The sequence below is a fragment of the Microchirus variegatus genome (assembly GCF_963457635.1).
Source record: "Microchirus variegatus genome assembly, chromosome: 12".
Classification (NCBI taxonomy): Eukaryota; Metazoa; Chordata; class Actinopteri; order Pleuronectiformes; family Soleidae; genus Microchirus; species Microchirus variegatus.
The window spans coordinates 19,357,628-19,428,164 of NC_139813.1; the positions used below are offsets into that span (position 1 = coordinate 19,357,628).

Below are 70,537 nucleotides of genomic sequence, written 5' to 3' on the forward strand. Positions count from 1 at the left end.
GCAAGGAACAAAGGACAACTAATGTTGGACATGTTTACCTCATCAGTTTTTTAATGGCTTCCCCTGTCTGGTCCAAATCTGACGATGACAGATCATGTTTAAGGGCAAACATCACGACCTCCACAGTCATATTACAACCATGCACGCCTTGCTCTTCTTCAGGTGTAGAGGCCAATGGTTAATACTGATCTTTCATGGTGATTTTAAGCCTGGCGATGTGTTCAGGGAGTGTCCCGCTTTTCGACTAGAATTGGCTCCGGTTTCCCTGCGACGCTCAGGAGAATAAAGCAGTCGAAAATGGACGGACTGATAATTCGAAGTGATCTAACGCTGCTTCTTCAGTCAAGAATATTGAACTCATTCAACACGAATAATTATGGATATTAACCTTTCTGTGGTCTTCTTGCTCAGCCACCCGAGTTATCCATCTATAAAGCAAGTTGTGTCTGTCTGTCTGTGACGGCCATATCTCGCTGACCGTTAGTCAGATAGCCCTAGAATCTTGGATATGGGTTGAGCATGGCCCGATGGTGTGCATCCTTAACTTTCACCTTTTTTGGAGTAATTTTAATTTTATACATAAGGCAGCGCGTCAGGAACGTCATCATTATATATGGTTCAACGCACAATATGGTGTTATTCTGAGTCCATTCACCAATACGCGAGCACATATTTATTTAGCATTAGCATGCTACTATTTTGCAGCTAGCTTGGTGAACCTGTTTCCAAAGGTAAGCTAGTGAGGCTATGATTAGCCTTAGCGTAGGGCTAGCGTAATACAAACACTGTGCAACCTCATTAGGCACAATGCAATTTTTTAAATGTTTTCGATTAGCATTAGCGTAGCTTGCTGTTTTGTGACCGTCAGCCCTTCCTACGGGCACTGCACTATTCTCTCAAATGTGGGACAAATATCCAGACCACAATTTGCCCCAGTGAAAAACAGAATGAAGTCTATGAATAGCATAAATGTGCACTTTCACCACTTATGTACGAACTATGAAAGCGAAGAATGTGAAACAAAGCCACATGTGAGGCTCGCTCGCTGCATTCTTGTGTGCATCCACTGACGAACGGCACCGACGGATGGAGATCGTATTTCTGACCTAGCGCGTGCGTTTGAAGAAATCAAAAAACTAGGACTAAAGTTTGAAGCTTATTGCTTACAATGGTCACCGCGGTAAAACATGTGTCACATGTGCTCATAATCAACTGGCTGCTGGACATTCCTTTAAGTGCCTGATGGAAACTACAAGTGCGTTTAGGCACAGAACTGAAAATATGTGCGTAAAATAATTCAGAATTTTATGCAAGAAAAGAGGTCTCTGTCGGCCTTTTAATTTAATAGTTTGACAAAAAAAAGGGGGAGAAAGAAGAAAGTCGGGATCCAGGGAGAGTTAAACTAAATGACTGAGACGTTTCCCCAATATTTTTCCCCTTTCCCCGTCCAGAAGTGAAAGAAACTCGATCCTGAATGAGTTCCATCTTTTTTATGAGTTGTGGAAGAGGAAAATAAGTTTTGGCAAAGCCCAAACTTTTACACAGCAAAAGTAGACCACATTTATACAAACCATTAGCTTATAAGTGGCAAGAGTACAGGTTGGTAATGTCTCCCAAATGAATTTACTTCAGGTTTGTGGAATTGTATTTACGGCCTGGATAAATGTGAATAACTTTTCTTTTTTTCCAAACGCTGTCGGATGTCAGCTGTCATTGGTTTGTCTGTTCTGCCACATCAATCGCTTTCAACATGGCAATGTCCCAAAATGCCTGTGGGTCAGAATTATAAATCAATATCTCTTCCATAGCAATCAGGCTTAAAATTACAATGTTTTGAATGACTCCTTCAGTAGCTTCATTCCGTTAGCCTGTCCAATCAAAATGACACACAACTTAAGAAAAACAAACAAAAACAAACAAAAAAGGGAGCTGGTTCCATTGTCAAGAATAGATTCTGGTTACCATGTGTCACAGTGTCCAAGAAAAACAAGTTCACCTCTCCATCACGACACCACCTCCTGGAGAAGAGACAGACCTCTGTAACGCGGTTTTCCCACCAGCAAAGTGGGAACGCCACTTCTAATCACTGATGAGGACATGAGAAAGAGCAACTGAAAGCTATTTCTGTAAATACAGTTAAACATGTCCATCCTGTTAGTCTGAAGGTAAACCCTTTAATTGAATGTTAAAAACAATTATGTGATCATGATGCATGCTTGATTAAATTACTATAATTAACTAAGTCTGTGTAGGTGCCATGACTACAATTTGCATACTTTCGTGATTCCAGTGCAAAAAAAGTATGCACACAACTCTCACAAAGAGCATCACCTAAAACTTAACCTTAGGAAACACCGCCCTCTTTTGGTCAAACTGTGTAAAGTCTGATTTCTTTTGCTACACCAAGTTCAGGAGGTTTAAACACTCTGGTTTACTGACGTACTCCGTGTACTTCAGACAGCTTTCCGACTCGTGCCGAATTCCTGCTTTATCAGTCTTTGACTCTGTCAGAGGTTTAAATGTTTTGATTGGACCCAAACCAAGTTGGCCCATGGTTTCCAAAAAAAAAAAGTCTTAAGTGTTGTTGATACAAATCATGTGATAGATGAAAGCTGAGAAGTAAAGCAAGACTATCTGAAGTGAACTTGATGTAAATTACTCTAAATACAGCTGAAAAATTACCCTTCATTGTGCATTAAAAAAACATTTGAATAATTCCTTGATCGCAATAAAATGACCTTTTCTTCTGAAGGAAAGAGTTCTAACAATAACTACTGTACAAACAACCCTGTTATTTCCTTGTCATTATCTTATCAATAACTTCACCGTCTTAGATGTGCAGGAATATACATGTGGCATATATAGAGTAAAGTGAAAAATTAAGAAAGAGAACTTGCACAATTGAAATCCTATGATTTTATTATTACACATCAAACACATGGAGCACTGCCTGATTAGAGTGTGGATTATTCTGACATGATAGAGTTTACGGAATATACACTCTGGCCATCTGACAACTAGTATGACAGCTGTTACTAGGGTGCGATTGACAAAAGTGTAGTATCAACAGAAAATATGGCTATTTCTTACTGATATATTAAGTGTTTCAATGTCAAGTTTAGCAAATATTTCCAAGCAATGAAAGACAGAATTATTTGCGATGACAGATCCACGAGGTCCTGGTCATGATCAAAGTGAGGAGTTGCGAGCTTGAGATTTTACTTTTTGGCAGTCTGAAGACGCTCACTCACATTCTCCCAGTTGATTATATTCCACATAGCTTTGACATAGTCCGGACGCACATTTTTGTATTGAAGGTAGTAAGCATGCTCCCATACGTCAATGCCAAGAAGAGGGATGAGACCTGAGGGTCAGAAAAAAAAAAGTATTGTCAAGTCATCTGTGGAAATAAGTTTTTGTTTGTTTTTTTATCTGGAGCTCATTGTTGTTTTCCCTAACCTGTTGTCCCTTGCAGAGGATCCTGGTTAGCACAGGCAGCAATGCGAAGTCTTCCACTCTCCTTGTCGTAGCCCAGCCAGCCCCAGCCTGAGCCCTGCACTGCTACAGTGGCAGCAGACATTTTCTCTTTCATCTTCTGGAAGGAGCCAAAGTCACGATTGATGGCTTCCATTAGCTCCCCTACAGGACGCGAGACACACGGATACTATTAGGGACTAGACATCAAAAGGGAGAAGCAAAGTAAGAAAGCATTTTTAAGCAAAGTAAGGAAGCATTTTTAATTATTTTCATTTAGAAAAATCCATGTTTTTTCACATTTTGTATGTTACCTGGATGGAGTGGTTCCATAAGCAAATAAAATAAGCAAGTTTATTCGTGATACAGTTTGTTTTTAAGATCATATATGTAAATGTGGTCTCTGACTACTGGATATGTTTTACCTAATCCTAATCCTAAAAAGACTGACGGTAACACAAATCATCCACAATCTTAACTCAACGTCCAAAAGGGAGATTACGGGTTGGGGTGATTAAACTAAGTAGTAAGAAAACTAACCAGAAGCAATTCAAAGCTGAAGAACGGAGATTACGGGTTGGGGTGATTAAACTAAGTAGTAAGAAAACTAACCAGAAGCAATTCAAAGCTGAAGAACCACTTGGGATAATCTCTGAAGAAGAAAAATAACATCTTAAATGTGCTTCCACCTTACCCTCTGGCTCGCCTCCACCATTTGGAGAAAGGTTTGTCCAGAAGATAGTGTGGTTAATGTGGCCTCCTCCATTAAACCTAAGAGCAGCCTGGAGGGAAACCTGTGCTGTCACATCACCTAAAACACAACACAAACGACACCCAGGTGAATATGATGAAGTCAGGACAAACAGTAGCTGATGAACTAATACAATTTTGCCTTTGTACCCTTTGCCAGGGCCTCTTGATATTTCTCCTCGGTAACGTTGAGGTTGTTCACGTATGTGGCATGGTGCTTGCTGTGGTGCAGCTGCATTATCTCAGCACAGACGTGGGGCTCCAGGGCTCCATAGTCATAGGTCAGGTCAGGCAGTGTGTGCTTGTGCCTCGCTGCAGTTACCTGGGCTAAAGTTTGGCTGAGGCTGGCTGCACACCTGCGGGAAACAGTTTACCAAACACACCATTTATTGGTCAATGCTAACCTGGTACAAGTTTGTGAAGCTAGTGCAACTGCCTGGAAGTGACCTCAATATCTAATGTTTATATGTAGCAATGGCTGTTGGTTAGATCATTTACTGACTGGTTAAAGCAATGTATGACAGTGAATGTCCAAATGCTACAAAAAGTCAGTCAACATCCCCACAGAGACGCCCGTGAACACATAGTTCAGCGTTAATTAAACAAACAGTTTTATTCTGTGCGCCACAAGCTAACCTAGCTGAGCTGGTGAAACAAGTTAGCATCATGTCGGGCTAACAGTTAGCTCTGAATAAACACCGGTGTCAAGTTCATGAACGACATATCCTGGCAGGAGAAGCGGTCCTTACTCTTCTGTGCACTTTGAACACAAGTTGTTATGTTGACGCCACTTTTACCTGCGTATTTGACCAACTCTGGCGAGCATATTCGTAACTGGACCCACGGCACAGGAGGAAACACACTACCAACTGTAAACTGCCCTTGACGAGAGCAATTTCAACTTGACGGGGCTTCGACCGTACCATTATCATGGAACAGGGGGTGTCCGGGACAGTGCAGGAATTTGACAAACAACAGGTGCGTCAACTGAAGGCACTACTCCACTCAAGAGTATTGTTTAATACCGTATATTTACAATTCTAATGACATTATCAAAGAAGGTGCATTTTTCAAAACACATTTAAAAAATATCAAATCCTGTATTTCACCCCTCCCTCACACGTAACGTTACTCAACACACGCTTTTGGTTGGCTTTCGTTCCAAGGCCTTTGTGGATACCATGCGACCCCGTGTGAGCAGTAGGTTATCGTTGGTTGCGTCAAAAACAAACAAAAAAATAATAACATTATTTTAAAAGGCTTTGAAAACACGCTGTTGATGTTTTTAAATGCATGGTGTAAGGGCACAATAAACAGAACGATAAACATACACACGTCAATCAATGCAAACGTCACATAGTCATAAAATTATACATGCGTACAGCTTGCACAATTTAGCTTTCAAAGTAGCAGCAAAGAATCACGTGACCAATTATTCTACCATATCGGAAGCAACGCCAGAGATCGTCTATTCTGGGGCAAATGAATCACTCACGACTTCAACCAGCGAGAACGGTCCACAATCAAAAGCTAGCGCTGTACAGCGTGACATAATAAGCACATATCTACAACAGAGAAGCTGAAACTATATACTCATTTAAATAGTAATAACGAGCAATTCTTTTCATTGAAATACAACGTGGAAATTTGCTTGAGTAAACAGCAAAAACTGTAAATTATTGCATTAGAATATTCAATTTCATACAATAAACATCAAATCATGATGTTTGTCAACACAATGACAATATATCACGAATACTCTTTAAGAAACAACTAATCTTTATTTTCATCAAAGTTGCTAATTATTAATCTATCTATTCATCTTTGGTATCTCATTCCACGTTCTGGGATCCGGAGATCGCCGCCGTGTGAGTGGTCTGTGTTCAGTCTCCACTCTTTGTTCGCTCGCACTCTGCAGCAGCAGCAGCGAGCAGCAGCAGCAGCAGCTACAGCCATTCTGTCTGTCGTGCCCACGGTGAGGAAGATGATGGTCACAACGTCGAAACGAGGCAGCCACATATAAATTCACGGCAGCGTTTTTCTTGGACCGAGTTGCAATTTCGCGTCTTAGGAAGCCGCCGAAGCGAAGGGGTTCCGGAAACTTCGAGAGAAACGGGTCAGGTGAGCGTTTTCGTCGGTCGAAGGCCCCTCGCATCTGCAGCTTACTGCCCGCTACTTTCAGGAAAAGGAGCGCAAGGGAGGGAGTCGTTTCCTTCACCGCCATTTTGTGATAAAAAGGAGCGGAAAACAGAGCCAAGAATTTCACGCTGTCATGCCGAACACGAGAGAAACACACCGGCTCAAAACTTAGGTTTCTTCGCCTCTGTTAATTTTGCAAGCGGATGTTTATATGTCGATAGCAGCCGACGGTTAATCCGTAGTTAGCTTATTTTAAATACCCATTTGAAATCCCATCGTTGCCGGCCTCACCAGCTAACACGTACGGCTCGGCAGCGTTTGGTAATAGTGATTTTATTCGGGCGAACGTGTAGTTGACTTAGTTTTCGTGCACATTTAGCCTCATTTGTTGGAAACTACAGCATATGTTGTTGTTTAGCAGTTTAGCGAAGCTGTCATAACAGGTCGTATTTCTCTGCGCGTGCACCAACAGTTGGAGCGCAGCAGCAAAATGAAAATGCAGTCATTTAACTGTCGACTTTAATGATGTTTCTCTTTCTTTTTCTCCAGATATCACAATGACCAACGAGGAACCTCTCCCCAAGAAGGTGGGTTTCCTTCTTTTTTATTCTCCCATTGTTGAATTGTGTTTTTAAAATAAGACTTTGATGAATGGATGGATGGGTGTCGTTGTTAAACTGGTTTCCTGTTTTTTTTTTTTCTTCTCATACAGGTTCGCCTCAGTGAGTCTGACATGAAGACCCTGGCCAGAGAGGAGCTGTGTACAAGGTAGATGACACTCCTGTGCCTGGAGATTAATTGCATTATGGGAGGCTGGAATTTGATCTATTGAGTATTTAATGTTTACAAATGTTTTGCACCACTTAGATGGAAACAGCACGAAGCCTATGTCCAGGCCCTGGAGTCAAAATATACAGAGCTATGCTGTAAGTACATCTGTTGTTATATAAGGAATCTAATGCAATATCAACATGGTTTCCATTGTCGGCCACTTTTTATAGGGAATGAGCTGATCCGATACTCTATTAGTCCGGATCAAGTATCACTTAAATGCTTCTTTTAATACATTATATAAAGCTGGCATGAGTGGGTGCTGCTGTAGCATTGTGTTGTTCAAATAGCTTGTTATTGTTAGGCTGTACTTGCAGCAGCACACCTGTTATTAATAACAGTATCAGACTAATATCAGTATCGGATTCGACAAGCCACCCTTACTCTTTAGAGGCACTGAACTAGACAAATGATGTTGTTGTTTTTTTGGCTATTAATGATGACTCGTTTGCTTCTCTGCCTCCCTTCGTCGTCTCAGCCAACGATGTGCCCGGCCTGAAGGAGTCAGAGGAGAAGCTCAAGCAGCAGCAGCAGGAGTCTGCACGCCGGGAGAACATCTTGGTCATGCGACTCGCTACCAAGGAGCAGGAAATGCAAGAGTGCACTGTACGTATATATACATTCATCTACCATCTTAATGTTTTGGATATGATTATGGGGAGTTTTTATTTTTATTTGCCTCTACAGGTTTTTAACTCATCAGTGTGCCTTTTTAATTGAACAGTCAGGGCTTCTGAGGGAGGTGTTGTACTCTCTGTACCCCCCACGGAATGACTGAACTTTTCTCCTCGAGTTACTGATGCTCTGGCCTTTTTAATCCTCTGTGAATAACTTGCATATATTACACGTTGTTACATATTCTAGCCCAGTTAACCTTTGCCTGAGTTGACTGAATGTGGGTTTAATGCCACTGTAGACAAATTATATATGGTCATATATTTTTTAAATGTGGTTTCTCTGTCCTATTGAGTCTTTAAAAAAAAAGAAGAAAAGAATGCTCATGTTAAAAGCAAACTGTTGGACACAGTGTTTAACTTACTGTAACTGCACTCTACTTCACATTCATTGATGTCCTGCTGTTATTAGACTGACAGCTCAGTGGGTCTTTGTTTGGCTTTATGGCAGCATGTGTCTTTCCTGTAGAGCAGCAATTGTGACCTCAGCACTTGGTGCCAGACTTTAAAATGTATTTGTGATTTTCCTTGAAGTGTCAGAAGACTAAACTGCCTGAACTTCATGTTAATATATTCAAATCACTTTAGTTAAATCTCGAGGTAGACATCACTAACTTTGACAGGCGGCTTTTTGTGTGTTGATGAAGCAGCTGTGAATTTGTCTGCTCCTTACTGGTCTTTGTTTGCAACTCTTGTGACCCACGCTGTCAACAGCTTTTTAAGGGTTTTGACTTAATTCTTGATCAGAGTCGGTCTTGCATATAAACTGTATTATTTTAGAAACATAATGGGCACAGTTGCAAGTGACTGGTGGAGCTAAAGTACTTGTCAAAGGTTCTACCACTAGTAGAAATATTGAATCACTTACCGATGTTTGTTTTGTCCTGCAGACCCAGATCCAGTACCTCAAGCAAGTCCAGCAACCGAGTGCAGCCCAACTGCGGTCATCCATGGTGGACCCAGCCATCAACTTGTTTTTCCTCAAAATGAAGGCTGAACTGGAACAGACTAAAGACAAACTGGAGCAGGCCCAAAATGAACTGAGTGCCTGGAAATTTACACCTGATAGGTAAAGACAATCAAAATAACTCCCCCCTCAAAAAAAAGTCAAGACTTCCTCACGCCCCCCACCCTCACGCTCACTGCAGGCATGCAGGAACAATGGTGGGGGGGAAAGGCTGATACATGCTGTACTCGCCACAAGACTCAGACTTTACAGAAAGCCAGTCACTGCAAACACAAAACTCTTTTTGTACTCTTGCACTGTGCCAGCTACATATCACATAATCTAACGTGAAAAAAAGACAGTATGGTCAGGTGACACTTGTGTTTCAGCTCTCTCTCTCCCCTCGTATGCCCCCCCCTCATCGTCCAAGGGCCTGAAGGAGTCCGGACTGTTCCTGAAGAGGTGGTCACTCACTTCCTGAGACACGGATATTATGCCCTCCTCACCCCCTCAGCTCAAAGCAGACAGTTCACACATTAAATAGGGGGGTTATGGTGGAGGTTGTGTCAGGCAGGGAGCCTCCCTAGCCTTAAACAGCAGTTGAACATTTTTAAAGACAATTCCCATACTTGGTTTAAAAAAAAAAAAGGAAAAAAAGACGTTTAAACTGTGGATTACACCACACAAACCTGCTAGTCTGCCTGAGAATCGTAAAGACTTTGTGGACAGTCTAGACACATTGCAGTAAACTTGAGGAAAGTTCTAGGATTTAAAAAGTAAGACTTTGTGGGGGAAGAGCCGCTAGAAATGATGTTGAGACTGTGACGGAGCCAGATCCTTGGTCCACAGGGGGGACTGTGGCTCGGGCATGCAAGTGCAGTTGCCTGTGTCTTTGAACATGGGCCCCACTCACGGTAGAGTGTATTTACATGTTTTATTTTGTGACTTGTTTCTTTTCATTTTTGCATTTGATTTATTCCTCTTGTTTCTCTGAAACAAACACGTACTGCAGTGTGTGTGTGTGTGTTTGAACCGAGACGCATGATTGGCTTTGACGTGTTTTTAAAAGTTAATGCACTAATGATAATGTTTTTTTTGGACGCACAGTGAAACTGCTGTAGGTGAACTGAGTCCTGTTCTGAAGTTGTGAATGCAAATGTCTTGAACATGTTACGAGTCAACGAGAATGTATTTATTGTACCTCTGTGTTTATTTGTGACTGATCTCGCAATTTCCTCCCTCAGCCATTTACATCTACAGTAGGTAGATCTAATGCCACTTCTTTCACAGTAAGAGCACACGGTTAAATCTGTAATTTTTTCTAAAAATCAAATTTATATTCACGTATTTGACAACTGTGGCAGCGAGATTTGAGCTGGTAGTGTATACGCAGTAAGTCTTTGTCAATCATCTTTCGATAAATTAATGGCTTTGATAATTTGCATGCAACTGACTAAAGATATTTGATGCATTCACGCAATGTTTCCAGTAACGTACACAGTTTTGAACTCGTTTAAAAGAAGTAATGACGTGTGGTTTCAGCTGCTAAATGGTTTGGTCATATATTGGTGTCCTGATGACTTTAAAACAAGGCATTTATCGATGGTAGTCAACTATAGTGTGCAACATGATCATAAAAATTGCTAATGTAAAAAAAAAAAAAAACAGGCATGCTGGACGATCAGAGGATTCCCTGACCTGTTGTAAAGTTGAGACAACACCATTGTCTGGTCAGGCAGTGCATTTCTTTCTTTTTTCCACTACACAGTTGAGGGTTGATATTTAAAACATAGGCTTTTATAATATTACCATTTTGCCATTACTCTGTTGATATGCATCATCAAGTTGTAGTCAGTTAGAGAATTGCTAATGTAAACCTTTTTTTAAAATGCTTTAGTGTGCAAAAACGGGTGTTTTAGCTCCATTGCAGTTGGGGTCAAGGTTGCTTGTTTGTTTTTTGAGTCAAAGTAAGGAAGAATTTTTAATCATCCATCTTTTCTTAAGTCAATTTGGACTTAAAATAATTTAAATCTATTTGTATTTGCTTTGTGTCTGTTGGTTGCTAATAATTATGTATTCCATTGGAGTCTATTGGACGTGATGCAAAAATCAGCTGTGACTCGAGTCATTTGGTCGAAGGGATTCTGGCGACTCTTTTGGAAACGTGGACATTGGGTCAGACGGTTAACGTCTGCCTGTTGTTTTTGTCTCTTGGTTCACTGTGTGATGTGAGACTTGTTTCCCTTGCAGCCAAACGGGGAAGAAACTGATGGCCAAGTGTCGGATGCTGATTCAGGAGAACCAGGAGCTGGGGAGGCAGCTGTCCCAGGGACGCATCGCCCAGCTGGAGGCCGAGTTGGCCCTGCAGAAGAAGTACAGCGAAGAGCTCAAGAGCAGTCAAGACGGTGAGAACACGTCATCCTTCACTTTTACTCGATTGTAGATCACAAGTATGTTTTCTTCTTTTTCTGACTGTCTCTTCCTGATCTTCATCACTCCTCCCCAGAACTGAATGACTTTATCATCCAGCTGGATGAGGAGGTGGAAGGCATGCAGAGCACCATCCTGGTCCTGCAGCAGCAGTTAAAAGATACCCGACAGCAGGCGTCTCACACTCCGGGTGTCGTGGCCGGACCCAGCAGGACTTCACCCACGGCATCCAGCTCATCCACCGACCCGTCCACCCAGCCCGAGCAGACCGGCGCACCCTCCGACGTGGGCAAAGACTACGGGAGAGTCTCCAACGGACCAAGCAATGGCAACTCATCCCAGAGGAGCGAGACCACTACACCCAGTCTGTACCGAGAGGTCAGCAGCACTGAGGAAGACTTCCCCATGTCCCCCATGGTCTCCAGCCCGGGCGAAGCAGAGACCAAACTGTCCAACCTCTCCGAAGAGGCGTCGGGGAATCAGACTGCCGCTGGGAGAGTTGGAGGACCTGTGGGTTTCGGGAGCCAGCTGAGCGCAGGGTACGAGAGCGTGGACTCTCCGACAGGCAGCGAGACATCATTGACTCAGCATTCGAATGACACAGACTCCACCACCGACCCCCACGAGGACAAGGCTGCCGTGGTGACCAAGGGCACGAGGACTACAGGGTCAAGGCATGCACAGAACGGCCTGGACGCTAGCACGAGCGACAGTGCAGTTTTGTAATGTACCTTGACGTGTACTGTCTTTTCCCTTCTTTTTTTTTTTCTCCTTCATTTTTTTTATACAACATGCAAACAAGGCAACAAATGCATAGTCGGTAACACAGCACTGCTGTCCAACACATTTTGTTTTCACTCTCCTCCCCCTTTGACTATTGTGATGCCTCTGTCACGTTTGTGTTACTAAGCAGGGGGTATTACAGGACAGGGTTAATATTAGATTTGAATTGTGTGGGTTTCTGATTTAAAACTAGTGTGTTTCATTCTGCTGTTTATTTGAGCACGTCCATGATCTAGTTTGAGCTCTTGACACTGAAATAGGGCATCTGGTGTTGTAACTCATCGTCAAAAGTCAGTAAAGTCACTTAAACACAGTAGCTTTGAAATATTCAAGGTCATTTTTAGATGTTGGCCTGTGTTTTTCTTCTTTTTTTTTTTAAATAAAATTTTAATTTTTCATTGGCAAAAATATTCTGTTCAAAAGATTCTGTTGAATTGTGAGTAGTTTATATGCGATGTTCATATTATTCTGACTTCAGTCCTTTTCATGTACTGACCAAATACCAATAAAGAATTTTAATACTATCGAGTGAATTCCATCATATTATTAACCATCATAAATTTAATAAATCCACCACCCAAAGCTGCAGCTGCCCTAAATTAACATCATAAATATAACAAAAAAATTCTGTAATGGATAATAAACCAGTATGTAGAAGCTCTTTAAAGGCATTTTAAAGCTAAAATATAATTAATTTTATTCTTAAAGTAAAGGTAGAAAATATTTACTTGCATTCCTGAACAGAAATATTATTTTTATTGGTTGAATGTGATGCTTGATTAACTTCTGACTTTTGGGTATAATTGGGCATAAAAAGGTGAATTCTGTTATTTGCCAGATCAACATTGTTCATATTAAACAAGTTAAGTGTTTGGAAGATTTCTTGTTTTTAATGGTATAATTAATTTGCTTAGCACTGTATTTTTTGGTCTAGCTGAAGAATACCTATTTATAGAGGTTTATCACAATTGACTTCATTTTTATTTTGACAAAAAAATTATTTAAATTGTTATTATTTTATTTTTTTAAATAAAGCTTTTTTTGTACCAGCAATGTTAATGTGGCTACACAGATTAAAGTTATGCTGGCAAAATAATCCATTCTAATAAAACTGTGGACAGGAATAAAAAAATGTTACATATATATATATTTATTTATGTTAAAAAGTTTCAAATTACAGTAAAATGTAAGAATATGTGTATGAAAAATACTATACATCAGTATTCATGTCTATAATTACAATTGAATAAATCAGTACGTCCTCCCCAACACACGGTGGCGCTGTGGCGGCTTTTCCTCAAGTCAGCGTTTCCTCTTCATCAACCAGTGCAGCCCAGCGGTGTCAGTCAGATACACACACCCACACACACAGACAGACAGAGTCAGTGTCAACAGACCGCAGCTCACTCAGTGTGTACACAGACACGAAGACGAACAACAACGCCTCAAACTCCAAAACACCTCAGCCTTCAAACATGAACACGGAGCCTGTCGTTATCGTCTCCGCTGCGCGGACACCCATCGGTAAAGTCTCGACTCTCCTGATAATCGCTCTCTCGTTAATTAAGAGCACTTTGCAGCTGTGTCATTAGCTCTTTGTGATTCGCAGCTGCGCTTAATTGTTCCTCCTGTCGCTCAAAACGTCTTTAACGTTCACTTATTTGTTTCTCAACGACCTGTATTTTGTGTCGCGTGCGAGTGTTAATTAAGTTAAATGACTGTTACTGTCATTAAATCGCATACGCCGAGTTGGTGCAGCGCTCTGATTGGTTCGCTCCTGTATCCGGTGAGTTTCGGCGACGTTGATTGGCTACTGGGTCATAGACCCATGACGGACGAGCCTCACGCCATTGGCTGCTGAGACTCAGCGTGAGACACCATATATTGATAAATATGTATTATTTATAACAAATACGATCATTTTGACCGTATTTATTATTAATAATATTCATAAAACGTCAGTACAAGGTTATCTGGAAAAAATATAAAATATTGTTTGATCTCTTGAAATTGTTTACACTTATTTCTAGGCTATATCTATAGGTTTCATAATTCAAATTCTCCATAAATAAGTAGTAGTTTCAAGGAAAACTATTTTTTCCCTGTGGAATATATATATATATATATGTTTATAAAATTAAATTGAAATAGGGCTGCTATTATTATTATTATTTTTAATCGAGTATTACATTAATTGTCAGCTATTTCGCTAACTGATTAATCGGTTTGAATGTTGTTGTTTTTTAAAGTAATGGTTTTTAGCTTCTTAAATGTGAATACTTGTGTTTTCTTTTCTTATAACGTGCACATGCCTAACACACATTAAGAATCAAATGACTCAGTCTGTTTTTAAACTCATCTAATCTCCACATTCTGACACAGGGTGTCTGAACGGTGCTCTGTCCTCGGTGCCTGTGCACGACCTCTGCTCGGTGGTGATCAAGGATGTTCTGAAGCGAGCTAATGTGAAGCCAGAGGAGGTTTCTGAGGTTATCATGGGGCACGTCTTAACAGCAGGTAGATAAAAAAAAAAAGAAAGAAAAAAAAGTCCTCATATATCAACGTGTGTTGTTGAGCAACGACAGTCTCTAATCGAGTTTTTCTCTCTATGCTGTCGTTATCTTTTAGGTCACGGGCAGAACCCGGCGCGTCAGGCCAGCGTCGCCGCAGGTATTCCCTACCTTGTTCCTGCGTGGAGCTGCCAGATGGTGTGTGGCTCTGGGCTGAAGTCTGTGTGTCTGGGCGCTCAGTCCATCCAGGTCGGCGACGCCTCTGTGGTGGTGGCGGGGGGCATGGAGAGCATGAGCAGGGTGGGTTACGCAACAGGAGCTGGTTTGATAGAGAAAAACACTCAAATGACACAATCTGAGGACAAAAATGTTTGACCTGCTTTCTGTTGACGTCTCAGGCTCCTCATACACTGCAAATGAGGACAGGGGTGAAGATGGGCGACGCCTCCCTGCAGGACTCCATGGTGATGGACGGGCTGACGGACGCTTTTCATGGCTACCACATGGGCATCACAGGTCAGTTCAATCAGTTTTCCCACAACACCAACCCACTCTTTTAATGTTTTGTGGTGACATTCATATTTCTGGATTTCCCCTCAGCGGAGAATGTGGCGAAGCAGTGGGGCGTCACTCGAGAGGAGCAGGACCGCTTTGCCGTCCAGTCCCAGAACAAAACGGAGACGGCACAGAAAGCGGGACACTTTGATCGGGAGATCGTCCCCGTCGCGGTGCCGTCCAGAAAAGGCGAGAAGTATTTCATGAAGCTATAAGTTTTAATGTTTTCCTCTTTTGTTTAATTCAGTTTGCATGAGCTATAACAATTTTCTTTTCCCCCCCGTTTAGGTCCAGTGGAGGTGAAGGTGGACGAGTTTCCCCGTCACGGCAGCAACATGGAGAGCATGTCCAAACTCAGAACCTGCTTCATCAAGGACAGCAGTGGCACCGTCACGGCTGGAAACGCCTCAGGTCTGACAGTCAGCGCTTTAGAAAGTAAGATTTATAAAGCTGCTTTTATTAAAAAAATAAAAATCTTCTAGGTTTAAATGACGGAGCAGCTGCAACTGTCCTAATGAGCCAATCCGAGGCTGAGAGGCGTGCCATCAAACCAATGGCCAGAATTGTATCATGGGCTCAAGCTGGTCTTGACCCATCCGTCATGGGAGCTGGACCCATACCGGCCATCAGGAAAGCGGTGAGAATTTAGCAGTAACACGACATGACAGAATTCTCACATGTGCCTTGTATGTTTTTGATGTATTATGTTGTTGCTGTGACAGGTGGAGAAAGCAGGCTGGCAGCTGGATCAGGTGGACCTGTTTGAGATCAATGAAGCGTTCGCTGCCCAGTCTGTGGCTGTGGTCAAAGAGCTTGGTCTGAATGCAGACAAGGTAAGTACCTGAGCCAAAGACGTTATAATGGGACAGGTTGAGATTACATTTATTGGGGGATGCAGATTTAGCCGGAGGAGGAAATTATTAGTTTTGGTTGTACGACAGATTCACAATGAACCACCGTCTTCACCAATTCTCTCATGGTGTTGTTTCGAGATTTGAAGTGATCTTCCTACTTAAAAGAGAAGCAGAAAATCAAGAATATACACATTCATTATCTCATCTAATACTTTCTCTCTGGAGTTATCCTGTAACATTGATAATACTTTAAAATTGCAGGTAAAATCTATTAGATCTAAGTGGCAATCCAAGAGAATCTCAATCCATATGTTGATCCATTCTTACATTTTTCTGCATCAGAGCTGATTTCCACTGTTACCTTGTGTCCTCACTCACGTCGCTAATCACTTGTCCCATTGTCCGTCCGCTCAGGTGAACGTGACGGGCGGTGCCATTTCTCTGGGTCATCCCATTGGAACGTCGGGCTGCAGAGTGCTGGTGACGCTGCTGCACAACCTGCAGAGGACGGGAGGCCAAAAAGGAGTGGCAGCCCTGTGCATCGGAGGAGGGATGGGCATCGCCATGTGCGTGGAGAGAGCTTGAGACTAACGTGGAGCTGTCTCGTTTCTGTCATCTTAATATAGATAAGGGAGGATATTGAAACACATCGTTTACGCTGCGGTGTAGGATTTTAAATGCTAAATGTTTACATGGGTTTGTCCAGTCTCTGTATTTAAGGCAAAAGGGATTTGTATGTTATAAAGATCGTATCATTCTCACTGTGAACTCATTAGAAATTTCTCAGGTACTAGCTGTGACACATGACTTAATGTTAGTTGATCCAAATCCATTATTCCTGTCTCTGACATTATGTTCAATAGCAGTGGGGATTTCCTTAAAAACCAGCTGTCCTCATTTACCTCTATAGCTGCTTACATGACACTAAAACTGTTAAGGCAGAGATGTTAGGTTGTGGTAGAAACAGGCTATTATTTTTTTACTTTGTGTAATTTAACAACAATTTAAGAAACTTTAAATCAATTCTGCTTGCTCTAAAAAAAGTGCAACATTCCAATGACGTGTACCAATTGTGCTGAAAATATCCTTGAATTCAAGCTAAGTGCCATAAGGTTGGGTTTGCTCGCCTTCTCTAACCCAGTGCTTCCTATAAAACAGCCAGATGTTTGTGACAATGCTTTCTGTCATCTACCTGTTAAAAACATGAGTAAAGAATTAAAGCCACAGTTTGACGTCTAATAAATCAAAGCCTGAACAGAAATGACAACTAGCCGTTTTGAATTAACAAATCAGTGGTCATTTACAACCATTGAAGCTTTTTATTAAGTGTCCAAAAAAAAAACATCACTTGACAGTTCCTTGGGAGACATGATGCCCAAGGGAGTGGGAGAAAAGTAAACAGGCAAAGTGCAGAGTCTACACTAGAGCGACAGTCATGAAGAGCTCCTTTTACATAAATACAGACGTTGAAACTAATCGGGAACAAATCAGTGGCCCTCAACCCTCCAGGCTTCCTGATTGCACAGCATCTCTGTACGACTGCCCGCCCTCCTTCGGCTCTGGGAACAGTTTGATGAGGTCATCAATACGGAGGATGGTGATGGCGGCCTCGGTGGCAAACTTGAGGCTCTTCGTCTTGACCATGGTTGGCTCATAGACGCCAGCCTGACGGTTGTCTCTGGGTTTGCCGTTCACAAGGTCCAGACCAATCCTGGAACACGAAGAGTCAAATGTCTAATAGTGCCTCCATTTTTTTCAAATTTTGCACAGTATTTAACAGGATTGAGACTATTTTAAGTCAATAACCAACATGTAATGCTTCCAAAATCAACACATCAGTCAGTGTGACATTTTCTGTACTGCGGTACATAAGATATGAAAAAAGGAACTGAAAAAATATTCAAATCCCTGATTGCATTAAAGATACACAACAGAATGTTGGGTACAGTTAAGCAAAACACTCACCACTTCAGATTCTTGCGTTCAGGGTTGACCTGAGCCTCGTTGTGGAAGGCGCGAAGCTTAGCCACCAAATCTGTGGAGTCCTGAGCTGCGTTCACAGCCAGCGTCTTGGGGATGACGAGGAGAGACCGCGCAAACTCGGCAATGGCCAACTGCTCTCTGGAACCCTGAAGAAACAAATCAGTGATGGATTGAGTTTCATCTATGGAGAATTTACTGGTTTTATAAATCTGACACATGTGACTAAGCAAACTCACCATGCTGGTGGCATAGTTCTCCAGGTAGATGGACAGAGCTGCCTCCACAGCACCACCTCCTGGTACAACAGACTTGGACTCCAGAACCCTCTTGACCACACAGAGAGCATCGTGCAGTGAACGCTCCATCTCGTCGCACATGAAGTCATTGGCTCCTCGCAGAACAATAGAGGCCGATGTGCGTGCTTTGGTACTGAGAGGATTCAGGAGAAAACAGAAGCAGCACAGTTAGTTTGTGTCGGACTGAAACACAGGAAGGACTTAATACTTCATCTACCCTGTGTTTTGACATTGTGACAAAACTATAAACAGACTAAAATGACCACAGTTCTCACTTCTTGACAAGGATGAGCTCATCATCACAGACTCGCTCCTGAACAACCTCCTCAGCCTGGCCCAGCATAGTGGCCTCAAACGTCTCTTCTCCCTCCAGGTTGGTCAGAGACGGGCAGAGGGTGGCTGAGAGTGAAAACACACGGATGATATCAGTAACTGCTGATGAGTCCGAGAACTCAATATCAGACCATGATACTGTAACAAGTCAAGCATTAGTACGCTCACTTACCTCCTGTAGCCTTTGCAATGCGTTTGAGGTCCCTCTTCAGGACTCTCCTCACTGCCATTGCTCCTACGTCGACAAAGTACTTCAGACACATGTCGTCAATGCCCCCGGTGGTCAGGATGACATTGGCGCCTGCAGCCAAAATCTTCTGGATCCTCTCCTTTGTGATATCAGATTCCCTGAAGCAACAAAACATCACTTCAGACAAAACGTTCTAAATTATATATTCAGCAATTTTACAAATCAATTAGACAAATATGAATGATGTACAGTTGAAGTGTCCAGTCCACAAGAGTGTCAACAGCTCACAGAGAAGCCGTTGACTTGACTTGTGTGCCGAGTATGTTTTATCCCACGCGTATCACTGTGTAAACTACTGATTCAGTATCACAGCAAATTTAAATGGGAATATTATTTACATTATATATATTTGTTACCAACCTTTGTCTGATCTGGTCCAGCTTCTCTGGGTCATTGATAAGGACATGGACTCCCATCTTCATTTTGGTCTTCTGCAGGCTGAAGTCCAGGCAAGCGATCTTGGCGTTACTCACCCGCTTTGTCATGCCTTTGGAATGGAATAACGCATTTGTTTAGAGCAATCAAAAGCAAACTTACCAACACAAAACAGCAGGAAGTTGGTGGAAAAAACATCAAAAAATATGCTGAAACAGAACTGGTGTCTCATTTCAGGTTAATAATCAACTGTCCGGTCAGAGCAGAAGAGCCACAGTACAGGACTACTGTGACCATATTCATTTTCTGACCAGAATAATGTGACCCATACTTTTCACCGCATACACCATCGAAAGGACATAGCAGCAAACTTAGATGGGCTGATAAGCGCAATGATAAATGATGATGAGAAAAACAAGGCACAATATACAATGAAAAACATGTAACGGAGACCTTGTGAGCCAACAGTGCAGTTCAGTGCGTATCCATTAACCAGGAAGCTCTCCTTTTGGCTGCGGCCATGGGCTTTCAGCACGTTGACAGAGTTTATGGGGTATTTGGCCACTCCTCTACCGTCCACAAACTTCACAGCCAGGGCAGCATCCACCACCATGTCAGCAAAGAAGTCTGCATCACTTATGGCCAAGTAGTCAAGGTAGATACAGACAGAGGGGGAGATTATTTCCTTTAACAACATGAAAAAAATGTTTTCAAGTGCCCAATACAGAACAAAGGATACCATCCAATGATTTTAGATGACATGGAGGTCTTGGCTGCATTGATTAGACACTCTCTGCCCAGGTCGTCTGTTCCAATTGTAAGGTTCTCATTAATGTAGCGCACTGCCTCCCTGAAAGATTGGGGGGGGGGGAGTTTGCATGTCAATAAAACTCCATAAATCTGGGACAGTTCAAGAGTGCGTCTCAATGTCAGCATCTTACTTGCAAGCCAGACGATATCCACTGATGACTGACGTGGGGTGAATCTTCTGCTTCACCAGCTCATCTGCACTCTTCAGCAACTCTGCAGCAAGAATTACCTACAAGAATATGACATGGCAACTTCATGTGAGAAAACAATCGACCGTGCATCCAGTTACACATCCCACCGCAGTGACTTCACATTGTACCGTCGTTTCATTAGGAGTGGCAGAAGCGAGGCTGCACAACCCATTCAGACACTGAGGGGCAGTTCATCTATCCTGTTAGCATAGCCACACACCCGTAGTAAGGGGCAGATGTGCGGTACTAAAACAGGACGCAACACTACTACTATTTATTTTTCATAAACCACATACTGGACAGAAATAACGGGTTAATGGCACCTTTCAAACATGGTATTTACAACCATCCTGAGAGATCGGCTTACAAGTGGACAGCGCTCAGTTTTGCCATGTACTGTGGCTTTATTTTAAACATGCAAACATGAAATAAAAACACTTCACGCAGAAAATAATTTATGTACACACATATATATATATATATATATATATACACACATATATGAAGTAACAGTGTATTTCTTCAGTCAGTGGTTGCAGCTGTTGTCCTCACTCACCACAGACGTGGTCCCATCGCCGACCTCCTTGTCCTGCAGGTCAGCCAGTTCACACAGGACCTTGGCAGCTGGGTGCTCCACCTCCAGCAGCTTCAGGATGGTTGCTCCATCGTTGGTGATGGTCACGTCCTGTTAAAGAAGTCCACTGGTCATGCGCTGCTGCTACTACCTACGGCTTTGAATCTTAACTGGGCATGGGACTATAAATATTAACACCTACAATTACCCTTACCAAGATAATTACAATTCACTATACAAGTATGAGTACTGAAAAGAAATCTGTTATTATAATAATTGTTATATTATTATTATTACAGTCATAATAAGTAATGATGATCTAATGTGGAGGATAAAGTGGCAGAAGAGTGTGGATAATACATAATGAGGACAGACGCAGTTCCCCCTTGTGGTACACAAGAAAATAAATCACTGTAAGAACTGAATGTTGGTGTTTTCTACAGATTTTTCACGTCAATCAAATTAAATACGAATGCATTCACAATACAAGATAATACTGTATATTGTCCCATCACTCGATTTCAGAGGTGAAGGCACTAATGTTATACTGACCCCGATGTCGTCCACCAGCATCTTGTCGAGACCAACGGGTCCGAGGGAGCTCTTGACGATGTTAGCGATGGCTGATGCGGCCATGACTAAGTGGAAAATAAGAACGATAATCAGAATATCGACATTTTAGGACAATTTAATCGACACTTCCTATAACATGCATGGCTTAATCCATAGCTACAGTATGTTCTGTCAAATTATTTAGAGTGGTGCACAGTCAGCTAGCCACACCTTCAGACCATGACAGTGTTTATTCTTCCCCATTAGCATAGCCGTTCATTCATGGTGAAGCGAATGAAAGGCACTGAAATAGGGTTAACCAAGTATAATACATGCTGCTGGTGTTAAAGTTGCAATCGTCTATTCTTCAAATAACAAACAAAGAAACGAAGCAGATAGTCAGAGTTAACTTTGTGCGGCGTTTACGCTAGCGTTAGCATTAGCCGCACGTGTGTTCGCGGCACTAAATTAATCCATTTTCTGTAGCGCGTAAGACACGCACAGAGGAAACGCAAGGCTTGTCTGAAACATCAAGTAAAGCAGTGCAACAACTTACCATTTTGAGTGCGAACGGACTCGCCGCTCGTTCTCTGGCCGAACACGCTTAACGGACCCTCGAGCATCGACATTTTGGACCACCGCACGACCGAGAAGAAAGGAAGCGGCGCGGTGCACTATGGGTAAACCGGCTTTGCCAGAAGCTTCGAGAAGAAAGTTAATCCAAAAAGTTACCGAATCGCTAATTCGGGATGATTTCAACTGCGAACTAGATGTCAACCATGTGTTTACAATAAAGTCTCATACCATGCAGCTCCTTAATTTGATAAGAAAATGAATGTTGTCACGTTGTTCTTATAAACTACATTTCCCAGCATTCCACTGCGTCATCCTCCCGCCGCTCGCTTTCTTCGGTTGTGGATTTGTCAGAGCGCCCCCTGCTGCAGAGCTGAAGACAATACTGCTTTGGGGAAGAAAACTCCTTGGAATCACAACTTATTTGTAAAATTAAAAGGATAAAAAGATATAAATCAAACTTTAATCGTTGTATAGTTAAACATGGATTGTTTTAATTATACAGAGGCTCAGAGGGTGTTATACTTGTTCTATATTTAGAACACGGGGTCACCTAAAAAGTCCTTTATTGAATTAGGCCAAATGTCTTCTGTGTACCTATACTATTACCTATATTTACTACTGCAGAAAATTAAAGAAAAGCAAACATTTCCCTAAATGAAACATGTCCACCTTGCAAATCTTGGGCTTAAAAACAGCCAAATTGTATTGAAACCTCGAGCACAAGATCTTAATTAAAGGTGCATTATGTAATAAATCTAAAGCAATTGTCCATAAAATAATAATAATATGTCACAGACTCAGGAATAATATTCATATAACAAACTGAACTCATCAACAACAACAGTACAGCCAAAATATTTGCACTAAAAAAAATATTTTGCAGACTGCAAATCATGTTTATGTTTTAAAATCATGTTTTGGCATGTGGCGCCACCTACCACCGTCTACCAATCATTGCAGTCAGTAGTCTCAGCTTCTGAGCAACCACAGGTTGCCAGTCATGTCAGAAAACGAAACCTAAAAGACCTCAGTATTTTGAATTTGAATGTAGTAACCATTTTTGGCCACATTCTTACATATGGTACGTTTAATATATTCTGCAAAAGAGTTAAGCTGGGTTTATTAACTAATTATTGTGTATCATAAAAAATAATGATTATTATCATAAATCATGTGTCGTATTTTCAGCCTAGAGAGTGTAGAGTTTGTGCAGACGAACCAGGAAACACACAGATCTGTTTAATTTGAATTTATTATCTCCAATACACTGTTTTGTTGAGCAATGACAACTAGGCAGTTAAAAAAATACAGTACATTTAACTTAAACATTAAAGCATTGTAAAGCATACCTATGGCATACAAGAATAACTTTCCTAAAATGTACATCTTTACAAAGTGTTTACAAATAAAACATAAAAAAAGACAGAAAAGTGCAAAAAAGAGTCAATGAAGACCAACAATCCCCACCAGTGAAACAGAGGATTAAAAAAAACAAAACATACTTCATATACCTAACTTGTGTTTGACGCACAATTCCTGATGTGAACAGTAGGCCGTGATATTGTGCTTTTCAACTTTTCACGTGTTGTCATGATTTGGAACTTGAAAGTAAGCAGTGCGTGATAGAAAACTTGAATGCCATTTCTGGGAGAAAAAAAAATATTCACAGTATCTGATTTCAAATTTTTGTGAGTGCCCTTTAAAATGACAATAAAACCATCTTTTAATAAATATATTTGTTTTAATTTACAACCAGTCTGTGGCTTTAAGTAAGAGTGATAAAGGGCGTTATATTTAATAATAACATTGGGATATCAACCAAATAAGATACATGGAGTGACCTTTCTGAAGAAATCAAGTTTCTGATGTGGATGAATGGATGAGTGCAGAGAGAATGATTGTGACGTATGAACCAAGTAGAAGTGAAAACTTTCTTTTCTGTGAGGGTGGATGCAAATATCAGTAGTGTGACAGATGGGAGTGCCCCCATGACGTAAACAAAGTAAACAAACAAAGAGTTGACTGTCCATTTGAGTTTAAAAAAATATACCAAATACAGTACTGTTGTATTTTTATTTCCTAACAAACTCCTCAATCCTCTCCTTTGTGGTCCCTCTTTAAAACAAAGGTTTAAAATGGTATGGTTTAAAAAAAAAACATCAACAAAAACATCAACCACTTGTTGAGATGCACATTTCACTCTACGTGACGATTAAAAGTAAAAATGTCTCTCATATTTGCTCGCGGATTGAAAATAAATATGAAATCCTATGTTTCAATAGATCTCTTGATATTAAAGCACGACACCCTATTGATGACAAAAGTGGCAGATTTAGGTGAATTAAGCTCAAATACTTACTGATCTAAGGGTAATTATACTTAACCTATGGGATCTTGTAGTAGCTGACGTGATTTCTTTACATTTGCATCCTTTATTTGTTACAGTTATTGCTAAAAACAACAACAAAAAACGCGCTGTTAAAAGTGACAAACTAGCCTGAGTAGCAACTGCAAGTAGGAACCGCTAATTTGTGAAGCTGCTTGTTTCAGAACCCTTTGATAGTGTTAGCACTAGCCTCCACTTTGATTTTTTTTTTTACCTCTCTTGTACAGGCTTACACTCGTACTCGAAACACAGTTAAATTAAACTTAAGAGAAATTTAAAAAGACGGACCTCGCGAGACAAGCTCGAGGACAACATCTGGCAGAGATCGGCTGACCTTTGACGTTTGTACTTTTCAGTTTGAGAGTCTGTTTTTAAAACTGGAAAAACAGATATCCTGAAATACTTCATCTGTACAACAGTTCCCTCTACAGCTCCTCTAAAACTCCTCTGAATATTGAAACCCATCAACTCCCCACACTAGATCTCACTACTCTTTGAAACATGTACAGTTTGAACCTGCAAGTGCTACGACTGCTCATTAAAAGTAACTTATCTATTCACTAAAGTTGTTGTGAACGGGGACAAAACCGAAGAAAGTCTGATCTACGTGTGCTGTTCTGAATTTGTTTGTGGACTACATCGTTGTATGCAAAGCAGCAGCAGTGCCCCCTTTTTGTTTCTATACGCTGTATTTTATTTCAAATATAAATTTGGCTTAGACGTCGTGTTTAGGCGAAACTACTGGAGCTCAGACAGTGGAATTTGTCCCGCAGAGACTGCACGATGTTGGGTTGGCTCTGCTGCGGCTCGCTCCACAGGTATTTCTCCAGTTGCTCGCGGTCGAGGGACCTCAGCGGGTCGCAGGAGCGCGCCGGGGTGCACGGCAGACTCTGGGACTGGACGATGCCCTGACTGTGACCGGAAAGAACGGCCGAGCTGCCGCTCCTCTGCCCCGACCTGTCGCGCTCCTGCTCGCTCTCGTCCTCCGAGCGGATCTCTACGTAGTCGTCGTCGTCTTCCCCATTGTCCCTGAAGTTAACCAGGTAGTTCTGGGTGGCGTGGAGTATGTTCAACGCGGACGCCCGATTCAAAACGACCACCTGTTGACCGTCTTGTAAGGTGAGTTCCGAATGGCCCAGGGTGGAGCGCTCCGGGAGGCTGCTCTGCCGGCCAGCACGACCCAGACTAGGTGCGTGAAATGCGTCTGTGGATCGATCCACAGTGGGTCTGTTACACTGGAGTCCAGTGTTCTCCTGTTGCTGCTGGCCTCCCAGAGAGCTGAGCGACTGACAGTGACCGGACGGGGAAGGCTTTGAGGCGGGTAACGACGATGAAGCGTTGAAGGACGTATGTCTCTTAATGGAACTGTACACGTGCTCCTCTTTCTCACTGGGTGCCGACATGCATGAACTCCACCTCTGAGAGGGCGGGGTGGTTGGAGTGGAGGGGAAACTCTTGAGAGACGGGATGGAGCAGGAAGAGGTTAGCTTGCGCTGCGGGGTGGAAGACGCTCGGGCCTCGCCTACGTTGTTGACCGAGGAGACGAAGCTGGCCAGCTCTCCGTTGCTGTACGTGGAGTGGAGCCAGTCTGCCTCCAGTGAGGTCTCAGGCAGGGACGGCGAGGACGACAGCCCCGGATGGCCGTGGTGAGCGGTGGCAGAGGCGTGACCGGCAGGACTAGGAGGATCTTTAAACATGATCTGGTCATAGAGCTGGGAGTACTCTGCTATTCTTGCACCTGAAAAAAAGAACACAACATGGGTAAAGCTAATATTTCTTTTTCAAATTTTGTTTTCTTTGGGCATTTCCAAACAGCAGAAGCAAGTGATGAACTCTAGTGAGGCTCTTCAGCCACTAAAGACTCCACCCTCCACCATCGGCTGTCTGGTGCTGATGCTAAAAAATGCTAAAAGCCAGATTTGTGAGAATAAATCAAAGTAGTGGGCTGAAAAGCTGAAGGCAACTCCATTTTCTGTCACTATAAGCAACCCCTTTCATACTGCAAAATCAAGCACACCCGGAGAACATGCAAACTACCTAGATCATGCAAAGTCCAAACAAAACTAGCATGATAAAATCTTGTTTTTAAGTGATTTAGTTTACCTATAGCTGCACCCCCTTGTTTCTTCTCCTCTAAGATCGCTGCCAGGTCTTTCTGTTTCTTCTCCATTCTGGCCCGACTACAAGAGTCTCCAGGGTCCATGCTCCTCATGCGCAGCAGCTGGTTGGCCTTCTTGATCTTCTGGCTGTACTGCCGCGCCATCAGGAACACCCTGTTCTTTGTTTTGTCCATCAGCTCCGTGGGGAAGTCCACAGACTCGCCGAGCAGGAGAGAGGAGGAGGCCAGCGGGGAGTCCAGACCCGCCAGCTCACCCGGAAACAAACCGTGAATGTCCTTGATGGGATTCTCCATCTGAGGAGCGCTCCGTTGAGGAAGCTCCACCAGGTCGTCGTCCTCTAGGCGGAAGCTGCCGCTGCTGAGGCGAGCCAGTCTGTTGCGGATGCTCTTCACAGTGCCGGGAGGTGGCTCTGGGGTCGTGGGAATGGGGTGTGAAATGGAGGGAGTGGGGCTGTGGATTTCTTCTTCAGTGGAGCCTTCACTTAGATGATCAGGGAGGTTGATGACTGGAATGGTGAATGAAGGTGAGGATGTGATGGGTGGGGCTTTCGGCTGATGTGCTGGCGGACTCTTGAGTGGAGGACTGGCTGCTTGGGAGGTAACAACAGACGGGATCTTTTTAGGGCTGTTTTTGGCTGACGAAGACTTAGCGGACGACTCAACGAAACCAACGGGAAAGGCAGCAGGAAGTCGATCGACTTTCTTTTCATTGTTCTTGATGTAGTTCTCCAAGTCGTTCCAGATCTCGTCTACCTGCTCTGACATTTTATCTCCTTTCTGTGACCGCTGGGAGAAAATTTCCGAGGCAGACGAGGACGAATAATCAGGCTCAGAGGAACATGGAATAGGATGGTAGGTGTCTGGTCCTTCATTCTCCCCAAAATGGAGGCTCTCCTCAGATACGAACCCTCCAAGACTTTCAGTTAGGTCTTGTTCAGACGCCAACAGACTGTCCCTCTCTTGTTGGACTTTATTTCCTTCATTCAGTCCTTTGACCTCTGTTGATGGTGGTTCCCTGAAACAGATCGTGTCATAGATGTTCTCCTCTACTATCTTCAGCTCACATGTCCCAGACTGCCTCCCCTCCTGTGTGGAAGACTGAACACTCTCAGATGAATTGTCTGGTTCAATTCCATGTGCTGAGACCCCTGAAACCTCACTTAGAGTGTGTGATACCTCTGTGTTTGTCTCCTTCCATGCTTGGCTCTCCTCTGGCTCTCTCCTGATGAGGCCCATGCTTTTTAGGTCCTCGTAGCTGATGTTGTCGTATACATTTTCAATATCATCTATCGTGAGCTGCTCAGCCGAGGAAGATCCAGATATGTCATTGCTGGACGACTCCGTGTGGATCACATCCAGGTTGCTGTGACCGACCTCGTCTTCGGGACTCTGTCGAGCTTCTGTAGCCTTCTCGCCCACACTGCTCGCCCTCCGCAGGACTCTGCTCCCACTGGGCGGCGGATCAATTTGCACTGCAGGCACCTGTTCGACGTGCCAGCTGCACGGACGCGCCGTCCTGGGCGACGAGGTGGCCTCAGATCGCTCCGCGGTCACCTCCGGTTCTGGCCCACCAGGCTCTGTGGGGACAAACATCTGGTAGATGTCCTCGTCCTCGTCGTCAGGCTGCATGGTTCTCTGGCGCGTGGGGAACATGGCCCGACGAGCCCGATGGTCTGCCCAGATGTTCCTCACTGAACTGTCACTTTCTGTGACAACTACAGAGGGAATAGGAGAGTCAGGAGGTTCCTCGGTCACACGAGATGTCCTACGAAGTGGCGGGTGGTGACTGCCGTCCCTCACCAAGGATTCTCTCGCTCTCTGAAAGGATGACAGGAGAGATTTGTTGATTAAACATAGACCGTATGCAAGAATTGGGTGTAAAGTTGAAGCTTGATAGGTGAAGCACAGGACAGATACCGTTCAAAAGTTTGGGGTAACCGTTTTCCATTAAAAGTCACACTTTTATTCATGAAAAGAGTTGCAAAATGAATAGAAAATATAGTCAATACATTGACAAGATTAGAAATAATGATGAAAGAACCAGCAAAACTATTTTAAGCTGTAGTAACATAATTGCAAAAGGGTTTTCAAGGGTTTTCTGATTATCCAATAGCCTTCTAACGCGATTAGCAAACACAATGTACCATTAGAACACTGGAGAGATGGTTGCTGGAAATGGGCCTCTATACACCTATGTACATATTCCATTAAAACAAGTCTTTTAACATTTCTGATTCATTTAATGTTATATTCAATGAAAAAAAGTGTTTTCCTTAAAAAAAATAAGGACATTCCTAAGTGACCCCAAACTTTTGAATGGTAGTGTAGCAGTGAGCCACCAGGGGGCAACTTCGCTGTTTGAATTCTCACTTGATTTATGTTTCCAGTTAATATTTTCCTAGAGAGTTAATGGTGTCATTTGCTAGTTTCAGGTCTTCTCTAGCAAGTTTCAAACACAGAAATGGCACGGGTCAAATCTCAAGGCTTTACAACGGGAGTTGGTTTTGCAACCAGACGTCCACATTTATGTATTTAATATGTGGGTGAGAAATATCAAAAAAACGTCAAGACAGAAGTTTTATTCTTAATGAATACCTGTAAGTCTGAGGTGCTCATATTGAAGGTCTTCCACTGCTCTATACTATCAACAGACGCCTGAGGATTCAGCCTCTTCCTGCTGCTTTTGCCTGGGACTCGCAGCCTCTTTCCACCTCCCTGAATGCAGAGTTTCAGCATTAGCAAACACGTTTGAAGGGACAGAGCGCTTGAAGGCACAGGAGGATTGTCAATTTTTTAATAGTTTAAACACTCACCAGGCCGCTGTCATCCTCGTCGTCTGCATCCTGCTGATGTTGCTCCTCTCCTTCCTCCCTATCGCTGTGGTCATAGTGATCCCCGGGGTCCAGGGACTCTTGAGATTGGTTGATGAGGCTGCGGCTGCGACCGATTGTGCCCAGAGCCAGCTGGGACACTGGAGAGAGGAGGGTGGCGCCCAAACTCGTTCGCTGCATAGAAGGAGAGTTTTGAGTTAAATGTTTATACTCATGCTCTTTGCATGATATCATCTCTCTGATCATCACTCACCTTTTCACCGTCTGTGTTCGCAGCATTCTGCTTGGCATTTTTCAGTAATTTGGACAAAGGTTCTGAGGAGACAAAAACATTACAGTGAATTCTTAAGAGTTTGTGCAGTTGATAATCGATTTTTCGACATTTTATTGACCAAATGATTAGAAAATACTCAGATTACAGATGAACCAATTACTAGAATAATTGTTAGTTGCAGCACTACATGCAACATATCTCACCTTTCCTGCGTCCTCTTCGTGGAGTTGGACCATCCTTGGTTTGAGGGGAATCCTTCTTGTCACCGTTGGGGCTGTAATGAAACCCAGGATGATCTGGAAAATATGAGATTTTACAATTAATATACACATAAACACAGAGTATGATTTCAATATGTGTTGTAAATATGTACTTACGCATTGCATCCATTTCCAAAATGGCTTGTTTGGCCTGGAATGTAATAAAAAAACTGATTTCAGTTAAAAGGTATGACTATGAATAAACATACAGTTTGACACTAGGGGGCACCACAACACAGAATTAAAAGATTTTACTCCAGTGTTGACACTTGCGTGAACTTTCTCAGTAACCTTAACCACTGCAGAGAAATGCTAGATTTCCACGTGCACATGTCTACAAAGACAGAATGTATGAAAGGAAAGTTGGACCAAGGATGGACAACATGGACAAAAAGGGAGTGACGGATTTCAACACATCCCACTCAAAGTCTGTTTACGCCATCAGTGAAGAGAGCGAAAGAAAGGGAGGGAGCTGTCAGAAGAGAGAGGACACACACTCACCTTAGCAGGGATTTTGGCCGGGTGGTTTTCAAGTATGAGTCTCTTGAGGTGCAAGATCCACATGCGCTTGTCTTGTTGCGATTTGGCCTGAGGGCAGAGAGCGTCAACATCACAGGGAAGATAATTTCAGATAAACGCTTCAAGAGGCAGCTGAAAAGGTTTTGGAGGTAAGCCCTTGAAATTTTGGATCACAGCTTATCATACACATTATCATTTCTTTTTCTTTTTCAGAGCTTGCCCACAGTGGTTAAGCAACAACAATGGCCACCACAGGGCCCTAAACACTTTGACGTGTCTGAGCAACTCAGTGAGATGAGCCTGGGCTTTCTACGGAATAATCAAACACCTGCAAACAACCGTCACACTCGCCGAGTAAACTCTTGCACAACGCTACTGTAAAAAACACAAAGTTTTATTCAAGTTATCATTAGACATTGCTGTACCTGGACTGTATGCTGCAGTTTGGGATTCTTGTAGTGAAACACGCTGAAACTCAGCGGTTCCTTTGGAATCACCTCCACTAGCATCAGGTTACAGCACTGCAACAAAACAGACAGACTTCATGTTAAAAACAAAACAAAAAAAATACTGTGACAGAAGTTTGTTCAGTGAGTGATTTTTCCAACATGGCTGACCAGGATGTGAGCCTTGTACGTGTAGGTTTCTTCTCGCTTCTTGGTGATGAGCAGGAGCTTGTCGAACAGGAAGAGTGTTCTCTCGTTCTTGGCTCGCTGAAGACGAAACGTTCCTTCGAGGACCAGTTCTCCATAGCCGATCAGATCGGGGCCTTTCCAGTTGGTCAGCTGGCTCTGGATTTCCTGTTGTGAGCAGAGAGGAGTAAATAATTGAGCTGATAGTCGCATAAACGGGGGAAAAAATGCACATTGGCAACTGGTGTTATGTATTTGAACAGCAGTTATTATGTAAAATTGTTAAGATTAGTGAAAATGTATGTGGAAAACAATAGAATTTATACATGAATTACCAAAAAGAGAGAGAATAGAGAGTGTGAGCTACTACTATGTCGTACTATGAAGAAGAAATCGAAGTAGTAGAATAACAAAGACACAAAAACACCCCTGGAAGTTTCCATGGATATCATTTCTGTCCTGACAGTGAGTGAAAAAGCGCTTTCACACACACGCATCTTCTGCATTCATCTGTCCACCCTGGCTCCCAGCTGATAAAAGAAACAAGCTTCCCTTTTATGTGTCCCCCCATTATGCAAGGCCATCATTAGCCCAGTGGAAAACGCAAAGACTTGCGTAAGACACTGGGAGGATCAGAGGATTCAGTTCGAGAGTTCACATCACTCTTCCACATAATAATAATAATAATAATAATAATATAAGAACTCCTTTAAAAGGCTCAAATCTATGGCATCTGTTGAAACCATAGAAATAATAAGAGACGTGGAGAAAGCAGATTTTAACTGATTAAGTCAAGTGTGAGCTCGTCGTACCTGCAACCTGACGGCGTGCTCGTGTTTCCTCTTCATGTCATTGATGTGCCAGGCCACTCTCTGCATCGTGTCTATGGCTTCCTGCACAACCTCGTAGGTCTCCGTGTCCTTCTCCATGTGACTGGCTATCTCCTGCACAGACAACACACACACACATCAAGAGTTGCACATACACATATGCTCATGCATGTCAGATGAGTTTGGTCATGAAAACATTAGTAGTTGTATTTAATAGTCTTTTAATAGTCTTTTATTTCTACTTTCTACCTGTTGGCTGCTGTAATACTGCACATTTCCCCCATGCGGGACAAATAAAGGATTATCTTATCTTAGAAGATGTTTTCTTGTCTGAGGCAGATAGAGTCTGATGTCTGTTTCCTCCCCAAAACAAGCTGAAATTCAGTCTTTTTTGTATTCAGTCCATCTCAAATGGGTTTGGGCCCAGAGAACTTAGTCATAGTACCAAAATAACTGTCCCCAACGCTCCCATTTTCGGGAACCCTACCTTTGGGGTACTAGATTAATGGTACAATATATGGTTGGAGCTCGAGCCATGAAAACCCACCCACAGGAAAAGCATCACTCCCTTGTTTCTTCCACGCCCGCAGTCTATTCTCATACAAAGCTTGACGTCTTATTGAGACAAACAGCCACAATCTTGCCCTGAAAAACATCTCTCACGGTTCTGCAGATGCTCCTTTTACATACATTTCTCTTTGTACTTTAAACTTTTAAATAAAGGATGATTTCTGTTTCAAAGGGATTCTAAAGACTCTAAAGCATCCATCCGTGTGTTCTTCTGCACATAAAGACAATCATGCATGCATAAATGCACCCTAATGCAAATGCATGCACAGGAACATACACACTGAGGCACCATATGTCATCACATTTGGCCTCGCCAGTGGATTTAGAGTTGTTTCAGAGCCATTTGCATTGGTATACATAAAAACATTAGTGTCCTGTGTGTGCACTTACAAGTGAGTGCCTGCACTTGCATTTCTGCGGGTTCAGGATTGTTGTTTGTGTATTTTTTTTGGAGCGAGAGAAAGGGAGAGAGAGAGACCAGACATACGTGCAACAGTAGGTGGTACTTGAGGATCCTCTGCACTGGCTTGAGCAGGTAGGAGCCCAAGGGCAAGGAGTGCCTCAGAGATTCCTGGCGCTCGCGGAAAAACTTGGCCAACACCTTGTTCCTCATGCACTCGGTTAGCACAGCCACCGACCTGTGGAGACAGACCACAACGGAAAAAGATGTAAGGGACGCGCGGTAAAATCTGATTTGATGTATGATGTGAAAGACAACAATACAAATGAGAGTGTCAATGTGGTCGGACACAGAAGTTGTTTTATAAATATAAACAGTTAGAAAGGACATATTCACCTGTTTGTTCCAATATAACATCTTTAACGCTTTGTAAAACATGCAATGACAGTAGGATTCTACGAAAAGTCAATAAATAATAATGTTAAATAAATGGTCATGTAAGACTTTTAGAATTTTAGCCTTAGCTGCTATTCTGACGTGGTTTTAAGAGGATAAGCACAGGTGTTACTGCTAACATTAACGATGGCTCTGTTTAGTTCATCAGGGTTGACAAGGGTCAGAGTCACCGTCAGTGTTTCCATGCACAGTTACGTCAAGGTAAGGTTTGTAGATGCGATTCATTGAAAGAAGAGCAGGTTTGACTGCGGGTAGGGCTGCTCTTTTTCGTTTAATAAACAGACCGCTCCGGTTCGACTGTAGGCGCGCTAATGCAGCTAATGGAGCTAACTGGTTAACAGTGCCTGGACTCCGGTGTTGCCGCACGTACACATGACATCATATGCGTCTTTTTCCGGTCAGTTGTAATGGAAAAGCGTCATGTCAAAATGGCCGCCGGGCAAGGGGGTTCTTTTGCATGCGCGTATGATTTTCCTCGGTGCTGAAACCGCATCTTTCCATGACCTTGTAAGAATCAAATCTACAAGTCACAAGAGTCAGTTTTGACGTATTAGGAACGACCGAGCCCCCAAAGACAAACAGAGGCTGTGACTGTGTGTGTGTGTGTGTGTGTGTGTGTGTGTGTGTGTGTGTGTGTGTGTGTGTGTGTGTGTGTGTGTGTGTGTGTACGCATGCGGCGTGGAAAAAAGACAGTTGTGAGCAGCCCAAAACTTTCTCTTTCTTCTGCGTTGTTCTTCTGTGTGTGTGTGTGTGTGTGTGTGTGTGTGTGTGTGTGTGTGTGCATGCAAGTGCATGTCTGCATGTCTAAATTCCAGTGCAGCTCCACACAGGCCTCACATTGTTCTGGAGGAAACCTGACCTTAGGGCTCAACATGACCATGATACATCTGCAGCCTCTGCGAGTGTTGGTGTGTGTGTGTGTGTGTCTGTCGTGTGTGACCTTGACTGGGGGTCACCAGCTGTGGTGTGGATGTGGGAGAAGGCCCATCTCAAACAGCTGACAATGGCCTCTTACACATGCATGTGCACACGCACGCACACAAAGGCGCAATTAGCATTCGTCATTAGTCATCGTTAACTTGTAAATAGTTCCTTCCCTGTGCGTCTGTCTTATCGCACGCTGTAGGAGAGAAATGGTAGCCAGAGGAGAGGGCGTGTTCTGTAGGTGCAGTTTATCTTGGCGTGAAAGAAAAGCCTCACGTTTCAGCCTATTTAATCAGACACAATAGACAAACTGAAAGCAGCAACACCGTCCCAGAGGACCGCACTCCCACAAAGCAGAATAAAACATTAACAGCTTTAGGTATGATAAGGTGACATCTATAATGCCTCATCTGTCAGTGTGTGAGCTGTAACTCTGTCAATAGGCCACAAATAAAGGAATGGGAGAGAGAGGAAAAAAAAGTGGAGCAAGAAGGAGGGAGGGAGGTAGAAAGAACCCTGAGGCACAACAGCCAGCAGACACTTTGACTCCTGCCAAGGTGGCTTCTATAGAGCGCGTCAGTCTGTCAGTGAGGGGGAAAATAGGTAACGCATTGATCCACGCGCACAATGGAGCCATGTGAGACGCTGGGAAGACAAGAGAGCGCTGCGGAGGTGAGATCAGGATGGAATAATGACAACAAGAGGACGGGTAAACTGACACACAAGCACCCACACACACAGTTTACAGTTTGCTGCTGCTGACTTACCGTGGATAGTTGGTGCAGTACTGGGTATAAATGTGGAATTCCTCACTCTGTGAAAACACGACAAAAGACAAATTAGTGTCGGGAGAGATGACAAGTGAAACAAAACACAGCGTGGTTCCTTTTTTTTGTGCATGTTTGAGGAAACCTGCAAGAGTTAAGGGAGACATGAGCACATAAAGATGAAGGGCTTTATTTCAAACAGATTAAATTTACAGGGCAAATTTGCTGATGTTATTTTAACAGCAGAAAACAACGTTGTGTCTGGTGTACAGCTGTGAACTCTCGTCTTTTGATTTCCTGTGTGTTTTTAAATCCAGCCCTCAACGGGTTTGGTGACTTTGGTTTGGTCGCTAGATGATACATTATTTTGTTGTCAAAGTATTCGACAATTTACATCAGTTTTAAAGTATGATTGAGGTGGTGTTTGCGTGGGTTTTCTCCGGGTTTCCTCCCACAGTCCAAAAACATGGCAGATTTGAAGATTAGGTAAATTGGACGCTCTAAATTGACCGCAGAGCTCACACGCTCAGTGTGAGAGAGAATGGTTGTTTGTCTCTTGTCTTTATATACGAGGTATTGCATTTGATTGTCTCTGAATGTTCAAAAATGTCAGTTTTCTAAGCCGTTACCATCTCAGTTAAGCACGTAAGGTTGTACACTTGTGCTAAGTAGAACCATATAAGGTTCTTCGGCTTGTCCTCATAGGAGAACCCTTATAGGTATAACCTGGAACCCTTTTAGAGGGTTCCACCAAGAACCCTTTTAAAACCCTTTATTCAGGAAAGGGGTTTTAAAGGGTTCTCTGGATGATCAAAATGGTTCTTACTGGAACCATTAGTGTTACCAAGAACCCTTGAAAAACCCTTTCTCCGTTTTTCAGAAGCAAATGGTTCCAGGTATAACCTCAGCCCTTGTAGAATGACCCTTTTGGAGTGTAAGGACAAATTACAAGGCTAATTTGGATGTCATAAGATCAAAGATTTCACTGGCTCCCATTAATTTCAGAGTCTAAAGTTGACAAAAATCAAAAGTTGAGGTTAATTTACAATGTTTTAGGTTCTTTATACAGTCGTTTGGTACAGTTTGAGTAACTTATTTCACGTTTACAGCGCTGCCCACAGATGAGGCGAGCTCTCTCTTTCGCTGCCTCTAATCGAGAGTCAGCTCCTGTGGCTTATGACTAGTCTACATCCTGGCCTTTAAGTCTCAGTTCATCTCGGATTAAATGTCCCTTCATTCTTCACTCCCGCCCCTTTAATTGAGAGATAGATTTTATTCCCACCTTGCATGCCTCTGTGAACATCAAAGACATCAAGTGCAGCACGAGTTATCAAAGCTGGAATGAATATCTTCTCGTCTCGGTCTTTCATCTATTTTGATTTCTATTTTTGATCTTAAATGGACTCTCTTTTGTAACTCTCTTCTCTTTCTGTCTGAGACCTCGCGATGAACCCCTCATATGATGTTGCATAACATGAAAAAGTCTAATTGAAATCTATTTGTGTGCATAAACACTTGGGGGTCTCAGGATGTGGACAGCAATCAGGAAGCGACATCGTAAACATGCCGGACAGATGACAGGGAGGGGGGGGGGGGTCTATCCTGGTTCATAACATACAGATGAGAGAACACCTACAGTATCTAAATAAATATACATTCCAATTCAACCTACGTGCATGCATAGACAACACGTTACCCACCAGATTATATATACACATAATTTACATATACACACGCACAAATTCACACAGACACATTTCTGTTGCCCGAGGTGCTCCGTGAGAACCGTCCTAAATTGAAGAGCAGGGCTCTTCTCCTCCTCCTCGTCTCCAGCAGTCTGCCGCCACAAACCCAGGCCTAAGCGTAACCAGATGTGCCACCGTCGACTTCTGATGACACACACACACACCAACACGCGCTTCTAATGCACATCTCTAATAGCCCCATATGCACTATACCACAAAATGCACAAATGCCTCCTCTATGAGGGAGAGAGTTGAGAAGTTTGTGCAGAGCATGCACGTGTGCACACACGTCTGCAAGCGCTCTTTGAAGCCAACCAGAAGCAGACGCCGCTGAAATAACAAAGCTATGATATACTCTCCTCTTCGAAATATATACAAGCCATGTGAAATCATATAATCATCCTATTCCACGTGGTGGAAATCCAAAAATATCCTTTCTTTAAAGTATCAAGATACGGATTATATGGACTAGTGAGAGAGAAGGGGGGGGGGGGGGGGAGGTCAAGTTGCAGCAATGCCTTCTCATCATTTTAATGACAAAGTAGTACAGCTGCAGGTTATGGGGTTATAGTGATTGGTCCAGACTGGACTGGACTGGACCACAGTGAGTCATCAGATACGCACTGAACCTTAAAGATCACTCGGGGACGGATTTGTTTTAATTGGAGGAACATGAGGATGGATCGCCAATTATCTGAGAGGGAGGTTTACAGCTAGATTTGTCTCAAACACACAGTGGTGCAGGGTGGTGACTCTTGTGGGTGTGTTGATTAGAGTATTGGGGGAGTGTGTGTGGGATTTTGTGGGTCTAATGACTAACTTTCAATAGCACAAAGATCAACACCCCTTTTACCAGAAGTCAGCATGTGAAACCGTGAAGTCCCACTCGTGCACATGCCAACATGCAGTATATGCAGTGTTATGACGCACATAAAAATGTTAAAAAATTTGTAAAAACACCTGTATTTATGCATATAAGTTGTGTCAAGTGTTAATGCGTCAACGGCGCTTAACGGCGTCAACGCTAACGCACGTTAACGCATGATGCGTTTTTGCCAGAGTTCGTTTGTCTGTCTGTCTGTTAGCAACATAACTCGAAAAGTCACAGACGGATTTGGATGACACTTTCAGGAAATGTTACAAGGAACAAGTGATTATTTTTGGCCGTGATCCGTGGTCGCTATCACTGGTTACAACACTCACTAAAGCACGGCTGAACAATTAATCCAAACGATATCGAAATGGCAATACAGCGATACCTGCCGCAATTTTCAAATCGCAGGAGGAGCGGTATTTGTTAAAGCCAAAATGTGTGTCAAAATATCAGTTTAGATACACATCTTATTCTCCAGACTGAAGAGAAAATCTTTGTTTCTTACAGATCTGACACTCAGAGAAAACCCACACAACCATATTTTACACACATTATACAATGAAGCTTTGTGCTATACAGTAGCTATAGAAGACGAAATGGACATCTCAGGCCAAGTAACAAGCCTATATTACCTCTGATCACAATCCAAACTGCTTCTTTTCCAGATGACCCACATTTTCTCTAGCGATTTAAATGTTTCAAACCATTAATCAGTGAGTTACAACACGTCAGTGTCCCGGTTTGTTTGCAGACCCGAGTTAATGATGCCGAGATAAACTGTGGGCTGCAATAAAACTGGTCTGTGACAACAACAACGAGCTGTATTTAGTCTGTGATGCTTTCTTTTTTTTATATATACACGGTCAGACAGTTGCTCTGTGGTGCTGCAGTGTAATTGCAGTCGGGAAGGGACGGAATGTAAATTGTTGTAGAGGAAGTGCTGGAATGCAGCGCATTATTATGGGACATAATCGGGCTGTCCCTGTTTATATGTGAGGACAAGGAGTGGAATACAGTCTGCAACACACAGAGAGAGAGACAGAGGGACCAGTGATACTTTGAGCACAGTTGCTGAGTTCACTTCTTCTTGATGAAGTACTGCTATTATCCCCACGCCAGTAAAAAAAAAAAAAAAAAAAAAAAGGTGATTACACATTTGGACGGCCCTTTAAATTCCTCTGGAGTTGTCTTTTCCTCTCCGTCCTCCTCTTGACATTCCAGACCACTAAACTAATACGACTGGCCCAAATAAACATATCTGCCTTCATGAAACGTCTGCATCTGATTTTCAAGAGCGTATCCCCTTCAATAGCATATTGCTGTTTCTAATCTTCTCTATGTGTGTGTGTGTGTGTGTGTGTGTGTGTGTGTGTGTGTGAGAGAGAGAGAGAGAGAGAGAAAAACAGCTGTTTGGACAGGTTTCAACAAGCAAGTGACACAGAGAGAGAAAACTTTTAAAAATCCTCCAAAACAATTAAATGTCCTCGTTTCGAAATCCTCCTTGAACACAGACGCACGAATAGAAACACCGACTTAAAGTATGGATTATACATAAAACTCGTTTTAATTGTTGTACAAGTATATAAAGTGAAAAATAAACCATAAAACACTGGTCCAGTAATAAAATGCAGTGACGTTATTGTGTCATGCGGTGGTTACATTTTGATCCTCACCTTTATTTTTCCAGTGAATAACCAGGAACCTAATATTAAGATGTCTAGGGGGTCACAAGAGAAATCTGAAGACTTTGAGGGGATTACCATGCAATAAAAGAAGAGATTTCTGCTGATAAATCTGTATTTGTGTATTCTGAGATTGTCCAAGTGCATTTTATTTGGTAAATACTGGATTATTAATGTTATCTTTTTCTTACCGGGACTAAAATCAGGAGTTTTGAGGGCAATTGTCTCACAGGCATGTGTTTTTATGCTGTACTATTGGAAGTGAAGATGTTAAATAAACGTCATATTTACTAGTAAAAGTAGTGTAGTAGAATGGAAAAACTGAATTAAAGTATCTATAAGAAAGTATAAAAGATTTTTTACCTTGGAAACGAAGCACTCTGCGATGGCGACGGGGTCGGCGTTACACTTCTCGAGGTCATGGAGAAGGTCCCTGAATTACACACACATCACATTAGACAAATTATTATTTCATCTAAAACTTGATGAAACTTAAACAAACAGTAAATTCATTCCATTTCTCTTCTTCCCAACATTCATTGTTCTCTAAGAGTCACACCGGCCATAAAAAGTAGGTCATTAGTCACTCGGGCTGTGAACAAATGAGAAACTTCCATGAATTCAAACAAGGTGCTCCCATATGTGGTTATGCGCGTGTGTGCGTGTGTGTGTGTGAGTACACAGTAAAAAAAGGCCACCGTTGGAAGTTATTGTTTCATGACTGAAGCATGAGGTCATTGTAACCACTTTAAAGTGCTTTTTATGTTTCCTTTTACAGGCCAGGTTTTCTGCCACACAGCAGCTGAGGTGTGTGTGTGTGTGTGTGTGTGTGTGTGTGTGTGTGTGTATATGAGTGTGTGTGTGTCCAGCAGACCACCATGGCTGATGCTGTGACCAGCTATCTCGTCTGAATACAGGACACACACTTCAGAGCGGTGCCGAAGGAGACAAATATGCAGACGAGGACCAAATATCTCACACACACAGACACACAGAAACACACACACAATAACAACAAGAACGCCTTCAGCAACACAGGTGCCTCAGCCCAGTTTCGCTATTTGTAGGACATTGTTCTTCGAGCCTGAGAGCGACGAAAGTCTGCATTTCTATGTCGTTAGACCTTTTGGGTCCAAGTTCAACCCAGTTATTAAATGTCTGGACTCTTTAGTCATTAGTCATATAAACACAATATAACATAAATAACTATATATGTGGAATTGTGTCCATAGCTGGGACTGATCATGAACAGTGCTGAATTCATCATCTATCGGCAAATTAATTAATTAAATTAAGATTCCTTCAGACTTTCGGTTCAATGCACTTTATATAAGCTATTTTACACAAGAGGACCCTTATACATATTCTGGAATATGAAGACCATTAATTAAAGAAAAGGCAAAAGAAGGAGAAACCATTTCCACGACAAACGATGCCTCACATTTACTGAATTTAATTTTATCATAACAATTTTTATCATGTCCTTTGTTTTTTTCACAGGGTGGTTGTGTTGTCCATGTGTGTGTCCATGTGTGTGTACATGTGTGTGTACCTGTTAAAGTGGTAGATGTCCTGGATGTTGCCGAATAGAGAGCCTTTATCCTCTGGACTCAAGGCCAGTCGAGACTGGTTACTGATACACTCCAGGTAGTCCTGCACAGAGACACGAAGAGAGAGCAAAGACATTAAAACAATGGCTGTTATTTTGATTTTATTGAACCTTTTTTTCCCCCATGTATAAGTTGACACGTGAAAAACCTAATTACACGACTCATTTGTCAGAATTAGTGCAATGAGGGGTGGGGCTCCTTGCTGAGGGGTACTCCAGCCCTTGGCCTTTGGTTGTACAACAGCTCCATTAGATGGTTTTCATTAGCACAACTTGCCAAAGTGCCAGAAAAACACAGAAAACAGAATATTCAGAATAATAACCCTGCACTTTTAGATCAATCCAAGTTTCTTTAATGCAAAATAGTCAAGATATCCATACAAAGAAACTTCATCTGGGCAACCTGATCGAGCATGGATCTCGCGTGCAGAACATTTTCGTTTATTTTCCTATTTGATTCCACATAGTCGCACTGAGAAACGTTCTGTTATGTGTAAACATCGTGGTGAGGAGAGGTGATTAAGTCCCGCCGCTGTCCAACTGATGCTCAGAAACACAGGTTGAACATGTGTCCTTGTTGGAAAAACAGGTATCTGTCAACTCTGGCAGATTTAACACCAGGCTTCTTCATCTTCTTCTTCTTATCACTGCCTCCATCGCTGCCGTCAGCAACAACCGACAAACGACTCCTCATTCTCAGTCTGCCCTGCAGGTAGAAAGTGAGAAACATGTAGAGCAACAAACGCGTGGGAGAGCTGCTGATAGTTTCAACCCAATGTTTTTCTTTTTGCGAGCTTGCGTCTGCTCTCTGACTGTTTGTTAAAATATTCCGCAGCAGTTCTAATCAGTGAACTACGTTTTTCTACCGCTGCAGGCCGTGTAGGATTTCCATGTTTCACGCATTTAATTTCTTCCGAGAGGGCCTCATTATTTTGTCATTACGCGTTTGTTGTTCGCACCGCGTAATCACCGCCTCGGAGATATTTATGAACCTGAATGGGAAAGCACAAAGGAGTTTGTCTCACTGACAAAAAAAAAAAGGTTAGGCCCTGATATTATCTGTGCCTGCAGGGAAATAAAAGATGCCAACCTGACACAGCACATAAACTCAGCTAATCATCTCAAACAATGTTTTTAAGTGTATTCAAACCTAAAACTGTGTCTTGAGCATCAACCGATACTGATACCAGACTTTTCTTTAACAGAATTACACTCGTCTAATTTGATTTTTCTCTTCTTTTATCATAAGTAAGTGCTCACATGACGAGACGTCTCGTTTCACAGTGAAGCTTTAATGTGAAAAACGTGGTTTTTTGGGGATACTTTTGTTTGTTTTTTTGGACAGCACTATTTCTTTTCTTCTTCTTTTTTCCTTGATCAGATCCAGAAGTTTTAATACTGTGATGGTGTAGATCTGACTCATCCCTAATTCAAACCAGACCACAGACTGCAAAAGGGGCATGGCAGACATGACAAAAAAACCACCAGGCGGCCCTCAACAAACACAAACACACCAGCCGATCATTTAACCACACACACACACACACACACACTTTCATCTGATTGCCTTTTGTCTAATTTACAGGCTCCGGCAGCTGCTTCTCATGTGTGTTATTTTCATTATTATAAAAACATTGGTTAAGTGAACGGCGAGATGCAAAACGAGGAAGCAACAACATGACATAAAGCAAATAAATGCCATCGTCAATGTTGAGGGTTTTTAAGATTTACAATAGAAGCTTAAGGCCAAGATTTTGGTTGCAAGGATTGGAAGACGGCGAGTCACCGCTCAAGGGCAGGTTGGTGGTTTCTGCGCGAGGTCGCATCAGGAGGTCATGTTTAGATTGCGCTAACTATCGCAGGTAAATGTGTAAGGTGACGCTTTATTAGCCACGGGTCACAGATCTGACCCAGGCCCCAACAATGGGCAGCACTCATGCATGCACATGCAGCTGCAGGACTCGACATTGACTTTCATTCATTTTGACAGTCCAAATAAAGCATTATCCCTCACTTTAACCCTAACTTTATGTTTTGGGCTAACATCTGACCAGAAATGAGGTTCCGCCTCCTCTTCCGGACCAGGTTTTGGACTCCACAAGGACTACTGGTCCTGACAAGGTCAGTGTTCATGCCAACAAAATAAGTACACACACATGCAGCCTCGCACACACCTTCAGGTACACTCCCTGTGAAGCATCAGACATAACATGTACAAACTTGATACTTTCTTGTGTTAACTATTAACCCACTCCAGTAAACACTCCTTTCCTACACACACATCCCTCACTCACTCACTGTGGGAAGTCGTTCCTCCAGACATTCAAATCTTATTACATTCCATGCAGGCAAAAAAATAAAAAAAATAATGTTCCCACTTCATTTCCAAAATTCCTGGCAGTTTAGTTGCAGGACTCAAGAGTGGAAAAAGACAGAAAAAAGGGGGTGAAACACGTCAAAGCTTTGTCTTTTTGGGGATTTATTTGTGGACCGTGGATCATCTTATTCTTATAATAATAAAACCAAGCATGACTGACGACACAGAACTAACAAACAACATTCAACCAAAGAAATGGAAACGAGAGCAACGACCAAATGCAGACATGCTGAAGAACAAAAAAGAAATGACTCACATGAATAAATCAACATGGCAGGCTTATTAATCATGGTTTGTTTTTTAAGAATTGCCATGTTGTATTTGGTTATTTTTTTCTTTTTCTGCAGGATTTTAGTTCAAAGAAATTCCCTTGTGTTTTCTGTTTGAGTTGTGTTTCTGGTTTTGGTTAAAATGCATCTTTTTAATGTGCACACATTGTCAAACTGTTGAACCAGTTGTTGAGTGTGAAGTTGTTATGGCAGCAGAATTGATGGCAACATAATCCAAATTGGAATAGAACCAAGGGCAATATCCAAACTGAATGCCACAGCAGTTATTTAATTCAGATAAGAGTTGTGTCAAAATAGTATTATGGTGAAATTGAAGAACTTTGCAAGCACAAAAATATCTTATTTTTGGATCAAAATTGTGTTAAAAGACAACAAAAGATGTCTTTTTATCTGTCAAAACAATAAACACCATTTTTTTTAGATGAGTTTGTGTTGCCTTCAACTACTTTCTCTTGTTCTCCCAGATCTAAATGAACACATTACAGTTCCCACATGCTCGTAGAGAGTTTGACTGTGTGTTGTATACGTGCCACATCGCAGCGCCGCTGACTGATGGGACACAGGTGAGCCCATGGGAGTCTGGGTAAATATTTGTGTTTTTAAGGCTGCCCCACCCTCTTCCCTTGCAAGGAAGCAGCATGGGCGAAAGGATTAGTGGTGCTGCGGGGACAGTGTGCTGATAATAGATGCTGTTCTTGTGTTGTCCAGTGACTGTAGCTTTCCCTTCTCTTCTCTTCTTCTCTGTAAGTAAACTGACATTTTAAAAGCTCTGTTCCACACAGATACAGCCACTGCAATCAATCGCCTGTGCACTCACCGGAACTGTCATTAAAAAGAAGTGAAGAAAGACTAAACGCATGTGCCTTTCCCCTGGTGAAGAATTAGTTTGTGCACGGCTGGGTGGTCCGATTCCCTAATGGACATAGGTGATCTGCAAGAACGGAGGCAGCGTCGGGTTATTAAGTGCAGCTCCAAAGCTCTGTTCAGTGTTTTCCTAACCTACTTTGGACATTGTTATCTCCACAGCTAAATCCCCCCTTTCTAACCCCATTTCTTTAACTCCTGAGGGAGGGAGCGAGGGAAGGAAGGAGGGGCAGGAGAGGGTGGGACATTGATCAAGGGTGACAGGCCAAAATCACAACATCAAAACAGCACCCGTGCTTATCCTGTCTCTGAGGAATATGGATATCCTGCTTTAAAACTCCATCCATGGCAGTTTTTAAGTCCAGACTAAAAAGTTGTAACTTAATTATTACAACTTTTGTTACTTTTTAAAACTTAAAACTTGTTACAGTACTTTCAAATATCTTAAAAGTACCTAATCTAAACCCTTTTTTTTAACCTCTTTAAACCCTTAATTTCACTTATTTGTTTTAAGTTCTTACAATTCTGTGTCTGTGTTGTTTTTAGAGCTAGATCGATGATTAATCAATTTATTTTGACAATCGATTAATCGGCTTGAAGCTTTTTTTCATTATTAAAATAAGATTTCTGATTGTTTTAGCTTCTTAAATGTGAATATTTTCTTTGTTTCTTTGCTCCACATAACAAAGAAATCATTAAAACTGAATCCTTTTGGTTTGTGGACAAAACAAGACATTGAAGAACATCGTCATTTCCAGGTTTGACAAACAATGATCAACGTTTTCTGACATTTTATGGACCAAACGATTCATTGATTACGAAAATAATTGTTAGTTGCAGCTCGAGTTGTTCCTGTATAACACTGTATAGCACAATCTGGCCTTTGTGCATGAAAAGTGCCCTCACCTTCACCTTGATTTCTATTCTTGGTCATTTCCCTTATGAACTTTTTGGACAACAAATGCATTAAAAAAAACACACACACACACACAAAAAGATTAAGTGATTGGACCAAGAGAGCCTGGAGTGGAGGAAAACAAAGAGAATGGAAAAATGTGGACAAAGCTTCAAACACACGCACTGCTTGTACACACATGCAAAAATACTTTCCACGGAAACATTTTACACCACAAGCGATTCAAATTCAGCTGCAACAAAGAGAGAAAAACATGCAAAACATGCACACTTTATGACACACAGTGTAATTTTAGCAAGTTTTTACGGAACCAAAACAAGCTGAACAGAGAGAAGAAAGAGGAAGAGTGAGAGGAAAGCAAACTCTGTTACAAACCACTGCACCCAATCTTCAACAAAAGCCACCAAAAATACTAACTAGAGGCCATGTTTCTCCTCGCAGTTCAAAGCCAACCTCACAAAAGGGGTGTATTTGTCTGTATGTGTGTGTGTGTGAGAGCAAGAGAGAGTGTATACAGTATGTGTTTGTGCCTACAGCACAAAAGCACTGGTGTCATGTATCTCTGTATCTGCAGGTGACCTTATTGTATGGACGGTTTGCAGCAGGCAACGAGCTGCGTGTGTCACGTGTGCGCGAGGGAGAACCACAAAGCTCGGCAGGATGATCGTTATCTGGTGAATCGAAGCCCTCATATCCCCTCCTGAAAAGACCCAAGGTCAAGCAGGCGCTGGACTCTTTTTGAACATTTATGACGTCCCAGCGCCCGCACGAAGCTTTACTGGGTCAGCCAAGAAATAGTTCTATTTTTCTTGAAAGGTTATTAAACATTTGATCCCGTTTCATTATATGCCTCTTATTCAATTTAAAAAGTGGTCTTTGGCACTGAGAGGTTATTATAAGGAAAAACGAAAAACACATTTCTGCCTGACCTTCCTTTTTCGCATTTTTCCCCCTCTAAAGTCCGGTTAAAAAACCTGTTCGATACGATACAGCTAAATTAAAGACAAAACCATGAAGATAAACTGATAAACTTATCTCAGGTGAGAGCTGGGAAGTCACATTTGGAGTTGATATAACGTGAGAAACCACAGCCCTCCCTCAACCTTTGATGTCGTACCAAAAGCACTACATCTATGAAGTGCAGGATCTTCCTGTAGTGTCCAATTATGATGTTATGATAGAATTTTTCCTCTTACCTCAACAATGCTTCGCAGATCCTGGACATACGTCCTCTCTGTATCCAGGATCTCCTGCACCACTCGGTCCACATACGTCCTAGGTCCCTGACCCATCCGCTCGACCCCCTCTGGACTCTGCTCAGGCTCTGAATGTTCTGTCGGAGTCTGTTCATAGCTCTGTCTCCCTTGCCCCCTCCCCGCATCCGTCCCTCTATCATTTCTGTCCTCTTCCTCAGCACACCCCAGCTGCCGGGCCGGGACCAGTTCCAACCGGATAGCCCCGGAGTCCCGGTCCGACGTCGCCGGGTTGCAGTGAGGAGCGGGGACGAGGGTGGAGCGGCTGCCCAGAGAGCAGTGACTGTCCCGGGAGGAGGCGGACGACGAGGTGGAGCTGTAGCTGATCGGCCTGTCGGCGCTGTCCAGAGAGGAGTCCATGCTGAGGGCGGAGCAGTAGCGCGACGAGGCGTGCCGGAAGACCGGGTTGCGGAGGCAGCGGGCCGGGATGTCGACGGAGCTCAGGCCAGAGCCAGAGTCCGGGACTTCAGGAAGCGGCGGCAATGCATCGGGCAGGTAGTTATAATCGTCTGGAGAGAAAATGAGACAAAGATTGTGGTTGATCAGATTGGCATTACATTCAAAGCATTGACAAATAAGATCACACAATTTCTGTTCAACGACAAAACTCATCAAAAGACACACACACACTGAAGCTTCAACGTTAAGTTCTTGTCTGATTTCTAAGGCAGTTTCAGGCCAACAATAGCACAGAGGAAAACAAATATACACATCATTTCAATGGGAGTGTCATTGTGGGACACCCCACCCAAACACACAAATGAAACTTTCAAAAGTTGTCCTGTCCAGAACTGTGGTATTCATGTGTGTTAAACAAACGATGAACTAACAACATACCATAATGCTGCCCCCAGTGTCAAACTACTATTGCTGGTCTGAGAGCAGCCAAAACAAAGTAATATATGGTTGTCATATTTATACTGAAGCACTGGAATAACAATTGCCAACAAATACCAGGGTTTAGACAATTCCTAATACATGATAACAAACTTGTTGCCCTAGCGTCTCTGAAATAAATGGCTGTTTATAACGTAAAATACACACTGTTGCTGTCTGTAACAACCCGTTTTGGACCAGTCAGTCACTGACACTGTGTCCACTTCCTCAGTTATATGTAACTCGCATGAACTCAGTATCCATCAGTGGTGTTATTTATCGAGCCTCAAATGTCAAACTCTTCTCTAAAAGGCTCCTCCGTCGTCCATAAATCAATGATTTTAGAAAAGCGGAACAAAAGCTTGAAAAGGAAACTAAAGCCACACAGGAGGAGTTCCCCCTCTGGGACGGACAGACAAGCAACAGGTGCCATAACAGAGACAGAGACAGAGACAGGTGGGGCAGTGTAGAATAAGTACAGTTTTAATGTCAGACTGCAAATTATAAAACTACAACAAATAAGTTGATCATTTCTGCCACTAGGAGTCTTTCTATGAAGACAATAACTAAAGACCTAGTTAGAGGACGTTGGGAAGCAGCATGGCACTCCAACAGCCACATATAAAACATTAGTACTGTTGTTTTTAGATATTTCATGTTAAAAATTACATCTTCAAGTTCACAGGATGCTAATGACTGAATGGCGGCGTGACATCGCACACAGATGTAGCTGTTAAAATTCAAACCGACACACACAACGGACTGTTTCTCCTCCAGTCTACTCTGAACAGTCCCAGTATTTAACTGCTCACACTTACAATATAGCACATTTATATCCCGGCAGTCTATCTGTTTAACATCGCAATTCCCGGCATTCCTGCTCGACCACAATCTGAGCGGCCACCTGCCACACGAGGCTCTCACAGATTTGTCCTCAGTTCCACCCAAACTAGTTAAGAATAAACGCACGCAAACATAAAAACATAAACTTTAAATTTCTAGTATGGTCTGTACGGGCATTAAGTGGCTTCCATGTGTGCACGTCAGCATTTTCCCAGCCATACAGGGAACGAGATTGGGTATAATGACAAGCTTAACCATGTAATACTGAGAAGACTCCACTCTGAGGCAATGAATGAAAGCCCTATTTCCACGGTATACACACACATGCTTGTGTGTGTGTGTATGCAACTTCAGGATTCTATTTGGCATCAGTCTGGTGCCAAATTGGCCCACAACCTTCTGTGTCTGTGGAGAGATCCGTTAAGATATGATTACTGACTCCCAAGACCCAGCAGTCAGGCCGGCTGAAGTGAAACCACACACGCAGCGTATCCGACAGAAGCTTTCCAAGTTCCCATCGACCCATTTTCCAAGGTCTTGCCTCAAATTCTGGCTTTGACGGGAAGAACGGGGAGCAAATAAACACAGTGAACAATGAGAGACCACCCCCCACCCCCCGCCTCCTCCTCCTCTCAGTGGGAGTTTGACACAAGTCTTTAAATTTGAAGTTTTCTATACTAGTAACCCACCAGGTCCACTGCTCCTGTGGGACAGTTTCACTCTGCTGCTGCTACAGAAGCACCAGCGAGGCCTGAACCTGCCTCACTTCAAAGCACCAGAGATCACAGTGTTCACAGTGTTTCATGTTCAAAAACATGAAATGTGAAACCGAGGACAAGCTCAAAGAATCCCGGGCGCATACCCACTCTCTCACCTTTCAAATAGGTACCTTGGAGGTCTTTTTTGCTACGGTGACACCTCTTTTGAGAGCACTTCGGCAGCAGACATGCTTGTTAGACTGGTCCGTGATCGGAAGATGATCCCACGGTTGCTTTTGGATGTTACCAAGTTAAGAAACTACACCTGTATTGTTCTTCTTGTTGGTGCTTCACAGAATTCTGGAGGCAGCAAAAAAGTATTGATGTTTATATTTTTTTTATAAAAGCCAGTCAAAAAAAACACTTAGCTTAGCTTAGCATAACCATTATTAGCCTTATTAGAGTTATATGCTGTAAATGTAAATACTATTTCAAGATTCTGTTAAGAGCCTTTGGACTACGCTCGAATAAGCGTTTCCCTTCACTTCTGGGTTTTATGCCTAACTCATCAGCTCCATGTTGGACATGCAGTTAATGTTTACTCTCAGCTAACCCTGGAAAAGCCAACAAATATGAGCCATTACCCAAAAAAGCAAACTATTTCTTATATTAAATTTCCTTTTGGCTCTCCCTTAGTCTCCATCAACTATTAAACATGCATTTTCAGCTTTGTTTTTTGTGAAAACAGCCGCTTGTTGCTTCTTGAAACATGTTTAAAGCTACAGTGCAAACATTTTAAATATAAACAAACGTCTGTTACATTCAAACCATTGTCAAAACAGATCACAATATGCTGATTCAGCCCATCAGGTCCACATGTAACACCCTCTCAAGCAGAACAGCAGTGTTTTGTTTTGTTTGCATGTGCCAATGACAGCTGCTGCTGTTTCCTTTACCCAGCAGCTCCAAGTATCCTGGCTGCAGTCTGGACAAGTAAAGCTATGTTAAAAGATAGATTTACAACAGCTAATTTAGCCAAGTAGTATAGAAACAACGTGAGAAGACAGAATGGCTTCTTCTTTCAATCTCTGTCTGCGTGAGAGTGAGTAGGGAAAAGAAAACTAGGTCATAAAGATTGCACTGTTTTGGTAAGTCCACAAGGAGCGATAGAGCTTTAATGAGAGATGATAACGCTTGTAAAGGTGAGGAAATCGCAAGGGTAATGATAAATCCTTTGTGGTGCTTGTCATTATCACTTATCAAACACTGATCCGTTGTTAATAAAATATAAATGAGTACAGCTTCTTCAAGTCTGGCATTCCTCTCTGAAACTGGAATATTAAACAGAGTCAGTTCCTGGTTTTATTGTTCCTTGGAGATTTAAGTGTTTAAAAAAAAACACTTTGATGGGAGAGTCCAATGTGCCACTTCAAATCTTTCACTTGTTTTAAGTTCGGCTGGCATGCCAAGAAAAGCAGGAAGAAATTAAAATATCCAAAACACAGAGGTGGCATGAAAATGTTGTTGTTTGCTCTTCAGACAAGTTTGAAACTGATGCAGTCAGCGTGTGTGTGTGTGTGTGTGTGTGTGTTTCCATCCAAATAGTTGTGCGTTGCTGTCTGACCCACTTATAAACAATTACAGATCAGGAAAAAAAGAAAGAATCCAGTGGGTGAAAACAACACGCTCACATAAAACAACAGAGCCTTGGCTTTTTGATCAACAGAACACTGCTTTCAAGTCACCATACACAATGCACAAAGCCGTATATTATATTACACACATTAATGGGTAACTTGAGCCCTTTGAGTACTCTATGACATATCCTTCTTATCACTTTGGGTAATGTATGTAAACCTATTGTGTGTGCATATTCAACACCAAATGCATTAGGTTTATCACTCCAAAGATAACGCTACCTGAGCGAATCACCTCACGGTCCTTACATCATGTGCAACCTGCACACACACACAGATGCACACACGAATACACAGAGAAACCATGTGTTTCCGTTTGCACTGAAACCCAAACATCACAACGAAGGATTGCTCCATCTTGTGTTTGCCCAGCCCCTCCTTTCCCCCACCTTCCTGCTTCATGTTTGGGGCACGCTGTGGCCGTTTCCCCGGTGAACTGCCTCTTGTACACACACGCTCACACACAAATTACCTGCACGCCCTGCACAACACACACACACAGAGCAAAGATGGCCAGGCTTAAGTTACCTCCTGTCCAGATTATGTTCAACCAAATCCTTGTAAATGATCTCTAATTATAGCTCCTAAGCATGCAGGTTAGGACTGTTTCTCCCGTGTGTTTATGTGTGCACGTATCATACAAGGATTAGGGATAGTGTGAGAGGACTGTGTTTCTTTCCAGACAAGACAAGAGTGGATGAATCACAGCACAGAGAGCCTGCACAACGTGTATTCAATCTGGCTTTCTTTTAACTTGAAAAATGAAAGCCCCCAAAGAGATGAGGCTGCTTTAAATTAAGGTTTAATATGTTGGACATCAGGGACGTCTGGAAGGCAAATGGCGAGAACCAAAAGGGAACCAGACGAAGGATGGAGCAGAAAATAAACACAGATGGTATAAAATACTGAAAAAATGCAGAGTTAATGGTTGAAGAATGAAGTAAGCTTTATTTTTAGATCAAATAAATACCTGATATTAAACAGATTATTTACTAATCTCATCTGGACGTTTGTAAGCATTTTTCTCCCCATTGTTGATTATGGGATGTGGAGCTGAAGGCAATCTCATTCATGGACACGAACAACTTATCAAAGGTCCGGAATAACTACTAAATGGTCCTTTTGTCCTGGGACGATAAACCCGAACATATGTCTACAAGAAACCCTTTGCACAAAGCCTAGTTAAACTGTTAAATAGTTCATAATAGAATTGTTAAACTGAATTTTTATTGCTTGTAAATGGAACGCAAAACTCTGCAGTGTTTACCGTGTTCCCTTTTGAAATGGTTGTTTGTATTTATAATTTATGTTGTGTTTAAGGACAATTCTCCACATTGCGGTCACTGGACAATAAAATATGACACAAGTTATAAATTAATAATTGAAACCAAGTAATTTGTCATCCAGTCTCTTGGAATCCTTGAAAGACACTCAGTAACTTCCCTGCATCCACTCAGTGATGTGTTGCCAAATACTCACTACCAGTCCAGCCAGGTTTAATGGCTCACGCAACAATTAACATCTCCAATTTAGTCCCATGCTTTATGGTCACCTGAAGGGCCCTTTAACCTGGAGTGGTCGGCAAACAGCTGTGAGAACCCTCATCGCTTTACGCCCCCCCCCGATGATCCTCGCAACAGCTTTCGTGAGTGCTTTGTAATGGGAACTTGATCATCCTTTGTAGACTCTCGAACCATAAACACGTTTTTAAATATTTCACGGCATTATGTCACATGCAGCTGTGGAGACGTTTTCCCTGCGTTTATTTTTGGCCTACATGGCATCCCTAATCACTGGGTTTAAAGCCCGCAATAAACCGACAATGTGTGTATAGTAGGCCGGTTCCAGCAACAGAGCACACACACAAGGTCCAGGGAGTTTCCCTCTGTAGTAAAAACACAGTCCCAGGAATATCAAAGAGGGTATTTTGCACTTGAAAGACAGTAAATTTGAAAAATTTCAACCATATTTTACCACGAACACAGAGGGAAGAAATCAGTCGCCTGTTTGGAGTCACAGGAACTTTTACAGTCTACATCGGACACGCATTTGGTTTAATTTGTTCTACATTAGGTGTTAACTCTTACAGTCAGTGTTGACTTTTGTGGAAAGTATAAATCTACTCTTTATAGCATGAGTTAGCATGAGTAGCCTTTAAATGGCTTTCCTGTGGGCATTTTAAATAAATTACTAAAACTCAGGGGCAGAAAATGCAGTCCCAACTTTAGAAAAAAAACAATAATTTCAAAAGGGAATCACCTACATCTGTAAACGTATTTGTTGATGCACCATTGGCCCTTTCACGTACATTTTGCCACGCCTGGACTCCGTCTTTTGTGAGGAGGAACAAAAGAATCCCTGGTGTGACTGGGTACGAAGAAGCTAAAGTTAGAGAAAACATCATCGTGAACACGATGCCATCAAAAAAAGAATGTTTTCTCAGCAAAAACTGACAGAACATTAACCCATTTTTGCTTTTTCCTTCCACCTTTTTTCATCCCCCCCCCTGCTTTGCTTCACTCTCACTCTTCCCAACATACATCAAATCCACATGACAGCCCTACCACCATCTTTAATCAATTCCTTATGCATTCTCACTCGTTTTCTACCACCTTTTTCCAGTCATCTTCACATTATACGTGAAAAATCAGACTTCCCCGAGCACACTGTGTCCACACAAGCATTCTAGTACATTCCTCTGAGCTCAGACCATGCCTCTTCAACCATATACTTTACTATGTAAAAACACACAGAGACTGGCTTGTGTATATGGCGTCAGACCACCAGGGCTCACGTGTTCATAGCTCCGTCGCACTCAAATTAGTGAGAGTCATCTAAAAGCAGGGCAGAGATTATGAAGTTATTCAGTATCACTACTTTTTGATCATACACGACATAATTAGTTAATTAATTGGGAGTTGAAAGGACATTTTCAGGGCATATTTAAGCTAATTTCTTTGGAGTTTGAAATGGAAGATCCGGTGAAGAGCAGAACCATCAAACAGCCAAGAAATAGGCTAATATTATATGTAAAACTGCTCAGTAAACTCCATCTTCACCTTTTGGGCTTTGTTATTGTGAGACAGAAACCAGAAATATAACATTTAGAGTAAAATGTGTGCAATATTCATTTGAAAATAAGCAAAGTTTTGAGGTAAAGACTGAGGCTTTAGTCCCAGACAAGAGTGTGTTAGCCAGACAGGACCTGACCACACACTTCGCACAGCTCGCAGGTCCTTTAATCAACCCCTGTTTGGCCATGTGTGTTTTTGTTTATGCCGCATCAGATCGACCAGATGGCAAAAGGAGTCCGGTGCCATACGGTGTTTTTGCAGTCTCATGATGCCAAAGAGCCCTGAATCCAGTTGGAGACGATAATCAGAACAGTTTGGATCTTTTTATGCTCGAACAAAATGTGAAAGTGGCTCCACATCGGTAGCATCCTCAATCCTAGCATCAGAATCCAAAAGACAGCCAGTACATTTGCATGAAAAGACTTACATATAAGCATGTAAGTCTGACTGAAACTGTACTAAATTTAATTTCTCAATCTCAAGACAACCAAATACTGCAATTGGGGTCAAATTACCACTGCAAGTACTTAATAAACTAGACCCAAACTGGCCAAGGTGATGTGTGCAGGCTCCACCGTTACCACCCGCAGGCTTTGACCCAGAAATAACAGAAGAAGCTGGTAAACAGAAGATGAAGAAAACAACACTGAGGAAAACAGTACAGTGTTGGCCTGATGCGGTAAATGGATGGTCGAGAGACACGAAATGGTGCTTCCATATGTTAACAACTAGCTGCCAGCTGTGATGTCATAGGCCAACTGGCCAACTGATGCAGGGAAGTTGGTCAAACTTCATTCCATAACTTGGTTCCCTACGATTGCTTGTATATTAGGAAAAAGACAAGTTAAATGTCGTAATAAGTGTGGAACTTTGTGAGAATGTGTTAATGCGTGAGGGTGAGAAATGAGGAGGAGAGGATCCAGAGGAATGATAGTAGGAAGACATGATGAGAAAGAAGGCCAGAGGTCAAACACCACCCACACCCTTTTCCATCTCCCACTATCTCCGTCTCATCTTGAATTTTGCCTTTTAAATTGCTTTTCTCCCGTCGATTTACCCTGAAGTCGTGTTGATTTACCACAGAAATCTTTTGACCTTCAAAAGTGACAAAGACGGTGTTCACTGGCCTTTTGTTTGCTGCAGCGCGTGCGAAGAGTTGGCGGCGGCACAATGACAAAGTTTAGCCATCGCAGCCTCGTGTCCACCGAAGAAGGTCAGTCTCCGTTTCTGATAGAGACGCGAGCTTGATCTCAAGTGACGCTAAGGACTTTAGAATGTCACTCAGGATTTCACAGCCGAATAACTGCGGAGGAGCAAAGGCCGGGGAAGGAGACACGGATGGCGAGGATGAAGCTGAAAACAAGAGGGTGCGGATTCCAGTGATGCCACGCCAATAAAGGCCTTCAATGGCCGGAACACACATTGTAGTGCAGATGATTTGGAGGACGAAAAGAACAGCATCTATTTTTAAAACCTCTCAAACCCCTCTTTTTTTAAAAGATGACAAACTATCATGACACAATTCACTTATATGTGTGTGCATACTTTAGTGTTTCTGGATAGCTCAACTGTTGAATAATCAACTTGCAAGAGATACATGTTTGATAAATAAATCACAACTTCCTTTCCATGTCTCATATAAACAATATTCAGCAGATTAATTTGGCAAACCAGGAAAATTCTCACCCCCCCACCACCACCACCAACTCATCTCTGGCTCCCGACACAGTGTCTGGGAATGACTGCTTAAATGTGAAGCAGCAGAACAAGCAGCACAAGCTCCCTCCAGTCATCTCAAGACAGCATTTTTCAAACATCCCACCACACGTACAGAGCGATAAAGACAGAGGGTTTAAACACGACGTGCGAGTTAATAGTCTCTCGTGGTTTTCGCAGCATCGCAAAACAGAGTCGGAGTAACCACACACAGCTGGGAGGCTAATTAGCAACAAATGGCTTTCTTCACGCGATAAAGCAAATTTCTTATTAAACGGCGTGCGCGGGGCACATTCGCACATTTAATTCGGGAGATTAACACTCTTATTTGATCGTGTGATGTGAGGATAAGTCTCGCGGAGTGAGAGATCCTCTCTGTTTGTTATTGACACTGTTGACATCGGCGAGGAATGTGCTGCGCTGTTGCCTCTGTGGGAAAGAAAAAGTCTACCCACCAAACTCACACCTCCCCTATTTTTGGACACATCCACATAGATCGCACCCCACCCTTGGACACCCTTGCTCCCCCTTCTGAGGGAGCGACACACTAGCCTCATTCTGTGACCTGGTTGGATTTCAGCCCAGAGGAAAAGCTAAAACATCTCGCTCTTCTCGCTCACCTCTGTCTGCACAACTTTGTCCTCTACACAACAACACACACACACTGGATTACTCTTAAGAGACCTTCCTCTTTCCATCCAGCATCTGTGGAGATGCTTACTCATGAGTGCTGGGCATGGAGGAGGGGGCAGAGGATCTCCCAGAGGACTGGAAAGGAGGAGGACGGAGAGGTCCATTGTCTCCAGCACCTCTAGACCAAAGATTTTGCTCTAAACAGTAATTATTCCCTCCTCCTCTTCTCTCCTCTATTCCCAATTGTGGCCACCCCCCAACTGCTGCCCTCAAGGCTCTAATTTGGGTCACAGGCTGCAGAATGGCATCCCAACACTCAGTCAATCCTACACCCAGCATGGGGAAACCGACACGTGCTGGCTTTTAGAAATATCAAGGGCTGGGAAATGAAAAAGAGCAGAGCCCGAAAGCAATTCCCCCTTTAATTTAAATTGTCACGGCTGGTGCACACAATATTTTGATTTGAGACAAAGATGCTTTTGTGCCAGCTGCTGCTCCTTGGCAAATACACCATAGCCCAATTATTGTCGCCATAAATTACATCTGTAACCACCAACAAAGCAAAATTTATCACCGCCAGGTTTGTGAAACAACGGCAAAGAATAAACTCCACTGGTAATTTAACCTATGACGTTTGCACAGAAGCAAACATGCTCCATTCAACGCCAGGAGAGAGAAAACAAGCAGCGGACGCTGTTCATACAGCAGCAGCAAAGAGAGACGGGACACTGTGAGGACACTGTGAAGACACTTCACACTGCGCTGTCAGCTGACGGACAAAAATATCTCACACACACGACACAAAAGACAAAACAGACAAAACATCAAAGATTAGTGCGTGGACCTCCTGTTTACAAGTTGTTGTCCAATATTTGAACCGTATCCACTTTTGCGAGGCCACAATCTTTCATCATTTATTGATACTTTCAACAAGAATCATGTAGGGTCTCAAATTTAAAATCATATCCAAAATCAGGTTTTTTAAGGCAGCCTGATGATGATCAAACCCAAACACATCAGACTCACTCAGGTGCTTGAGCTTCTGTGATTATAGATGAACTCGGAAACATCAGTCGGAACTTTAAAAACTATTTAAATAGCTCCTACTTACCAGTGGGCATTGTGGCTAGTTTTGGCTCTCCAATGGAGTTTAGACTAAAATGAGGCTGAGCTTCAAAAGCACAGGTCTGGGTGGAGAGATGACTCCCTGAGCATCTCAAATATCCAGAGTATTCCAAATTGGTATTCCCAGTGAATTCTCTTAAGAGATTCCCCAACTTCTCTCAGTCATTGTGAATCCTTTTTCCTCCTGGGAGTAGACGTGCACTCCTTCAAAGTACAATATGAGCAGGACAATGCACTCTCTGAAGCTGTGTTTTTGTCCTGAACCACACTCCTCCTTGCTGATGTGCTCCTTCTTTTCTTCAGTTTGCTGAGGATCTCCTCCTGTTTGAATGCTTCTCTCCCTCCCTCACTCCTTCTGTCCTGTGGCAGCACATCAACGGTGAAGCCTGCAAGTGTTCATGTGAGTGTTTGCATGTGTGTGTATGTGTGTGTGTGTCAGAGTGAATGGCCTCTGCTCCCTCCCTACTGGGTATTCCCCTCCCCCTGACTCCTCCTCCCTCACCCCAGCAGCAAATGACAAGGAGCTGGGAGTTCCACATCAAGTTTGTCTCCTCTCATCTTTCCTCTGTTTATTTTCCTTTTTCTTTTATCTTGCCCACAGTTACAAAATCTAACTTTTTCACTTGGGGTGTAACACTTGGAGGTCAGGTTGGTTGCACACTCAGCAGCCAGCTGAACTGCTGCTGTTAGCGCACAGCTCCAGATCACACACATGCACACACACTTTACAAGAAAGACAGAGAAACGGAGGGGTGGTGGTGGTGGTGGGGTTTGACGCTGATCAATAGGCCGGGAGCCAGCTCAGACAAAAGGTTCTCGTCCACTGTGAGACACAGCGCTGCTCATTGTGTCCCAGATCAGAGAGAGAGCCAGGGCTAAATGAGTTCACCGGACTGTCCAAAGTGGAAAGATAAGAAGGAACAATGGCATTTTCTTACCCACGGTCGAGTCAAGAGGGCATGGGCAAGAGATAAGATTCTATCCACGACAGTTTACATGCACGTTGAAAGTCCAATTTTAGTCGGACTAAGGCAATAATTCGGATTTCTTAATGTCATGTAAACATGTCGAGCTAGTCTGAATGGGACTAACATACATGGATAAGGTGATTCATATACAATTACAACTGCATGTATATGCTTAGTCGGACTGGAATCGGCAAGTTGTCCAATTGCCCGTCTTAGTCCGACTATGGCCTTAGCTTGATTAAAGTCGAAAACCATTTGTGATCAAACTAACATGAACTAGAGAGCTTTGAGGTGCATTCACAAAGACGGATTTTTGGACGCAGGATCACGCGCGTTTACTCCAGAGCGGCTTTTCGCGACATCGCATCAGGCAAATCTTCTGGTGAATTTCAAATGTTTCAAACCTTACGCTTGTTGTGAACTCACCATTAGTGGAAAGTGCATTTTTTTGGAAAGATAAGAAGGAACAATGGCATTTTCTTACCCACAGTCAAGTGGGTACAACTGCATGTATATGCTTAGTCAGACTGGAGTCAGACTCTGCAAGTTGTCCAATTGCCTGTCTTAGTCCGACTACAGCCTTAGCTTGATTAACCTGTGCATGCAAATGTACTGAGTGGTTGGCAACTTTTTAGGCTGTTCCAGCTGGCGGCAAGATGTCGACCACCATTCCAAGTCTTTCTACCATTCAGTGATTTCATTATTTCAACTGACAGAGCATACATTTTTTTTCCTCGTTAGTCTGAAGACTGCATCGGTGTGGATTTTGCCTTCCGTGTACCAGTTTCTTGTTATTTATGGACCAATTCCAGAGCATGCCTGTTCTTTTTGATACTGTGAGTCCATTATGACTTCATTAAAGACTATAATCAGTTCTACATCAGCATGTGTGTACCACGTATCTCATAAATCATAAGAAAAAAGCCACATTAAGAACCACTACCCCTGCCTGTCTTGAGTATAATTAACGAAAGTAGTTATAATTCAAGACAGGCCAAGTGTCCCATAAAGAGGACACACATGAGACAATAGGTCCTTAGTCTTATGCTCTAAAGCAAATATGTTGACTATTTGTTGTCCCCCCCCCCCCTATGAAGACAAAGGCTGGTCCCATCAGCATGGGGTCCATCTCGCACCACCCCCTTTTTCCTAATAACAGAGACCCCATGGACAACCCTCACACACGCACACACAGACCCGATCCAAAGAAGCGTGACCCCTCTCTGCAGTGGTCTGAAGGTCCATTGACCCAAAAAGCTCTTCAATCTCTACTCTTAATCTCAACACTGTACACCTGCCCTTCCCCCCCAGCCACCTCTGTGACACGGTGTGTAATGAGCACCTTTAGCTTGGCAAACACACAGTGGGAGCGTCTAAACTCGTCTGTGCAGCCTAGCGCGACCTGTTGATGACAGAAACCCACAGCGGCAATCTGCCTTATCTGATGCCCTCCTGTGCTTCGACAGCCTCCACAATACTGACGTGAGAAATGCAGCTTGCTTCTACCACTGCACATGACGATGGCTACATGAGCTGCAATAGATGTAGTAAAACGGTGCGGATTAAAGGGGCGACAGCAGGAAGGTGGACGGTGATAAAAATCGGATGAACTCAATGTTTTGTCTGTATTTGATCCAGGAAAAGAAACATTTCTAGGGCAGACTGTCTGAAACATTTCTTCCTCGAAGAAGAAAGGATGTGGTTTGTGCTACCGGATCATTTTCCTTTTTGAATAACATGTAATTAATAATGTTTATTCTGTAAAATTGCTTTAAACGTTTAAAAGGGGAAGGAGTACTATTTTTTATACACTATCTTTGATGTCATCCGTCTTTCTCGGATTCCATCTGTGGCCAAGATTATTTGAGGTTAGCAGAGGAATCGTTTGATGTAAAGACGAAAGCATAGGATTACGACAAAACTTTGTTTCTGAAAGTCAAAAACAGTTTGGGATCAAACTAACATGAGCTTGAGAGCTTTGAGGTGCATTCATAGTGTCAAGCAAATCTTTTGGTGAAGTTCAAATGTTTCAAACTTTTTTACTCTGGAAAGCTGTTATGTTAAGTTATGCTAATTTCTTTTGTGTTTTATACTAATCGCAGATATGAATGGACTCTTTCAACAGAAATGGAGAGAAGTGGGGAATTTGAAACACATTTAAAGACACTGAAGCCACATCCATGCTGCTGTGTTTTTAAAGGCATTAACTCTATCCATTCTACTCTGACACTTTAGAACCCAGCATGTCACACTTCTCCACCAAACCTGGCCCATTTTCAACACCAAAAACAGACGACAACAAGGGTTTAAAGATCCAACACAGAGGCAACCCGCTCCTCACTCTCCCTCCATGCAAAGAGCAGAGTCAGAATTGATGGGTCGAGAGTTTGCAGCGTTGCCAGGATGACCGGGGCCCGCGGTAACTATGACGACAGCGCGGCATTCATCCCCGCGGCCCGAGTGGCATGGGGAAAAAGACAGCGAGAGGGATGGAGCGAGGGAAGAAAATGCTTATTGTCAATAAACCGCTCCATTCCTCATAACACTCAGCCAGAGCAAACACCGAGGCAGGGCAAAGGGTTCATACGCACTCTATTCGTCGTGCACACACACACACACAGACAACCGTTTGTTTTCCAACAGCATTGTAAACTCTGACTTAAAAGAGCGCAGCCTCTTGAAAATGTTTAGTATGTGAGTGTAATCAGAAATAAAAGCTGTCCCCAATCACTTAACCACTGAAGGGGGGAGGGCTGCAGGTCGAGAGAGGTGGAGAACTCATTTGATGGTTGTTATGCTGTGTGTGCATGTGTGCGTGTGTGTGTGTGTGTGTGTGTGTGTGTGTGTGTGTGTGTGTGTGTGTGTGTGTGTGTGTGTGTGTGTGTGTGTGTGTGTGTGTGTGTAATCTGGGGTCCAACCTCCAGCTCCCTCATTTTCTCAGCTGTCCACAGTTAAAGTGTGTGTGTTTTTGTGCTAACGTCTGCAGCACATGGAGGACGACGACGACGCAGTGAGCTCTAGATTCAGAGGCTGAAACAGACTGTGACTAATGACAGAGGGGTTTGTGGTTGGAGGGGTCATTCATATACAGTTTCCCCCTCCCTCTGTGACCCTGTCTTTCTTTGTCATTGGTGAGATGGATCATCTACAAAGACACGCTCTCTTTCTTCCAAGTCTTAAAGCGTTTCTTCTTTGCCGCCTGAGCTCTTTATTAACCTCTTAACACACAGTTTTCCGGCCCTTAAGGCACTTTAAGACTGGAAAAATGGTGACAACTGCCCTGCGGTATTAAATTGATGTGTGTGTGAGGCTATTCCAGTTCTTCAATTAAGCTATACGACTGAATTGAATCTTTCTTTCTGATTTATTTTGGACGATATTAGAAGTTAAGCGTGTGGAAAAATCTGTAAATGATGGATGAATTCCATTTAGCTGCTTTGGTTTCAGGGCTACTGTGCTCACTGGTCATCCAATTAGTTTGCTTACTTTCAGAAAGCAGGGATTGTTTTTTTTTTACTCGAGCGATGACGAGGTGAAACTGTTAGTGTAGTGTTCGCAAGACGTTTGGTTCACAGCTGATAAGCTTAGTCACAGCTGATAAAAAAAAAGCTATCAGAAAGCAACTGAAGGCAACCGCATAATCTCCCAAGCCCAAAGCATTTCCTAACTTCTTCAATTTTAGCCAAATTCAAGGAAATGGGGTGGACAACAAGTGGTGAAAATGGATCTTTCAAAAGTATCCAGACTGACTTATTTCAAACTCCTTCTCAACCCAACATGTTTGTAAGTTTAAATTCAGTTCACTTGAGCTAATTTTGGCAGAGCCAGGTTGTTCCTTCACTTTAAAACAGTGGCCTTTTGTTGTTCAGCACACTTTGCCTGTCATGTTTGATTATAAACGCTGATAAATCAGCAGCAGATCAGAGCCAACAACAACCAGCAAGAAACGTCAACCACTATTTGTTCTGAGGCCAATAATTTCATCAGCGTAAAAAAATCTCTAACAATCTGGTTCAACTCCTGTAAAAATCCTGCATTGATTTTCCTTTTCCCAGATTTATGAGGTTTCCAGATTCCCGGAGAGTATTCCCTAAAGCTACAGCAGTCTGCTCACAGTGCCAGGACGAGTCCAGGAATTTCTTCAACTCTTGCTGTCCGCCAAAAAATCTGACTGAATGAAGCACCAGTTTAGTTCTTGCATAAGAGCAAGGAATCCCTCAAAACTGGCCGAGGGATGCAGGAAAACAAGCAGCGTCTTCGCAATCCTGACAGACTAAACAACAACATCAACAGGAATAACTACAGCTGCTAACAACGAGGTCAGCAGCGACAGCCGCAGCTAATGATAGAGCGGGGGTGGCACCGCGGGCCATGAAAAGTATTTACGATACAAGATAATGCTGATATTCAGCTATGTGGCGAGTCGGTATTCATATAAACAGATGTAGATAATGAAGCTGCTGATCATCAGGAGGAGGAAGTGGAGAATGGAGCGGAGAGAAAGAGGAACAGGTGGTTTAAAAGACTTCCGTTTCCAACAGAATTACTAGTATATTACTTTGCACAAAAAAGGAAACCACTTTTCTGCGTTAAATGACAACGAAAAGTGAATAATGTGCAGGACTATGTATGTGTGCATGTCCAGTGAGTGCATGAGCATGTGTGTCGGCGGATACGTGGAGGAAGCTGTGTTTGGCCTCAGATTAAAATGCTGGGACGAGGGTCCCGCTCCAGGAAAGGAGACCAGCAGAGTGGAGACATGGGGACTTTTCTAACCATTAGGGAAACACATGTGACACGTGAAGAAAAAAAAAAAAAAACAGAGCTTGTACCATAATTACTTCTATGAAAACCCATTACTCCTTTAATGAGTTAAATGTGCATCATGATATTTTATAAGAATAAGACGAGACATCATGATACATAAGCTTATTTTTGATGATAACCATCCATCACATGATATTAAATGGACGTGCAAATGACACAAAATGGGGATTAATGTCAGTTTGTTTAAGAGACTGCAACAGTGTGACAAGTGCATAGAAAACTGTTACTGTAACTGTTAAATAACCAAGTAAACGGCTATCAGTTTCAAAAGTTTCCCCGTCATTAATATTTCCTTTTGCGATATAAAAAGATCACAAGGAAACCAAGTCCATCAAATCTCGTCTAATCTGTGTCCCTCAGAAGCTGGGTGCTCCAGTTAGAGTTTTTAGAATGAGGACGCACCACAGAGGAGAACACACGCACACACACATAGTGACACGCACACACAAAAAAAACGTTGATGGAAATGTCAGGTGAACACGCACCAGAAACAACTCAGTTTCAGGTCAATACGGATCATTTGTGCTCTTAATCCAATAAGAATATGGTCCTTCTGAGATTCTCATAACACTTTTACATCCTTTCGGGAGTTCAAAATGCCCTGAAATCGCTCACAAATTAGGTTAACATGTCCTCCAACATTGGACTTGACACATTACTATGACCATCATCTCATCAAGGTTGTGTTTAACATCACAACACAAACACACGTAACACTACCAAAATGTAGTGGTCATCCATCTCCCAGGCTTTGCCAGAAACTGGTAGTCTGATTACAGCGTCTGTCGTAGAGCGTCTAATTAGACAAGTGGGCAAAGGTGCCATTTGAGTGGACTAAATTGAAACTCTGCGCTGAGTAATTGGAGGTCAGACCTGCTTTTTTGGAATCAACCACTACAATTACGATTAACTAAAGCACTGGGCTTTAGGAAATAAAAACTGTACTGGTTTCTATTGTCACACAAAGACAATTACAACAATCTGTTTACTCACCTTAGCAAAAACACCATTCCCACCATTATCCCTTCCTCAGCTGCTCATGTCCCAGTATCCTTTCACAGGTTAGATCCATGTCCATGTACTTGGAATATAAAGTTTTTCCACACCACAGTGACTGACCCAGAGAGATACAGGGGGGTCTTATGTCAAAGCAGCACAGTCCGCGGTCCAAAACCTCTACAGTATCAGGTCAGTTTGGAGAGAAAGAGTGACACTGAGCAAAAAGAGAGAGAGGGGAACAGATGGAAGTAAAACGGAACGGAACTGACTGCCCACTGGGAGGAGAGGGGAGGGGGGGCAGAGAGAAGCTCGCACATCCAAGCAGGCCACTTCCTGACCAATTACTGCTGCAAGGCTAGTCTCTCTCTCTCTCTCTCTTTCCAACCAAACCCTTGCTCTCTCTATCCTCCCTCGCTTTTAGAACTGGAGAGCCGCCAGCACTGCAGGCGACGCAAATCACAAAAATGACACCACTAGACAAAAAAAAAACAAATGTGAGCTTTGATTGAAACTGTGACAACACACGGTGAAAAGACGGAGCAACAGTGATGGACAGTCAAAGTGAGATATGAGGAGGGATGGTAGCTTGGCAGGTGACGGGTGTGGGTGTGTGCGAGACGGAGAGAGGGGACAAGCTGGTGCAGCGCAAAAGGACGAGTCGTCTCCTGTGACCTCCTTCAAGAATAAACACTGGCAAAGTGGGCCACATTACACAGAGCATCAGTGTCACTTTCAGTATCGGGAGTTTTTTTTTAATGCACCCAGTCGTAAAAGATTGGGGTAAAAGGTTAGACTACCCAACGATCACAGGGTCCTGAGTTCAAAGTGCAACCTGCTGTGAGTCAGTCTGTATGAGTACACGCAGAAAACATCCAAGCCCGTGACCACTGTGTGTGTGTGAGTAACGCGGTCATTGTTCTGCATCCGAGCCGAGCAGGATGGAGGAAAGTCCCCTCTCTTAAAGCCAGTGGGCTCTTGTTCCTGCCTGCTGGTAGCAAAGGCTTCCTGGGATTGATAAAACAACTCTGAGTCTCAGGGTGGCCGGTACACACACAGGCTTTCCATGCTTTGCTTTCATTTCTGAAGTTTTTCCAGGCAAAACAAAACCGCACGTGCGATTGCAAGGTGGCAAACATTGACCTTTGATAAGCAGCCAACTAAAAAAACACCTCATTTTTGGGCACACAATTGAGTGTGCGATGACTTTGAACATCTGTCAGTCAACGTAGAGGAACTTTTTTTCACCCTCAGCGCCTGTGACCCATATCAGCACTGACCAACGACCACACAAACAAGGCTGATGTGGGTCAGCGACTGGCTGCCATTACCCTAACCTGTGGATAGACCCGCAAACGACACGGTGAGGGCCTTTGTAACTAAACACCACACCTTGCGCTCTAAAACATGCGGAGACAATAACAGATGATAGCACCGTCTCTGAGGAAAAACAAGCTGATAACCTAATGTCAACTGGTCGCTCTTATCAAGGCTTTTATTCTGCCTCGAGAACAGAATGGGTGGAGTGTCAGGTACCCCATTTTGAACACTCACAATTGGACTAAATTGAATTGTCAAACTTTTCCTATGACTGTTTACCATCTAAAAGAAGTATATAGTTGATCCTTAAGATCGCAATAAAGGAACCGTTAGAGGTAATGCAAGTGCATCTTGAAGCTCAATTAAAGCGTGGTTGTTTACACTCGAAAATCAACACTAGAACTGAGTTTAAAGCTCCCATAGAGTGGTCCTATCGCATATATATGCAAGATATGAAGGTCTACTTACATACATTAACTTGTTTTTATTGTCAATAAATTGTTCTTCTTCTACGCAACCAAAGCAGGAGGATCTGCTGTTCAGGAGACGGGAACCTTTACGTGATACCATACAATAAAAAGCCAGCATTTGTTTGTTTCCAAACTTTAGGGCTTCATAAGCGAGGTAATGACGCAGATACACATAAAAAAAATAGCGCTAATAAGTCTATGGAAGCTTGAAAGTTCTCGACTTCTCAAATGGGAGTATTGAATATTGTATTTACATTATTTTACTTTTATCTTACCAAACTTTCCATGAACTACCTGTGAAAATAATCTGAAGACATGCGTTGGAGGTGTGGTCCAGGCTGCACTGATGTCATTAGCTACTTTAAACTGTGTGGTTATTAAGAGGAAACCAGTCATATCCCATTACAAATAAACAGGAATATTTCTAAAGTAAGCCCGAAATACAGAATAAAATCATTGTGTGTAATGGAACAAAAGAGGTCAACATATTTTGAGTCTGCTGGGTATTAATGGATCTCTCGAGTTCTGTCGGACAGCTGTTTTCATCAAACAGGAAAAGAGAAACGGACAAATTAAAGTGGAATTACTCGGGACCGCCTCAACCAACAACAGGAACCGTCCCCTCCTCCGCCCACCGCTGTTCTTCCACCATCATTTCCTGGCCGTCTTCAGTAGCTTGTTTACAGATAAAGAAGTAAAACAGGGCGTCACATCATCATACTCATGTGACGGCTTCGTCACCTCGGCGTCACCTATCTCTGCCATCTAAGGATTTCCTGGAGTCGTCTAATTGACGACACAGGAAATGTTAATGAGTACAACTCGTTTGTTCATTAGCATGTGATCATTTGACAGAGGCTTTTATCCAAGTGTGCAACATATTACGGTAACAATGTAATAGGAAACATTCATTAAAAACTACAGTGCACTGCAATCAGATACATTCATGTGAGTTGTGGCACAATAAGAGACCAATCAGGAGGAGATAAATATTTAAGTGATAGGTGAGTTCAAGAAGGAAAGTGCAGGAATAGAAAGACAAATAAGGGTTTTTTCGAGAGAAGGTGATCTCAAAAGAGATGAGTCCTTGAAGATAAAGAGAGACTCTGCTGCTCTGATAGCATTGGGGAGCTTGTTCCACCATCTGGGAACCACAAGTGAGAATAATCTGGACTGAGATTGCCTTGGGTGCAGGAACGCAGGGGTCGAGAAGGAGCATAAGACTGTAGCATGTAGCATTTAGCTGGAGGTGTTTTGATTTTTCATCTGATTAACCTCTGTCTTGGAGAGTTTACTGTTTTTCAGATTGTATTATGCGAAGTAAAGAAAATCTATTATTTCACCTTTTGACAATACAATTTGGTGATATCTTTTGTTGTTGTTGATGTTATTATTCTGCCTCCGTTTGGTTTTCATGTAATATGATTGTATGCTGTGTCCATCTGAAAATGGACTCTGTCAAGCAATACTATCAGTCCTGACTGAGGAAGAATGTGAGTGTATACAGCAGCACAGGGTCTTTGTTCCGTCAGATTGCTGAATGGCTGGGTTTTTTGAGCAATGGAAATCACTTTTTAAACTTAGCATGGGCTCCTCTGGCTTTACTAGCGCAATGTTGCTGTTGCCTCCTTCTGCCTTGACAAAAAAGGAATCACCTCCTGTGTATAGTATGGGGATGAATGTCACCAGTTCATGTGTGAACTCATTTGACAGTGGTTTGAATCCAATGGATGTTTGTCTGTATTTAAAAGTTAGGCACTGTTGTGATAAATAAGTAAAAAATCCTGAGCATAATGGCATTGACAACTTTTTGAACTGCTGACCAATATTTTCTGCTAGTAGCTCCAAAATACACATAAAAGCACACTTGTATTAAACTATGTCAATGGTGCGGTTTAAAAATATGTAACCGATACTACCTCCCCCGCTATAAATATGAATGGGGATGTCTTAGTGAGTGCATGTGTTTGACATTAAGAGTAAAACCATCACATTAGAGTAAGAAATAGAGAGAGAGAGAGGCCACAACTCAACTCCAGGGCAGGTCTCATCGGCAGGACGCAGCAGCCAAAACACATTATTGCTCAGATTAAGATAATGCAGTGTAGAGTAGAGCTGTCTGCGTTTGACTACACTTGATGGGGAAGTGCTGATGTGTGTGTGCAGGCAGTGGCACCACACTCTGCTGTAAGGCTGTGTGCGAGCGTATTACAGAGCGTCTGCGTATGCGAGTTTGTTTGGGATAAAGGGGCAGAAGTGCGCGTTGGCAGGTTCCCTTTGACCTGCAGAGGCTTTATTTTCCTCTCATATTCATATTGGGGCTAATACTCTGCCTTTCCCATGCCAGTGAAAACCCTGGAAGCCGAGCCCTCGCCGGTCCCTCTCCTCTCTTTGGGGAACCTAGGATGTCACACAGCACAAAAGGAGCCGTGAAAGCCGTCCAACTCAAGTAGGGACTATTATTTACAGTACCAAAAGAAAATCGCTCTTTTTCTGAGCAGTAGCTCCACCCCCACACCCCCTTTCTGAGCGTCAGTCGTCTGTCTTCATGTAATGCTTCCCCTATTTTACCCCCTTTCCAATCATTCCCTTTGAGTTTTCCAAACACTTTTCTCTGCTTTCACCTTCCCATCCCTCCCCCCCAACCATCCCACAAGTCCAGCCCCTCTACTATTATAAAGTAAATAGTGGGTTTTGTAACCAGTAAGCCCAAAATTAGGAATAAGCTCCAAACTGTGGTGGCTCAGTCGATCTCCGTTGAGCCATTCAAAACAGCCAGAAAAATCCACAGAGATGATATTCTAAGTCCCTCTAAGAGCAGAAACTACACGTTGTACACCTCGGCCTTATTTGCAAAATATTTACTTAAAAGCTGCACAAGTAACACATCTGTAATCAGGTATTTAAGACTGAAGGTTAAGCTAATTACAATATTTAAAAAGTAATCTCTCCCAATGTAAACGCTGCTTGCATTATGAACTAAAGCAAATGCTTTGCCCTGGGTTTTTTTCCCCCCCGACCAGCACATTTTTATTGTAGTGAATGCATTTTTATTACTGCTGCCAAGCTACAAAGAAATACTGTGCTGAAAGGCAGCAATTGATAACATATTTGTTTCAACCAACTTCCAAACAAGGCAAACTGGAGCATTCATTAAAGTAAATGTGGTCCACATGAAGACAGCAAGTCTGACTAGAGATTAAACTGCTGAGCGACAGTCATCAGAGGTTTTCAGCATGACTATTTTTCAAGAGTCGCTTAGCAACATGACTGAGACTTCTATCCTTTTTTCCCCCCCACCCAACGTTCTTTTTCGCAGGACACTGCTGCAGCCTGCTGATTAGCCCCCGTGCACAGAAATCCATGTGATGTGTGAGGTGACATCTCACCGTGATAACAGCCTTGTCACCGGGGCTGGAAATATATCAACAGTCCGTCTGATCAAAGTCGCGAGAAAAGGGCTGAAGCTAGAAACGCGTCGCTCACCTTTTGTTTACAGCAAATACGAGTGGTAGTGACAGCTCTTAACTACGGCCAGATGCGGGGAAAAGGGAGATGGGCTTTGCTGACTCATGAGCAACGACAGACACAACAACTAAGTACACATAACTGAAGACATAGAAGCAATTTCCTACTCTCCAGAAATGCTGCTATGTGCACTAAAAATATCATTTTTTTCCCCAAAAGTTTAGTTGTTTTCAAGATGCAGATTGGAGAGACAGATAATACATGTTGAATAAATAAATAAATGTGTATCACTTGTTAGATTTTATCACATGAAGGGAAATACTTGAATTGGCCAAACACATGGGTCAAAAAACTAATCGGCATCATTTATCTGCCATCTGCTGCACTGATTTTTGACTGATAGTCTTTTTCTTGGCAACCTCTAGTGCAAAGGAAAGAGACAGAGGCAGTAAATGCACCACTACGGATGCCAACTGCTATAAAACACGGAGAAGATAAGAAGAATGGTTTTATTTGCAACGTTTCAGGTCAAAACTTGCAGGATTTCTCAACTGTTTTAAAACAGCATACGGTACAATACTACAGATCACTTGGGAAGATGGGGGTGTTGTCACGCTCAGGGGCTGAAAAACATAAACTCTGTGTGCTGCTGACACAGTGAAAATAATATGGTGGCGCTGCATTAAAAGCTGACGCTGATCAGTATCATCATGAGAAAGAAAGACAAAGATCCACGTTCCGATGCTGTTTGTGTGTGTGTGTGTGTGTGTGTGTGTGTGTGTGTGTGTGTGTGTGTGTGTGTGTGTGTGTGTGTGTGTGTGTGTGTGTGTGTGTGTGTGTGTGTGTGTGTGTGTGTGTGTGTGTGTGTCTTTACGTTCACAGCACCTGGGTCGTGTTTCAGCTGAAGGGTGCCGCTGCTGCTTATATAGGCCATGAGTGGCTTCAATGACAACAGCCCAGACCATCTACACACATGCAATCCCAATGGAGCTGTAACAGAAAGATCTAGGACAAGAGATAGAACATGGGTTTGAGCAGAAAACACCAACTAAAAAGTGGGGAAAGTATTTCATTCAAACAATTAAGTACTGTATTTAACCTCTTAGTGATTGTGAGTGAGGATTTTAGAGTTTAATGATTGTGTCAGTATTAACATTAGGGTTAAAAAAAGTCCCATTAATTCCCATGGAAAGTTTCCAATTTTTCCCATCAAAAAAAGTCCCATTAATTTGCAATCTAATGCAGTTTCTGGAAATTTACCAGGAATTTTCCACCCCTTTGCAACCCTAAATAACAATTGGTCACTTTTGATGTTGTTAATGTTATAATTTGGCCTCTGATATTTGTGAACAGAAATGATAT

General features: G+C 42.7%; 5 protein-coding genes across 7 annotated transcripts; 2 read left to right on the top strand and 3 right to left on the bottom strand.

Annotated features, from left to right (window-relative positions):
* Positions 1–2,907: 2,907 nt before the first annotated feature.
* Positions 2,908–5,131, bottom strand: sod2 (superoxide dismutase 2, mitochondrial). The gene is made up of 5 exons (XM_083898354.1): positions 5,022–5,131; positions 4,375–4,580; positions 4,169–4,285; positions 3,460–3,639; positions 2,908–3,364 (listed from the first exon to the last, which is right to left on the bottom strand). The coding sequence occupies exons 1-5, from the start codon at positions 5,048–5,050 to the stop codon at positions 3,219–3,221; spliced, it is 678 nt and encodes a 225-aa protein (XP_083754480.1). The 5' UTR covers positions 5,051–5,131; the 3' UTR covers positions 2,908–3,218.
* A 1,078-nt stretch (positions 5,132–6,209) lies between these two features.
* On the top strand, positions 6,210–12,456 carry wtap (WT1 associated protein). Of its 3 annotated transcripts, XM_083898453.1 has the most exons (8): positions 6,210–6,345; positions 6,913–6,950; positions 7,076–7,131; positions 7,231–7,289; positions 7,673–7,800; positions 8,759–8,937; positions 11,065–11,219; positions 11,321–12,456. In XM_083898453.1, the coding sequence occupies exons 2-8, from the start codon at positions 6,921–6,923 to the stop codon at positions 11,968–11,970; spliced, it is 1,257 nt and encodes a 418-aa protein (XP_083754579.1). In that variant the 5' UTR covers positions 6,210–6,345; positions 6,913–6,920; the 3' UTR covers positions 11,971–12,456. The 3 variants fall into 3 exon arrangements, with proteins under 3 accessions (XP_083754579.1, XP_083754581.1, XP_083754580.1); XM_083898455.1 differs by lacking the exon at positions 11,321–12,456 and having other exon boundaries at positions 8,759–11,068; XM_083898454.1 differs by lacking the exons at positions 6,210–6,345; positions 6,913–6,950; positions 7,076–7,131; positions 7,231–7,289; positions 7,673–7,800 and having other exon boundaries at positions 8,937–9,728.
* Positions 12,457–13,452: 996 nt separating this feature from the next.
* Positions 13,453–16,531, top strand: acat2 (acetyl-CoA acetyltransferase 2; the record flags this gene model as incomplete). The annotated part of the gene is made up of 9 exons (XM_083898957.1): positions 13,453–13,551; positions 14,410–14,544; positions 14,656–14,837; positions 14,936–15,053; positions 15,138–15,281; positions 15,381–15,503; positions 15,575–15,729; positions 15,815–15,925; positions 16,361–16,531. Exons 1-9 carry the CDS (start codon positions 13,503–13,505, stop codon positions 16,529–16,531), a joined length of 1,188 nt encoding a protein of 395 aa, XP_083755083.1. The 5' UTR covers positions 13,453–13,502.
* A 720-nt stretch (positions 16,532–17,251) lies between these two features.
* tcp1 (t-complex 1) lies at positions 17,252–21,961 on the bottom strand. The gene is made up of 12 exons (XM_083898245.1): positions 21,867–21,961; positions 21,311–21,396; positions 20,741–20,869; positions 20,125–20,222; positions 19,923–20,033; positions 19,637–19,818; positions 19,169–19,295; positions 18,731–18,906; positions 18,501–18,624; positions 18,166–18,358; positions 17,912–18,075; positions 17,252–17,657 (listed from the first exon to the last, which is right to left on the bottom strand). The coding sequence occupies exons 1-12, from the start codon at positions 21,937–21,939 to the stop codon at positions 17,444–17,446; spliced, it is 1,677 nt and encodes a 558-aa protein (XP_083754371.1). The 5' UTR covers positions 21,940–21,961; the 3' UTR covers positions 17,252–17,443.
* Positions 21,962–23,243: 1,282 nt separating this feature from the next.
* On the bottom strand, positions 23,244–57,346 carry LOC310934642 (pleckstrin homology domain-containing family G member 1). The gene is made up of 17 exons (XM_083898429.1): positions 57,113–57,346; positions 46,408–46,973; positions 40,708–40,808; positions 39,519–39,588; positions 34,855–34,901; positions 32,795–32,945; positions 31,720–31,851; positions 30,893–31,075; positions 30,701–30,796; positions 30,258–30,344; positions 29,874–29,907; positions 29,700–29,792; positions 29,476–29,537; positions 29,205–29,396; positions 28,987–29,106; positions 26,376–28,209; positions 23,244–26,010 (listed from the first exon to the last, which is right to left on the bottom strand). The coding sequence occupies exons 1-17, from the start codon at positions 57,120–57,122 to the stop codon at positions 25,001–25,003; spliced, it is 4,788 nt and encodes a 1,595-aa protein (XP_083754555.1). The 5' UTR covers positions 57,123–57,346; the 3' UTR covers positions 23,244–25,000.
* Positions 57,347–70,537: the final 13,191 nt, after the last annotated feature.

What these genes read in the sequence shown, in the direction of transcription:
- sod2 (XM_083898354.1), bottom strand. Translation starts at nt 5,050, where the DNA reads ATGCTCGCCAGAGTTGGTCAAATACGCAG. An exon ending in AGAGTTGGTCAAATACGCAG is followed by an intron (nt 4,581 to 5,021) that starts GTAAAAGTGGCG and finishes TGTTTCCCGCAG; the next exon opens with GTGTGCAGCCAGCCTCAGCC. An exon ending in TCAAGAGGCCCTGGCAAAGG is followed by an intron (nt 4,286 to 4,374) that starts GTACAAAGGCAA and finishes GTTGTGTTTTAG; the next exon opens with GTGATGTGACAGCACAGGTT.
- wtap (XM_083898453.1), top strand. Translation starts at nt 6,921, where the DNA reads ATGACCAACGAGGAACCTCTCCCCAAGAAG. An exon ending in AGGAAATGCAAGAGTGCACT is followed by an intron (nt 7,801 to 8,758) that starts GTACGTATATAT and finishes TTTGTCCTGCAG; the next exon opens with ACCCAGATCCAGTACCTCAA. An exon ending in GCTCAAGAGCAGTCAAGACG is followed by an intron (nt 11,220 to 11,320) that starts GTGAGAACACGT and finishes ACTCCTCCCCAG; the next exon opens with AACTGAATGACTTTATCATC.
- tcp1 (XM_083898245.1), bottom strand. Translation starts at nt 21,939, where the DNA reads ATGTCGATGCTCGAGGGTCCGTTAAGCGTGTTCGGCCAGAGAACGAGC. An exon ending in GCGATGGGACCACGTCTGTG is followed by an intron (nt 20,223 to 20,740) that starts GTGAGTGAGGAC and finishes ATATTCTTGTAG; the next exon opens with GTAATTCTTGCTGCAGAGTT. An exon ending in GAGCTCATCCTTGTCAAGAA is followed by an intron (nt 18,359 to 18,500) that starts GTGAGAACTGTG and finishes GAATCCTCTCAG; the next exon opens with TACCAAAGCACGCACATCGG.
- LOC310934642 (XM_083898429.1), bottom strand. An exon ending in ATCTGCGAAGCATTGTTGAG is followed by an intron (nt 40,809 to 46,407) that starts GTAAGAGGAAAA and finishes GTCTCTGTGCAG; the next exon opens with GACTACCTGGAGTGTATCAG. An exon ending in ACGAGGATGACAGCGGCCTG is followed by an intron (nt 29,107 to 29,204) that starts GTGAGTGTTTAA and finishes CTCTGCATTCAG; the next exon opens with GGAGGTGGAAAGAGGCTGCG.